Here is a 72089-nt window from a genome sequence, read left to right on the forward strand (position 1 = left end):
CAGTATGTACACCCCGTAAGTAATGACTCCCCAGTACATTCCCCTCCCCCCCAGCACAGACCCATCAATACATGCACCCTGCCCTTCTACAGACCCCCCAGACTTACAGGACCCCCCCCCCTAGTATGCAGACCTTCTAAGTAATGACTCCCCCCAATACATTCCCCCCCCCCCCGTGTTTTCTGTAATAGAGTGATTCCTGTGGTCGTCGGCTCCATCTAGTGGTGTATTCTCTCATTGAGGTATTTGGGATGGCAGTACAACATTTCGGCCAGTAGATGGAGCCGACAATCCTGGAAAAAAATCGATTTCAGAAAATACCAGGAAAATTCTCACAAATGCTGGAGACGTTCGTAGGAGGAATGTTTTATAAACAGACCCCGAAGTGTAGGGATGCTCATGGGGGGTCTGGTGGTCTCTGCTCCAGTTGCAGAGATTTTTAGTCAGGCCGGAATTTTTTTGTTTGGATCATTTAGGGAAGGTGGGAGGAGCGGATCGGGGTTCCATGTTGGGGTTCCGGATTTCTGGCTCCCTGTGAGTGTAGTGGAAATGAGCCGCCTCATCAAAGATGGCTGACTGTGTTTGTAAGCAATCTGTTCTATTGGGTAGCCGCCGGCGCCTCATTTATACCTCCCTGTGGGGACTTCTCATATGTAGATATTGATAGATGATTCATGTAGCATTTACTTCCTGGAATCCATCTGCCCTTAGCTCAGGCATACAGGCAGGAGGGTGTAAGGGCATCTTAAGTAAGGGCAGATGATCCATGTAGCATTTACTGCCTGGAATCTATCTGCCCTTTGCTCAGGCATACAGGCAGGAGGATGTAAGGGCAGATGATTCATGTAGCATTTACTTTCTGGAATCCATCTGCCCTTTGCTCAGGCATACAGGCAGGAGGATGTAAGGGCAGATGATTCATGTAACATTTACTTCCTGGAATCCATCTGGCCTTAGCTTAGGCATACAGGCAGGAGGGAGTAAGGGCAGATGATTCATGTAGCATTTACTTTCTGGAATCAATCTGCCCTTTGCTCAGGCATACAGGCAGGAGGATGTAAGGGCAGATGATTCATGTAGCATTTACTTTCTGGAATCCATCTGCCCTTTGCTCAGGCATACAGGCAGGAGGATGTAAGGGCAGATGATTCATGTAACATTTACTTCCTGGAATCCATCTGGCCTTAGCTTAGGCATACAGGCAGGAGGGAGTAAGGGCAGATGATTCATGTAGCATTTACTTTCTGGAATCAATCTGCCCTTTGCTCAGGCATACAGGCAGGAGGGTGAAAGGGCATCTTGAGTAAGGGCAGATGATTCTTGTAGCATTTACTTCCTGGAATCCATCTGCGCTTAGCTCAGGAATACAGGCAGGAGGGTGAAAGGGCATCTTGAGTAAGGGCAGATGATTCTTGTAGCATTTACTTCCTGGAATCCATCTGCCCTTAGCTCAGGAATACAGGCAGGAGGGTGAAAGGGCATCTTGAGTAAGGGCAGATGATTCTTGTAGCATTTACTTCCTGGAATCCATGTGTCCTTAGCTCAGGCGTGCAGGCAGATGGAATCCAGGAAGTAAATGCTACAAGAATCATCTGCCCTTATTCAAGATGCCCTTACACCATTCTGCCTGTATGCCTGAGCTAAGGGCAGACAGATTCCAGGAAGTAAATGCTACATGAATCATCTGCCCTTATCTCAGGCATACAGGCAGGAGGTGTAAGGGCAGATGATTCATGTAGCATTTACTTCCTGGAATCCATCTGCCCTTAGCACAGGGATACAGGCAGGAGGATGTGCTTAGCTGACACAACCCCTCCTGAAGGCTCCTGGGATGTATGACATCATTGTGGCCTAGGCCAGAAACCAGGAAGTGACTGAAGAAATGTTAACAATAAAACCTTTAGTAATGCTGGCGGCAGAAGGATCACAGGTCGTCCATAATTACGGAGAGGGTTTAGTTCCGCTTTAAAGAACACTCCAGAATGAAGAGTAATGAGATGAAGACTATCGTATTTTAGACTTTGCTTTGCAGATCTACAAATCCCCTCCACCCTTCCCTTCACTTGGTGGTCTGTCTTATGGTAAGGCTGGGATAGGATGTGATTGGACGGAGAATCCTTCCCACTGACCACCATCATGTACTATGAGCTGTAGATCGAAGTGTTGTCAGGGCTTCTCTTGGACCTGAGACGTATTTTATGGCTGCCTCCATGGTAAAATGTTACTCTTTGGTCTCCTCTAAATGTAGTGGGCGGAGCTGGGAACTTGGATGTAAAAAATTCCAATGGTTTTTTTTTTTTTTGCATGTGATGTGTGCATGAGAGGTGCCGCCATGTAGTTGTAGACCTCTGGTGATGGACTCTCACTGTGTGCGGCCATTTTGTTGAAGCCTTCGCTTTGTCCCCAGGGAGTGATCTAAATCCGGCTCCTCTCCTGTGTATTGTAAGCTGCCCGGCTGAGACAAGCAAATCGGGGAGCGTCCGGGGGAAGGGGGCGGGAATTGTGTGCAAATGTTGGTGAGCGGCCCCCATTCATGAACAGGAGTGCGGGGGGGGGGGGGGTTATTAGAGGCTCAATCTGTTATCAAGGCTTTACATTCACAATCAAAACCGTTTCAACCGAAGGCAAAGATCCGAGGGAGAGATCCTCCGAGACCACTAGAACGTAATGTGAGCGAGCCAGGGATTGGTGGGGAGAGGTCAGAGGTCAAAGAGAACCTGTACCATAGTGATCACCCCGGCACCACCCAGCAATACCAGGGGGGTTATTACAGGATCGCGTCGGGGGGGGGGGTTATTACCGGACCATGTTGGGGTGGTTATTACCGGACCGTGTCGGGGGGGGGGGGGGTTATTATCGGACCGTGTCGGGGGGGGGGGGGTTGTTATCGAACCGCGTCGGGGGGGTTATTACCGGACCGGGTCGGGGTTATTACCGGACCGGGTCGGGGGGGGGGGGTTATTATCGAACCATGTTGGGGGGGTTATTACCGGACTGTGTTGGGGGGTAATAACCCCCTGACACTGTCCGATAACAACCCCCCCGACACTGTCCGATAACAACCCCCCCGACACTGTCCGATAACAACCCCCCCGACACGGTCCGATAACAACCCCCCCCCCCCCGACACGGTCCGATAACAACCCCCCCGACACGGTCCGATAACAACCCCCCCGACACGGTCCGATAACAACCCCCCCGACACGGTCCGGTAACAACCCCCCCGACACGGTCCGATAACAACCCCCCGACACGGTCCGATAACAACCCCCCCGACACGGTCCAGTAATCACCTCCCCCCGACACGGTCCGATAACAACCCCCCCGACACGGTCCGATAACAACCCCCCCGACACGGTCCGATAACAACCCCCCCGACACGGTCCGATAACAACCCCCCCGACACGGTCCGATAACAACCCCCCCGACACGGTCCGATAACAACCCCCCCGACACGGTTTGATAACAACCCCCCCCGACACGGTCCGATAACAACCCCCCCGACACGGTCCGATAACAACCCCCCCGACACGGTTTGATAACAACCCCCCCGACACGGTCCGATAACAACCCCCCCGACACGGTCCGATAACAACCCCCCCGACACGGTTTGATAACAACCCCCCCGACACAATCCGGTAATCCCCTCCCCCCGACACGGTCCGGTAACCAATTCCATACCTGGTAATGTGTAGAGGCTCGCTTACATGACCCCACAGTACACAGGAGTACATTCCCATGTGTTGATGCGACATACGTGTGCCGGGAGCCAATTACAATGAATGTTGCCGCGCTGCACCAACGCATCTGTGTGAATCCATCCTTCACATCGCACTCCCAGGCTTATTACCTCTGACCATGCCTTCATCAGCGCCATCTTTATTCAGGCATCATCCAGGGTCACCATCTACATCCTGGACTGGAATGCCGGCACAGAACCCTGGTGCCTGTGCAGTTCTTGGCTGTGATCACAAATGTCTGACACAGATCAGCCCCTGCTGTCACCTTGTGAATACAGGACTTGTATAGGTTTGCTCAGCGCTTTGCAAAAAGAAGGCAGCCAATTGCTGCAAAGTTTCAGTGTACAGTGATCACTGGGGGAGGGGAGACCGAGGAAATTCTTCCTCCTGCCTGCAGCAGACAATTGACTCCATCTCATCCTAGCAAAGTCACTGGCCTGACGGCTTATAGATTGTAACTTTTATAAGAATCAACCGTTCCATTCTCTGCCCCGTCTCATGATTTCATGCTGCAGCCAATCACATCACTTGTACTTGGTGTCTGGCTTCATTGGGGAAGTGGGCATCCTATGCAGTTCCACATTTCACCACCAGGGGCGCCATGGAGCGCTGATTCCTGTGTGGTGGTTGTGGCCGTGCGCTCAGCGCTGTAAATACATTGATCTGGTAATGAGGAGGCGGGGTCTTGTGTGTGTCATTCCTATGTTTGCTGCATCACATGTTGCTGTGTGTTTAATAAGCGATTGTACAATCGATGTGATCAGCCGTTGGATTGGTCAGACTTCTCGTGTCCCGACATACATCCAGGATCACATCTACATTTAAAGGGCAACGCCGAGTAAAGAAACTGAAATCTAAATAAAAAAATTGCAGATGAAACCGCAGAACGATCGACTGATTTTTACTGCTTCCTTGCAGCGTTTTTATTCGTCGTAAATGATTCTTCACTTTAAAATCTGCCTGTGCTAGGAAATTCCATGACCTATAGCCCCTCCCTCCGTACGCATCACAGTCCCCTCCTCCTCTGGGCGTGTCCGTTCCATGACCTATAGCCCCTCCCTCCGTACGCATCACAGTCCCCTCCTCCTCTGGGTGTGTCCGTTCCATGACCTATAGCCCCTCCCTCCGTACGCATCACAGTCCCCTCCTCCTCTGGGCGTGTCCGTTCCATGACCTATAGCCCCTCCCTCCGTACGCATCACAGTCCCCTCCTCCTCTGGGTGTGTCCGTTCCATGACCTTTAGCCCCTCCCTCTGTACGCATCACAGTCCCCCCTCCTCTGGGTGTGTCCGTTCCATGACCTTTAGCCCCTCCCTCTGTACGCATCACAGTCCCCCCCTCCTCTGGGTGTGTCCGTTCCTTGACCTATGGCCCCTCCCTCCATACAAATCAGTCCATTCCATGCCCTATAGCCCCTCCCTCTGTACACATCAGTCCCCTCCTCCTCTGGGTGTGTCCATTCCATGCCCTATAGCCCCTCCCTCCGTACACATCACAGTCCCCTCCTCCTCTGGGTGTGTCTAATTGCTGTCTGTGCTGGCCCAGCTCCTTTACCCCTCACCTTCTTACATTTACCTTTTATGTATGAGGAGTTCCCACCATCCCTGTGCTGATTTCCGGGGTCTGTATGCCCGCTGTGCTCATTATGAGGGGTTCCCACCATCCATGTGCTGAGTTTCCTGGGTCTGTACACCCTCTGTGCCCATTATGAGGGTTCCCACCATCCCTGTGCTGAGTCCCCGGGTCTGTACACCCGCTGTGCACATTATGAGGGGTTCCCACCATCCCTGTGCCGAGTCCCCGGGTCTGTACACCCGCTGTGGACATAATGAGGGGTTCCCACCATTCCTGTGCTCAGTTCCTGGGTCTGTGCCTGTGTTTGGGTCACTGTAATTGCCATGTGTGTCTTGCAGTTCTTCCTCTATACGGGGCGGGGGAGGGGAGATCAGTGGGGTGGGGGAGGGGAGATCAGTGATGGAATAAATCGTTGAGCTGATGGCACTGAAATGGTAAACGTTTGAACACGCTCTATTCCCGAACAGTGCTCAGTGGCTCCCCTGTGTGGCGGGTCCCCTGCACTGCGTACAGCACAAGGCATCCAGTGTGCATTCCCCGGCTACTCCTGAACTCCAGGAACAAATCACACTCTATCCATCCTAATCAGGGGCGGACTGACCATTTGGAAACTCGGGCACTGCCCGGGGACCTTGGGTCAGTAGGGGGCCCCATGGGATGCCCCTGGTACCTTTTTCATAGGCTTTTTTGAGTTTGGGCAAGGACACAGGGGCCCCATGATCCCCTATTGCCCGGGGGCCCCATGAGTTCAGTCCACCCCTGATCCTAATATCTCATTATTCTCCAGAGCAAGGGTGTCACTCCATTTCATCACGGGCCGTATCAGCCTTATAGTAGCCGGTTGTATCTGGAAGACTAGAGCACCCCACCCCCTATACATCAGATGTCAAGGATCCCCACCCTCCCTAACAGCGTGCCCCCCCCTCCCTTTGGGGGCAGAGCTGGGAAGCAAGAAGTGCGCGGTCCGGAGGAGGACCGGAGGAGGAGTGGAGTCACTTACCAGAGTCTTCATTCAAAAGTACCACTTACAATAATAGTGATTATTAGCGGCGCATTAAATGTCTGGAATACATGAAATCCTATTGACAATCTCTGTGTGATTCATTGTCTCCATTCCCACAATGTAAACATATATATATATATATATATGTATGTATGTATGTGTGTATATATTATATATATATATATATATATATATATATATATATATAAAACTTACTACATAAATTATATGAGACATAAAATAATCGTGTCCAAATAAATCATAAGTCCCGTGAAAACAATGAAATTAATAACAAATTCAAAAAAATCCTAGACTTTCCTAGGACTTTTACAAGAAAAAAAAAGTGGAAGATTTTTTGGACTTTTTTTGAATTTATTAATTTCATTGTTTTCACGGGACTTATGATTTATTTGGACACGATTATTTTATGTCTCATATAATTTATGTAGTAAGTTTTATATATATATATATATATATATATGTGTGTGTGTGATAGATATATATATATATATATATATATATATATATATATATATATATATATATATATATATATATATATATATATATGTATATGTATGTATGTGTGTGTGCGTGTATGTATGTGTGTATGTATATATATATATATATGTTTATATTGTGGGAATGGAGACAATGAATCACACAGAGACTGTCAATAGGATTTCATGTATTCCAGACATTTAATGCGCTGCTAATAATCACTATTATTGTAAGTTATATTTTTTAAATCCGTTTTGACATAACATTTAAAGTGGCAGCTAACTGGATATAATAATATTTGAAAGTATTGTTTGGCTGGATTTAGTGTTTAGTACATTTCTTGAATCACTCCATAAAATAAGTTCGCAGAGTCTGCTGAATGCTGAGACCGGGGGAGGCGGAGATGAGGGGGTGCTGCAGTGCGAGGTGCAGGATCTGGCAGAGGAGTTCTGTTCTCCTCTCTGCTGCCGACTGCTGAGACAAGGTGTAGGCAGACATGGCCTGGGGGGGGCCTTGTGTTTCTGTGCTCTACGGCTTCTGCAATAAATAAATAGTAACAAAAAAATTAAATTAAATTTATTTTTTTTTTATAAATCTTTATACATAATTTGGGTTTCTAAGTACTTTGCCTGCCCCCAGTAAATACAGATTTTTTTTTTACACGTAGCAGAGAAATATCAGAAATGGCCCAGTAGGGAAATGGTTAAACTTTAGCCTTCAGTTGGTAAGGGCTCCTCCCCCTCAGAGTAACTCCCATGGTCATGTGATCCTCCTGCCCACTGGTGACCAATCTGCTGAAGCTGCTCTTCCTGGTCTCCACTTGGTCTTGTCCCCGCCTCTCTGTGATGTCATTCTTGTCCAATAATCCGGAGCAGCCCTGCCGCTTCCTGCATGTTGGAGTGTCCAGTATAATGGGGGGTTATATATTTGTTGCTGGGGGGGGGGGGGGGGGGGTTTATTATTTACCGCAGGCTGGAAATTTATAGCAGATTGTGTCTTTTTACTTTCATTTCCTGTTCATGATTATTGTCTAAGAACAGATTTCTGGGGGGGTGCAAAATCTGGTGCAGCCAATCAGCTTCTAACTTCAGTTTGTTCAATGAAGCTTTGACAATAAAACCTGGAAGCTGATTGATTTCTATGCAGAGCTGCACCAGATTTTGCACCCTCCAGTTTTAGTAACCCCCCCCCCCCCCACCACTACCTCTGTGTGTTTTGTCAGCAGTTTTTGGTTTGTCCAGAACATGAATTTGTTATAAGTCGGGTCAGAGATCATCGCCCATAAACCTGGGACTCACCGTGCGACTTTTGTTTCCTCTTAGGATGGAACGCCGAACTACCAGCGGAGGAGGACCGTGGAGGACTTCAACAAGTTCTGTACATTTGTGTTGGCCTATGCCGGCTACATACCGTACCCCGAGGAGGTGAGTTACCATGTGAGTATAGGTCAGGTCCTTCCCAAAGATGGCCGCTCAGGGATAGGCTCATCCAGGTTTATTGCTGATAGTGATGCACCGATATGTTGGCTGCCAGAAATTATCGGCCGAAAATACAGTTATCGGCGTTTTGCCAATGCCCCATTGTAAGTCTATGGATGACTTGCACCTTTGACAAATAGAAAATATGTTCATACCTTTTCAGTGTCCCGCTGTCACCCACCCCCCCCCCCAGTCCAAGTTGACGGTTTCAGTAGGACAGGTTCACTTTAAACCCACCTGTCTGGTATAACAGGAAGCTGAGTCGTCTCCTATTCGCCTTGCAGAAGGAGTTGTAATAAAGTCGTCATTGGCATTCCTGTGCGGTGACATGGCTGTGTAAAATCGATGACGTCACCGCGCTGCTGATCTGATTATCTACGGCTCTTCACATATCAGGGATGGGGGATGGGTGCTCAGGCAGCAGTATATGACACAATGCTGTATACGGCTATGTATAGCCCCAGAGGAGAGAGATATAGAGAGATAGATATATATAGATATATATATATATATATAGATATCTCACACACGCCACTTTATTCATTATACCTTGCTACCTGGAGTCTTCTGCTGCTGTAGCCCATCTGTTTCAAGGTTGGACGTGTTATTCATTCAGAGATGGTATTCTGCATAGCTTGGGTGTAACGAGTGGTTATTGGAGTTACTGTCGCCTTTTGATCCCCTGGAACCAGTCTGCCCATTCTCCTCTGACATCCACAAGGCGTTTTCCTCCACACAACTGCCGCTCACTGGAGATTTTCTCTTTTTCGGACCGTTCTCTGTAAACCTTACAGATGGCTGTGTGTGAAAATCCCAGTAGATCAGCAGTTTTTGAAATACTCAGACCAGCCCGTCTGGCACCAACAGCCATGACACGTTCAGTCACTTAAATCCCCTTTCTTCCCCTTTCTGATGCTCGGTTTGAACTTCAGCAAGTTGTCTTTACCACGTCTAGATGCCGAAAAGTTGCTGCCGTGTGATTGGCTGATTAGCAATTTGTGTTACCAAGCAATTGAAAAGGTGGACCTGTACATATAGCCAGTGAAGTGACTGGCCTCGGGTGATACACAGAGGCTTTTGGTCCTGGTAAAAGTGTGTGTGTGTGTGTGTGTGTGTGTGTGTGTGTGTGTGTGTGTGTATATGTATATATATATATATATATATATATATATATATATATATATATATATATATATATATATTATCCAGTGCCAGAGACTGTAGACCTACAACAGGATTTAGTCAACGAGTAATGGCGTGACACAAGAGATGGTCAGAGACTGCGGACATGATATAGGAGGTGGTCTGAGAATGCGGACACGAAGCAAGAGATGGTCAGGGACAGCGGACGCGGCGCAGGAGATGGCCTGGGTCCTCAGACACGGCGCAGGAGATGGCTGGAGACCGCGGACGCAGCGCAGGAGATGGCCGGAGACCGCGGACGCAGCGCAGGAGATGGCGGGAGACCGCGGACGCAGCGCAGGAGGTGGCCGGGGGCCGCGGGCGTGGTACAAGAGACCGTTGAAAATCTCTGATATAGCAAGGCAATAGGGAAACACAGATTAGTGGCTGTAAGGGTGACCATGGATATCGGGGCAAATACAGATTTTGAAAAGACAACAATAAAATGCTGACAGAAGGTTTGATCCTTTTTTCATCTAAATGAGACGAGACAGTTTGGGGTTGATTTACTAAAACTGAAGAGTGCAGAATCTGGTGCAGCTGAGCATGTTGGCCAATCGGCTTCTAACTTCAGCTTCTTCTAAGAACCTTTGACAATAAAACCTGGAAGCTGATTGGTTTCTGTGCAGAGCTGCACCAGATTTTGCACCCTCCAGTCTTGGTAAATTCCCGCTATTGTGACATGCATGGGCATCCTAAGACATTGTGTGACGGGTAAATTGTTTATCAATCCTTGCATAGAATTGTGGCCTTTTTTTGTTTTTGTTTGTTTTTTTGGTCTAGTAGTCTTTTTATATGATTGTTAATCCATTTTAAGATCCCCAATCCTAGACAATGCATGCACCCTATGACCGCCGTCAGATGGCTCACCATTCTCACGGCTGCATTGCTTCTCATCGGAGGACTGTGAAACCTCTGTGAGGTGTGAAGGAGGCGAAGAACGGGGCCCCTCGTGTTTCTACATAAATTAACAACCACACAGCTTGTAAAGGGGAGAGAAAAAAAAAAAAAAACCCCAAAGAATTGTGCGGTTGAACCTTCTCTTCTGGCAGACGGTGGAGTTGAATGCAATCATTCAACACGGGGAATGATCCCACCAGGGAAATCTGCCTATATTAGCAGCCTGAGACCGGGGAATGTGTTTGTTTTTGGGAAAGGAGACTTTTCGCTTTCATTATCCAGAAGGAGAAATTTAGAGAAAAAAGCTCTAAATATTTCTGGACGAAGCGTCTTAGAACTCAAAGCGCCTAATATTTGGTGTTTTGATTGTGACAGATTGTGGTTTAAAGGGAATTTTATTATTTGAAGACTTTTTACATTAACCATACATATACGAGTTTGCTGGACATCCCATTACAAAACCACAGCAGCCGTTCGAATGAAGTCCCCACTCCTTTATCCTTCCTTTTGCATCTAGAACATCCTCCACCCTACTGGGAAGACTTTGGGAGGGTCTGTGGCGTTTTGTGACCATTTGTGAGGTCAGGTGCTGATGTTGGATGAGAAGACCTGGCTCCTTAATGGGTGTTCCAATTCATCCCATTGGTTTAAGGTCAGGGCTCTGTGCAGGTGATCCAAGATCCTCCACACCAAAGGCTCTCCAACAAAAATTTGAAGAGTGTCTGTGGGAATTTGTGATCATGCAACCAAAAGAAAATTTTTCGAGGTCAGGTGGTGATGTTGAATGAGAACACTTGGCTCCTTAATGGTGTTCCAATTCATCCCAAAGGTGTTCAGTAGAGTTGAGGTCAGAGCTCTGTGCAGGTGATCTAAGATCCTCCACACCCAGGGGCGGACTGACCATTTGGAAACTCAGGCACTGCCCGGGGTCAGTAGGGGGCCTCATGAGATGCCCCTGGTACCTTTTTCATAGGCTTTTTTGAGTTTGGGCAAGGACACAGGGGCCCCATGATCCCCTATTACCCGGGGGCCCCATGAGTTGTCAGTCCACCCCTGATAGTACCCTATCATTGGTGTCAGTGGGAGGAATAGTGCCCCATCATTGGTATCAGTGGGAGGAATAGTGCCCCATCATTGGTATCAGTGGGAGGAATAGTGCCCCATCATTGGTGTTAGTGGGCCCCATCATTGGTATCAGTGGGAGGAATAGTGCCCCATCGTTGGTATCAGTGGGAGGAATAGTGCCCCATCATTGGTATCAGTGGGACGAATAGTGCCCTATCATTGGTGTTAGTGGGAGGAATAGTGCCCCATCATTGGTGTTAGTGGGAGGAATAGTGCTCCATATTTGGTATCAGTGGGAGGAATAGTGTCCCATCATTAGTATCAGTGGAGGAATAGTGCCCCATCATTGGTGTTAGTGGGAGGAATGGTGCCCCATCATTGGTGTCAGTGGGAGGAATGGTGCCCCATCATTGGTGTCAGTGGGAGGAATGGTGCCCCATCATTGGTGTCAGTGGGAGGAATGGTGCCCCATCATTGGTGTCAGTGGGAGGAATGGTGCCCCATCATTGGTGTCAGTGGGAGGAATGGTGCCCCATCATTGGTGTCAGTGGGAGGAATGGTGCCCCATCATTGGTGTCAGTGGGAGGAATGGTGTCCCATCATTGGTATCAGTGGGAGGAATGGTGTCCCATCATTCGTATCAGTGGGAGGAATAGTGCCCCATCATTGGTGTTAGTGGGAGGAATAGTGCCCCATCATTGGTGTTAGTGGGAGGAATAGTGCCCCATCATTGGTATCAGTGCCTGTCAGTGCCGCCCCTGTCCACACCACAAGATTTTGGAGAGTGTCTGTGGGAATTTGTGCCCATTCAGACAAGACAATTTTTTGTGGTCAGGTGCTGATGTTCAATGAGGAGACTTGGCTCCCAAATGTGGGTGTTCCAATTCATTCCAAGGGTGTTCAGTAGGGTTGAACCGGAGCTGCACACCACTTTTGAGGGTAAAACCAACCTTATTGATCCTCCCTCTGATATGTTTCATCTACAGCTAGCAGATGGGTTGAGGTCAGGGTTTTTCCACCCCAAACTGGTCAACCCATGTCTTTATGGAGCTGGTTTTGTACACAGGGGCACAGTCATGGTGGAACAGAAAAGGGTCTTCACCAAAATGTTACCACAAGGTTGGAAGAGCACCATTGCCAAAAACTCTGCAGCCTGAGATGCGTAGGCGATCCTCTAGTACTTGTGTGACCCTCAGACTCCAGCAGTCTATAATGGGAATGAGAGTGTTGATCTGTAAAGCGGTGATCTCTAGTATAGCATACCGATAGCGACACACACTGTTCAACTCCATTAGTGATGCCCCTCTGACATGTTTCACCCACATTGGGCTCAAATCTCTCCTTGTCTTATGTTTCTAGCCCCCCAACCAAACCTATAGCATAGTATGCACCGTGTACTGGCACATTATGAAAGACTTGCCTGAAAATGAAGCCCTCCAGCAGAGCGCTGTGTTGGCTCCCCGGAGCTTCCATCTTCACCCGGTAATCCTTCCAGGTTCACGAGCTGCAGGCCTTTGACTGGCCGAGCTGCGATGGCGTCACTCCCCATGCATGTGGGAGCCTTGGCTATGGCAATGCTCTCTCAATGGACGACACACCTTCTATTGAGAGCACAGTGCACATGCACCTAGATATATATCCTCCTGCGCTCTTATGGTAAACAATAGAATAAGCTAGAAAGCAGCCAGCATCTGTCCCATACCAAACGAAGGCAATATAAATAAAATATAAAAGTTGATGCAGCGCTAAAAGTTCTTATACCTGAACAAAGTAAAAATCAGAATATGTAGATAGGTGTATAAAGATGACCCAAATCCACATGGGGATAAGTAGGAAACAATGGCCCTCAATAAACAGATAACAGTGGTTAAGTGCAGGATGAAGTGTCCGTAGTTCATATATCTAAAGAAGTGCAGGTGAATCACAGCACACTCCAAAAACGTGATCCCAGGCAGTCTTGCTGCAATGGCCTCTCACCTCCACTCTATGACCCTACAGGGCCACAAAGCATACTGTAGATCACCTCGGAATCCTCCAATTCAGAGACTCTTTAGATAGGATGGCATCACATGAACCAGGACAGTATTCATCCAGACCAGTAGGCAAACGGAAAACACTCTCCTCCGATGTCACAACCGCTCATAGGCTCATAAATGAGGAGATAAGGTCCTGATGAAGTCACGAGTTACGTGCCGCAACGCGTCGACGGCATTAGCGTGGTGACGTACTTCCGGCGTGACGCCATCTTGGTGCACCTTTTTGATCCTGCTGTACACCCAGCACAGTATTGCCATCTGTATACAAGCTGTTTGCCATGTAAGTGGATTATTTTTTCCCTTTTTGGATATTTGCTGCCCATTTGCAATTAAAGCGGTAATACACTATGAGGACTGTGTTTATATCCTCATTTAGACTCCTCAGAGTCTCTGAATTGGAGGATTCCGAGGTGATCTATAGTATGCTTTGTGGCCCTGTAGGGTCATAGAGTGGAGGTGAGAGGCCATTGCAGCAAGACTGCCTGGGATCACGTTTTTGGAGTGTGCTGTGATTCACCTGCACTTCTTTAGATATATGAACTACGGACACTTCATCCTGCACTTAACCACTGTTATCTGTTTATTGAGGGCCATTGTTTCCTACTTATCCCCATGTGGATTTGGGTCATCTTTATACACCTATCTACATATTCTGATTTTTACTTTGTTCAGGTATAAGAACTTTTAGCGCTGCATCAACTTTTATATTTTATTTATAGTGCACATGCACCGGTAACATCACCGGCGCTGCTGATGTTAATGTCTCCTAAACCGTATCTTGGTTCCACCTCCCAGTACCACCCCTTTAAGAGTATACAGATCCAAGTATTTTGTGGTGCTATGTAATTTGTATGAGATTTGTTCATGATAACAAGAAAAGCAATAAAATGGATAGCCAGCAGAAGTAGACACCCCCCCCCCAGTAACAATAGATCCTATCATCAACAGTAGAGCCCCAGCAACGATAGATCCATCTCAACAACAATGGCTCCCCCCCAACAATGGCCTCCCCAACAACAATAGATCCTCCTAGAAACAAAATCCCCCCAGTAGCAATAGCTCCACCCCAGAAACAATATATCTTGCAGCAGCCAGCAACAATAGACCATTCCCTCAACAGTCTAATTATCTGAACAACTCCCCAGTGACAATAGATCCCTCACAAGCAACAACAGATGCCTCCATTACAATAGATCCTCCAGCAGCCGGCATCATTAGACACTCCAGCACACTCCCATCACGATTTCACATTGTTTACCGTACATTCAGCGCTGGAGGTTCCGAAATTTGTCTTCCATTCCTGCGTTCCCTCTGAGGAAAAAAAAGCCCTGGTGACCCTTAAATATCCAATATCAATTTTTATGCCTAAACCACATGGAAAGGAAAAAAATCCTCTCTTGTGGTGGGGCTTCCCCTGCACTTTAAGGGTTAAATACTCATTTAGGTCTAGGGGCTCCTTCCAGGCTATAAGAACGGTCCCAGCAGCCTCTTCTCTCTGCTATGCTCCATCGGTTGCAGGTCCTCCAATGTCAAGTCCAGTGCAGATCCCATAGCATTGGAGTTGAAGACATCGGAATAGTCCACCCCTGGAGCTTAGGGTAGGCAAGCAGAGGATCGGGTAATTAAAACTGCTTTTTGCACCCTCTAGAACTAAAAGAACATTTAACCCTTGCAGTTGTCACCAGTGGGATATAGACTGTAACAGAAACTTGACACCGCTTCTAATCCTCCACCCCAGCTAACAAACAAGTTTTGCCTAGAGATAGACTTAGAAAAACTAGATTTTACCCTTTTGAGATGGTTGATTATCTTTTATGTTGGCTTCTCTAGGAGACTCCACTCCGAGCCGGGTCCAGCCCTCCAAACAGCACAGGAAGTACTGTGGACAGCGACAGTTGGGACTCCAGGTTCCAAGACATCCCAAGTACAGGGGTTCTCCCAATCAAAAAGCGAAGAAGTTTTGGAGAGATGAAACATGAACGCTCCTATCCTTCCATGCTGAAACGCTCCAAGCTCAGCACTTTCCTCCTGGAGAGGAAAAAACTCGACAAAATCAAGAAAAAGAAGAAGCTGAAGAAGAGAGAGCAGCAACCGGTGGAGGAGGCGGAATACCTCAAAACCGTCATAAAACTGGAGCCAGAGAACCCCTATCCAGGAGAGATCATGCCACCTCCAATCCTGGACCACGCACTGAACCTGAAGATGTCCCCGCCACACGAGACAGAGGAGCATATGCTGGAGAGCTGTAATAACAGCATGGACAGTGCATCCATGACCATGGTCTCTGATGACACGGAGGAGAGGATAAAGACTGAGTACACAGAGGTGAACCTGGGGAAACGAACGGTCATACGACAGGGAAAGCAGGTGGTGTTCCGGGATGAAGACAGCACAGGCAATGATGAGGACATCATGGTGGATTCAGGTAAATGTTTCTTTCAAACTAGGCAGCCTGTGGTTGAGTTTTCTAGCAGGCCAACTTGGCTGATATGTCTCATTTTGTGGGGTTTCTGCTTGGACAAATCTCACAATTGGCTTCTTGAGGCTCTTGGGGATCCGGTTGGATAGATCTTTTCCACCACAGCTCTGAGTTCCCCAACTTCTGCAGCTAGCACAAAGCCAGGTGATGGAGTCATGCATAGTAACATACACTCTTCAGGAGGCCATCTCCCAAAATGTGACAACCTCATTATGGGCTTGTGGAAGAGGATGGCCACCAATCAATATTTTGAAGCCTCCTTTGAACCTAACTGGAAGGGAAAATGGAACAAACCAAAAAAGAAACTGGCTGCTTTCCATGACACCAGCCTTCACCAAACTTTATTATTCCAGGACAAGATGACAGGAAATAATCCTAGGCCAAGGCTCACTGCGTCACCTAGGAAGGGCTTAATCTTTGATTGGGCTGTTTTTTTTTGGGTGAACCATGTTGGATTGAGGCTTGGAAGATTTCCTGTGATCTTGTCTTGGAGTAATAAAGTTTTTGGTAAAAGCTGATATCATTGGACAGCAATCCGTTTCTGTTAATTGTGGGGAGCATTGATGAGCTCCATTGGTTGGCATCTAGAGCCACGGAGGTGGACAAACTGTGAGAGGTGGCGCCCTTTGCTATTGTGTAGAATTGAATATTGTCAGCGGCCTAGTTGGTTGTACATAGTATATCCATAGCCTGGCTTAGACAAAGCCTTACACAGATCACATTTGTCAGGCAGGTGCAGTTATAGGAATGGAGAAGGCTGTAGGTGGCCATTTTCAGAAGCATTGTCAGGTAACCGATGAGCAGCAGCCACCTCCCCAGGGTCGGCTCTTCTTGATGGACGGTGTTTTGTCTCATAACAAATATTTCTTCTGCTCGGCTTGGCCTCAGCAGTGTCCTTGGTTCTTTGCGTTCTGCAGCGTTCCCTAAAGTAGTAATTAAGTAAACAAAATGGCCGCCGTGTTTCTGACTTACATTTTGTTCCCGTCTTGGGCACCCAGTGGCTCCCTAGGTCAGAAACCGATGAAAGGTGTGCTGAGTGTTGTAGTACCTAAATGGCTGAGGAATTGCTGGCTGCCGGTGACTGTTTTAACCTCTTGTCTCATTTTCTGAACGCATGTTCCCCTGGCAGCAGGAAGTGTGATAGACTGCGTTTTCCTCCTCAGAATAAGCAGAAGTGAACCTGGAAATTGCTGCAAGCTTGGTTGCTTAATCTTCATGGTTTTTACTTTATTTGTTTTTATCAGCAACATCTGCCATTACACCGGCGTCCTCCTTTAAGGAACAAAGACTAGTGTTTGAAAAGAAGCAGCTAATGAAATATCCAGCCAATTCATTTATAATGAAGAGGGGTCCAGGCAATGCAGTCCAATGTGTGACGTCATGGAAGATTTGTGTTCATCTCTTCCATTTATTTATTGCAATTGAATAGATGGCATAGGTTAGCATAGAGCAATGGCGCCTGTCCTAAAATGTGGTGATCAGACTTGTTCAGTAATGAATTGTAATGAATGGCCGTCCTAACTGAACCACTTTTCTCTAGATATTAATAATTCGTAAAGTCCCAACATCGCTCCTGAACATTATGGTTAACCTTTCCTGAGCGTAGGCTGTTAATAATTTGGTCTGACAGGTAATCTGAAATCTTTCTTCAGAACTGCAAGATTTACCCTTTTTATATGTGTCCAAAAACTGTGTACTTTCAGACAAAGTGTACTTGTTCTTTTTACCCCCTCCCCGACCTAAGAGATCCCACCCTACCCTTCTGCAGATGTGTACTTATCGAGATCTGATGCCTGCTCTTGTGTTTTTTGACTTATAGCTCCATAGGTCCTCTCTCACTGGCTGTGCCTGCAGAGAGCTCTAATGGCTGGTATATAGATGGGCACCATAAATGTCTGAGGACTGTCTCTGTGTCTTCCAGAAGGGGTATGCAGGTAGATGGAAACCATAAAGTAGATGTAGAATGAAGTAGATGGGCACCATAAATGTCTGAGGACTGTCTGTGTCTTCCAGAAGTGGTATGCAGGTAGATGGAAACCATAAACATCTATGGGGCATGTCTCCTTGCGTCTTCGGAAAGGGGATGAAGGCAGATGGATACGATGAAAGTCTATGTGGCTAGTCTCCTTGCATCCTCCGGAAGGGGGATGCAGATAGATGGACACCATAAAAGTCTATGAGGAATGTCTCCTTGCGTCTTCCGGAAAGGGGATGAAGGCAGATGGACACCATAAAAGTCTATGGGGCTTGTCTCCTTGTTTCTTCTGGCCTTAATGGCGGTAGATAGATTTACAGCGCTGGATGTCAACAAACCCAGGAGGCTCTGGGCATCGGATTTTGGTATGTATGCACCTGCAGAAGAGTAGGGAGGCATCTGTTAGGTCAGTGGATGGGAACAAAAAAGAATAATTGCACTTATTCTGCACCCGACCATTCTGCAGATGCATACTTATCGAGATCTGATGCCTGCTCTTGCGTTTGTTGACATCATCTCCATAAGTCCTCTCTCACTGGCTGTGCCTGCACAGAGCTCTATTGGCTGGTAGATGGAGGTTGATGGGCCCTATAAAGGTCTATGGGGCTCGTCTCACTGTGATTTACGAAGGGGGGGTGGAGGTAGATCAACACTATAAAAATCTATGGGCCTTTTCTCCTTGCATCTTGTGGCTGGAAGATGGAGGTAGATGGGCCCCATCGAAGTACACTGCCTTGGCACGACTAGTGAGGACTTGCAGTGCTAGATGTCAACAACACATGAGGCTGTGGGTATTGGATCCCACCAAGTATGCACCTACATAATTTTAGGGTGGGATGTATTAGTTCGGTGGATTGGGACAAAAAAAGAGTAAATGCACTTATTCTTTAAAATACAAGTTTGTTGGTTTTTACTCAATGAAGACTCTACGATACAAATTGTCAGTTGATTCTTGGTACCAGCAACAAATAAAACTTCAAAAAGGTGAATTGCTAGGCATTGTACACAATATGGCTAAATGTGTGGACACCCCTCCAAAATATGGAGTCCAGGTGTACAAAGCCAGCTCCATAAACACACAGTTTGACCAGTTCGGTGTGGAGGAAATTGAGTGTCCTCCACAGAGCCTTGACCTCAACCCTACTGATCACCTTTGGGATGAATTGGAACAATGATTGTTGGCTAGGTCTTCTCATCCACCATCTAAGCTCATAAATGCTCTTTTGGATGAATAGGCAAAAATTCCCCCAGACACCCTCCAACCTTCTGAAAATTTTCCTCAGATAAATGGAGAATGTTGTAGCACAAAGAGGACCAACTCCAAAAATAATGACACTGGTTTTGGAATGGCATGTCCAACAAGCCTATAGAAGTGTGATGGTCAGGTGTCCACAAGCTTTTGGCCATGTAATGTTCATATGTTTGTTAAAAGCAAGTGTAGCTTGGCATACAACGGTGTCTTTAAGTTTAGTTCCTACATTAATTTACTTACTAAGGGACCTTTTTATGTAGATCTGTAATTTAAGTTAACCATTGCTTCAGTTCCCCCATTTTGTAGTTTCATGATTGCCCGCAATAAAGCCCGCTCATTCACATTTAATAAAATCCCCAGGAAGCCGTCTAATTCCCCATTTTGCTCTGTCTCCTCTCGCCAGCCATTTCTGAAAATTAATTAAAATGACATTTTTTTTAAATAGGATAGGAATGGTGGACGTTTTGCGCGTTGCCTTTCCCAATTGGAGACTAGTATTCAGTTTTTGGTTTTTTTTTTCCTTTTACCCAGTTAACACTCCATTATTATTATTGACACATTACCAGGCTGCACCATCATTTCTTTAGACATTTGCTGGAATGTGTTGGGATCTCTGTTCCCTTCACATCTGGCTGTGTTAATCCAGGTGAGAGGAAATTCCTGTCACATGGGAAGAGCGTCTTCAGTCAGGAAATGTGTGAGGGAAGCTCCAGCATCTATATATAGTGGTGTGTGGAAATCTTCACCAACATATGAGTATAGTGGTGTGAGGAAATCATCATCTACATATGAGGTGAGGAGAAGTCCACCATCATCTATGTATAATGGGGTGAGGAAATCTCCATTGTCTTTGTAGAATGGGGTGAGGAAACGTCCACCATCATCTGGGCAGAATAAGGTGAGGAAATCTCCATTGTCTATGTAGAATGGGGTAAGGAAACATCCACCATCTGTGTATAATAGGGTGAAGAAATGTCCACAATTATCTATGTAGAAAGGGGTGGGGACATCTCCATTGTCTTTGTAGAATGGGAAACGTCCACCATCATCTGGGTAGAATAGGGTGAGGAATTCTTCATCATCTATGTAGAATGGGGGTCAGGAAACGTCCACCATCATCTATGTGTAACGGGGGGAGGAAACGTCCACCGCCATCTTTGTAGAATGAGGTGAGGTAACGTCCACTATCGTCTGTGTATAATGGGGTGAGGAAACGTCCACAGCCATCCGTGTAGAATGGGGTGAGGAAACGTCCACCATCATCTATGTAGATGGGGTGAGGAAACGTCCACCATCATCTATGTAGAATGGGTGAGGAAACGTCCACCATCGTCTATGTAGAATGGGTGCGGAAACGTCCACCATCGTCTATGTAGAATGGCGTGAGGAAACGTCCACCATCGTCTATGTAGAATGGGTGAGGAAACGTCCACCATCGTCTATGTAGAATGGGTGAGGAAACGTCCACCATCATCTATGTAGAATGGGGTGAGGAAACCACCATCGTCTATGTAGAATGGGGTGAGGAAACCACCATCGTCTATGCAGAATGGGGTGAGGAAACCACCATCGTCTATGTAGAATGGGGTGAGGAAACCACCATCGTCTATGTAGAATGGGGTGAGGAAACCACCATCGTCTATGTAGAATGGGGTGAGGAAACCACCATCGTCTATGTAGAATGGGGTGAGGAAACCACCATCGTCTATGTAGAATGGGGTGAGGAAACCACCAAAGTCTATGTAGAATGGGGTGAGGAAACCACCATAGTCTATGTAGAATGGGGTGAGGAAACCACCATCGTCTATGTAGAATGGGGTGAGGAAACCACCATCGTCTATGTAGAATGGGGTGAGGAAACCACCACCATAGTCTGTGTAGAATGGGGTGAGGAAACGTCCACCATCGTCTGTGTAGAATGGGGTGAGGAAACGTCCACCATCGTCTGTGTAGAATGGGGTGAGGAAACGTCCACCATCGTCTGTGTAGAATGGGGTGAGGAAACGTCCACCATCGTCTGTGTAGAATGGGGTGAGGAAACGTCCACCATCGTCTGTGTAGAATGGGGTGAGGAAACGTCCACCATCGTCTGTGTAGAATGGGGTGAGGAAACGTCCACCATCGTCTGTGTAGAATGGGGTGAGGAAATGTCCCCCACCACATATGTATATTGGTGTATGTTTTAATGACTGGAAGATGTAATTTGCGTCTACAACATATCTTTTCTTTCTATTTTTCAGATGACGAATCCTGGCATCTCGTCACATGCTTTTGCATGAAGCCATTCGCCGGTCGGCCAATGATCGAGTGTAATGAGTGCAATACCTGGGTCCACCTCTCTTGTGCCAAAATCCGCAAATCCAACGTTCCAGAGATTTACGTTTGCCAAAAGTGCCGAGACACCAAATTCGACATCCGACGATCAAACCGCTCGCGCATGGGATGTAGGAAGTTATTCCTGGACTGAAAAAAAAAAAATTTTTAGAGAAGGGATCAGCGTGCGTAGAGACGATAAGCCGCAGCAGACGCACAGGGGCGGATGCAAAAACAAAGGACGTTTTTATGTTTTCAACCGGCACACTTTTACAGACAAATGGTTCGTTTTTGGTTTATTTTTGACGGCCCAGACGGAAGTGCGCGAGCCCGTGGCGACTGCTGCCTGTGGGACAAAAACAGGCATCTGAAAAACAAGAGGTGTTTATATCTTTCCCTGATTCCGCAGGGCGCCGTAGGTTATATGCCTATGATGAGACTTTACCTTTTAATAATCTCCCGTATCACCATCGGTCTAGACCAAACTATGTACGGGGTTTCATCCGAACAGGGACGGAACGTGTTTGTCTCCGAGTAAAGTTTATTTTGTTAACCTTGCAGTTGAACTTTAGTTTTGTAGTCCTATAAAAAGCCACAGTTGGCTGTAGAAGACCAGGTTATATGAAGAAAAAGTTGTGTGAATGTGATTTTTTGTTTTGGTTTTTCATTTTTTTTGTTTCGTTTCTTTGAACCTTCTGCCCAGAAGACATTTCTTGCACATGGGACCGAAAAATAACAGCTTGCTGTAAATAAGTGCTAAAAAGAAAACTATAATTTCCCAATAAATGTTTATTTTCGCTCCCTCATGGGTGGTCCGTAACATTTCATACCGTTTTAATTTAAAGTAGACCCGTCATAGAGGCAGACATATAAAGGGAGGAGGTCAGACTTCAGCCTAATCACCAGGGACTAGTTGAGTGGGTAGGGTACCTTGTTTTATTGGATATGCTGGACCTTTTAGATCTGTTGGACCCAGGTAGAATGTGGACTTTATTTCCCGCTGGTCGGTTTTGTTAATAGAGATCTTCCATTTTCATAGAGAAGGGTGAAACTTCTCAACCCTCATGCTACCAGTACAATGTCCAGCTTAGAACCTCTCCTTTTCTAGCCTACAGGTGCTCAACCACAAGCCTTGACATTGTTTTTAGGCATCACCACCTATGCCTGGAAGTTGGTTGGTTTTTATTGGACTGTGTTGAGCAGATGGAGGCCTTCCTTTAAAAAAAAAAAAATGGAGTAGCAATGGGTGGCTGAAAACAACTGAGCCATAGATTTGCTCTGTTTGAACACCTGATTGGTTGGATTTCTCAACAGGACTTGATTATTGACTGGCAAATGTATTCATTCTCCCACATAGACCTCTGTTCCACTCTGAGGTCATCCACTGTGGTCCAATGACTGGCAGATGTATTCCTTCTCCCACTTAGACCTCCATACTACTCTAGGGTGGTCCACTGTAACCAGCTGTGGGTACAAGCCTCAGGGATCTGTTCCTTCCCAGACAGGCCAGTGCAATATAAGGTGAAGCTGCATGCCGCTACTTCGATGAAGCTTAAAACCAACTTTATTGTTCCAGCATAATAGAGGACACTCCCTCAGCACTTATAGGGCCACATTTCAGCATCCAATTAGGGCAGTAGAAGCTCTATGATTAAGCCCCAGTGAGGGGGGGGCTGAAACGTGCCCGGAGGTGCTGGGTGGAGTGTACTCTATTGTGCTGGAACAATAAAGTTGGTTTTAAGTTTCTCGGAAATAGCGGCACATTGTATTGCACTGGCCTGTGTTCCAGCTCTGCTGTGAAACTGGGAGAACCTCTATAATCCTCCATCCAACATTTTGCAGAATAAAAAAAAACGCTTTTCCAGAGTAAGTTCTGAAATGACTTCCACTAGTGCACAATATATGTGAATTGACATCCATTTTGACTGGTACACAAACGCACCTACACTACGGTACACCAAGACCCAATGGGTATGAAAATGAGGCGCATTAAGAGCTCATTCCTAGATTGTAAGCTCGAAAGAGCAGGGCCCTCGATCCCTTCATGTTCTGCATTGTATTGGTATTGTTCTGTCACATGTTCTGTCCCCCTCTGTAATGTACAGCGCTGAGCGAACTATTGGCGCTTTATAAATACTGTATAATAATAATTCCTAATGAAATGGGCTGCCCTAATGCAACGCACAAAATCATGAACACACCCGAAGTTAATGGGCCTCCATGTGTAAAGGTTTGCCTAATATTTGATTTCTGTGATTTGGCAATTTTTTTTTTTTTTGCCTCGCCTCCAAGTAGTCATTGATGGAAAAATGCTCGTCCTATGGCTAAATCCTAAAAAAACAAAAAAAAAACAGTAGTGATTTCATATGTTAAGATTGAACAATCAGTTCTCATGTTTGGGGGAGTAAAGGTTCATTAGACAAATTGGAAGCCTTACCCAGTCACCACTGCTCCCCATGATAGGTTGGTGCTGGCCACCATATAAATAGGACCTTCTTCCACTATACCAGTGTTTCTCAACTCCAGTCCTCATGGAACCCCAACAGGTCATGTTTTCAGGATTTCCATTATTTTGCACAGGTGATTTGATCAGTTTCACTGCCTTAGTAATTACCACAGCTGTTTCATCTGAGGGAAATCCTGAAAACATGACCTGTTGGGGGTCCATGAGGACTGGAGTTGAGAAACACTGCACTATACCAACCCCTAAGATCTACAGAACTGGCCTCTATGAAACACATATATGACTCTGAGAGCGGCCCGAACATGCTCAGACATATGATGGACTAGCCTCCAACTCTGGGTAGTTTAAAGGCCAGCTGTGGGCAAAACATGAAGCCTCTCCCATCCCCTTCTAAATAGAAGTCCTTGAGGCTCACCAACGTAATAAACTTTGTTTTACAGCTATTGAAACCATAAAAATGCTGGTCTATTAGAAGGAGCTCCGATAAGCACAGTACCGGCCATATAGCAACCAATGCCATGTCAGGAAAGTAACCACTTAAGGCCTTGTGTGAATAATATATGCTAAAGGTGACGTTTCTTTTCACCCATCCAATCTGCTTCCTTAAATTCCTTTCAGATCTGGAATGTAGAAATAACAGGTGATTGCAATTTAAAATCAAACCCACCACTCATACATTACAGATTACGGGACCAAAGTACCTCTACCAGACGTAATACCTAAAAAATGTAAGCCTCTGTGGCCAATTTAGCAGCTTGTTATCGCCGGTTTGACTCAGGCCATCAGGTTCTAGAAGTTTTATATTCATTTTTTTTTGCCTATCAATCTGTCATTTAGGATGATAGAATGGAAGTGGAGGTCCAAATTCGCCCCCCCAGAGCAGGCACCACAGAGTACAGGCATGTCCTTCACGTTTGGACTCGGTGTGCTTAAGGAGACCCCAATCCCAGGCATGCTCCTTACATCAGACTCAGATACTTCTTCCACTATGGGTCAGTACAGGATTCCTAGAGCTCAGATCTGAAATCCTGATGCTAAGAGGGAAAACACAAGATGGTCTAGGCCAGGGGTAGGCAACCTGCAGCCCTCTAACTGTTGTGGAACTACATTTCCATTCTGGACTCCAACCTATCCTTCCAGCCCCAAGTCCAATCTTTAACAAACTCGTGCAGACCCCACCTCCGCAACATCGCCAAAATCCGCACGTTCCTAACCCCAGAAACCACTAAACAGCTCATCCACTCCCTCATCATATCACGACTCGACTACTGCGACTCCCTCCTCACTGGCCTGCCTCGCCGCTGGCTATCCCCGCTTCAGTCGATCCTAAATACGGCTGCCAGACTCATTCACCTTTCCAACCGCTCCGTTTCCGCCACCCCCCTCTGCCAATCCCTCCACTGGCTTCCGATTGCCCAACGGATCAAATTTAAAATCCTAACACTGACGTACAAAGCTGTCCACCATACTGCCCCGAACTACATCACCGACCTAATATCCAAGTACCGCCCAGCATGCACACTGCGCTCCTCACAAGACCTCCTTCTCTCTAGTTCCCTGGTCTCCTCCCATGCCCGCCTTCAGGACTTCTCCAGGGTGTCACCCATCCTCTGGAACTCCCTGCCCCAACCCATCAGATTATCACCTACTCTCCTCTCCTTTAGGCGCACCCTGAAAACCCATCTCTTCAGGGAAGCCTACCCCACCCCCTGCTAACCTGCCGACCTCTTCCACTCTTCCCACCACTCCATCCCCCACAGCTACCTCCTCCTGTGCCACCATCCCCTCCCTCCTAGATTGTAAGCTCGAAAGAGCAGGGCCCTCAATCCCCTCATGTTTTGCATTGTATTGGTATTGTTCTGTCACATGTTCTGTCCCCCTTTGTAATGTACAGCGCTGAGCAAACTATTGGCACTTTATAAATACTGTATAATAATAATAATTTCCCATGAGGCATTGCAAAACTGACAGTTACAGCTATGACTTGCAGAGGCATGATGGAACTTGTAGTCCTGCGGCTCTCAGGTTGCCTACCCCTGGCCTAGACCAATTTTGAAGGACATGCAGCCTTGTGGGGTGGCTGTTTATTTTTCCTAAGCCGGTTTATGAGGCAATGGTTTACATTGCGTACAAAGCTAGTCCTATGAATATGAAAATAAGGATTTGGTTGGTTCTAAGAGAATGACAATTAAGATGCAAATGATGAGTTCTGAAGGAAAGCGTTAAGCGTTGCCAAGCCGTCTAATCTGCAGGGATATTTTAGGATCCATTCAAAGCAATTACCGCCATTGGAACCGCAGCAGGCTCTGGCTGCCAGTGAACATTTTCACAAACAATGGGACGCTGTAGTTGACATAACTACGGGGACAGATGATTGTGACAATATATGTGAAATGTTTGGTTTCTGTGGTGCCCTTATTACCAAGTGGGATGGCTGAGGGAACATGGCAGAGCTCCGAGACAGAACGAAACGCATAACGTATAGCATGAATCTGGGGTTGTGAAGCTCCCTGAGTGCCCTGAATGGGCCGTTCACATTTATGGGCCTTGATGAGTTCATGTAAAGTAAGCCGGTCATGAGAACGGGGGCTATCAATTCTGTGCTCCTGACTGACTCAAAGCAGAGAAGCCAAATGGTCTGCATAAGAGCCAAAGACTTGGGACAAGCATGTCCATCAGGAATGTCAGGGTTATCAGAAGTCCTTATCTGCTCTTGGTGACTCCAAATATTGTACCATCAGGATCAGCATGAGAGGCAACTAAGATTTCGTTAGAGTAGAGGTCCGCATGGGCAGCCTCTGTGACAGTTCCCCTTTTGACCATCATCTTGTTCTCCCCCCTTTTTTTTTATGTATTTTGTAACTGAACATGATGGTGAGGCCTTTATAATCACAGTAGGCCTCAATTATGGAGATCAGGATATACCTAAGACGGGTTTGCTTCCTTGAGAAGAGATTGTGGTTGACTGCTCTGGGCCACACTGCCTGGTGAACGCTCCCAATAATATATAAGGACTACAGTGGTTCTAAATATCCTGTGCTGCCCATAGTCAACCTATCATTCCATTCTGTACCAGGAGCCAGGATCTGACATTGATTGAAATTAGAGATGAGCTCAGGTGTGCTCAACTCCTCTTTAACCAAAGTCTGAATATACACGAAAGAGTTGCAGATAATTCCCACCCACAGCTCATGTAAACAAAGAGGTGGGCTGAAGGATGTAAGTGACCATCCTGTAACTTGTGTAAACAAAGAGATGGGCTGTGGGCAGTAATGCCCAAGCCTATGGCTCATGTAAACAAAGAGGCAGACTGCGGGGTGTTAATGACCAAACCCACAGCTCACTAAAACAAAGAGGTGGACTGTGGGTGGTAATGCCCAAGCTCGCAAATCATGTAAACAAAGGTGGACTTTGGGTGGTAATGACCAAGCTTGCAGCTCATGTAAACAAAGAGGTTGAGTGGGAATGTCCACCAGTCACTGGAGTAAAAAAACAAGAGTTTGCAGGTTGGCTAGAGATGGTTTTAAAGGACACCCAAGCTCTCTATTTGCAGAGCAGAAATGTAGGCAATGGCGCTACTTCCCCATAGATGACCCCCAGTGCAGCCAATGTATTAATCCAGTGTTTGCCATTAGACTGATGGACTGAGAGGTTACTATGTCTGATACTGGCTCTTGTTCTATCAGTCTCTAAGACCTCTTAAGTCATGACACATTGTTTTCCCCGGTTGACTGTTCACCTGACGTCACCTACCAGTTCTATACAAACCACTAAAGGCCATGTTGGTATCATAGAAGACACATTTTGGGGGCAAGAGTTTGACTTATTTTTGTAGTAGGATACTGAGGAGCGATATACACATACAGTATATATTTGTGTATTTACCCCGACCTGAGGGAGACATGGTGGTGCAGTTGGTCTCCACCATTTTCTAGCAGAACTGTATAGGCCAGGCAGGTTTTAGCACTTCTGGATTTCTGAAACTGTCTGGAATGAAGGTTTAAGTCATTGAGCAGTATGTTTGCATCTATACAGGGGTCATACTTTCTAATTAAAGGGCCAGTTTACTGTCCCTCAGACTTTAGGGGGGCCAAATTGTGGCCAGTGGGAGTGGAAAATGTCTTGGTGTCAGTGGGAGGAGTAATGCTCCATCATTGGTATCAGTGGGAGGAATTTTTACCCATCATTGGTGTCAGTGGGAGGAATGGTGTCCCATCATTGGTTTCAGTGGGAGGAATAGTGACTAATCGTTGGTATCAGTGGGAGGAATAGTGCCCCATCATTGGTGTCAGTGGGAGGAATAGTGCCCCATCATTGGTGTCAGTGGGAGGAATAGTGCCCCATCATTGGTGTCAGTGGGAGGAATCGTGCCCCATCATTGGGGTCAGTGGGAGGAATAGTGCCCCATCATTGGTGTCAGTGGAAGGAATACTCACTATCATTGGTATCAGTGGGAGGAATAGTGCCCCATCATTGGTGTCAGTGGGAGGAATAGTGCCCCATCATTGGTATCAGTGGGAGGAATAGTGCCCCATCATTGGTTTCAGTGGGAGGAATAGTGACTAATCGTTGGTATCAGTGGGAGGAATAGTGCCCCATCATTGGGGTCAGTGGGAGGAATAGTGCCCCATCATTGGGGTCAGTGGGAGAAATAGTGACCCATCATTGGTGTCAGTGGAAGGAATACTCACTATCATTGGTATCAGTGGGAGGAATAGTGCCCCATCATTGGTGTCAGTGGGAGGAATAATGCTCCATCATTGGTATCAGTGGGAGGAATTTTTACCCATCATTGGTGTCAGTGGGAGGAATGGTGTCCCATCATTGGTTTCAGTGGGAGGAATAGTGCCCCATCATTGGTGTCAGTGGGAGGAATAGTGCCCCATCATTGGTGTCAGTGGGAGGAATAGTGCCCCATCATTGGTGTCAGTGGGAGGAATAGTGCCCCATCATTGGGGTCAGTGGGAGAAATAGTGCCCCATCATTGGTGTCAGTGGAAGGAATACTCACTATCATTGGTATCAGTGGGAGGAATAGTGCCCCATCATTGGTATCAGTGGGAGGAATAGTGCCCCATCATTGGTATCAGTGGGAGGAATAGTGCCCCATCATTGGTATCAGTGGGAGGAATAGTGCCCCGTCATTGGTGTCAGTGGGAGGAATAGTGCCCCGTCATTGGTGTCAGTGGGAGGAATAGTGCCCCGTCATTGGTGTCAGTGGGAGGAATAGTGCCCCGTCATTGGTGTCAGTGGGAGGAATAGTGCCCCGTCATTGGTGTCAGTGGGAGGAATAGTGCCCCATCATTGGTGTCAGTGGGAGGAATAGTGCCTTGTAGCAGTGGAATGAATAGGGCCCAAAGGGCTAAAAAAAAGAAAAAAAGACAAGCAATGGGCCACATATGGGCCATAGCTAGAGACCACTACTATAAAATATAGCATCTGCATACCTGGGAACTTTTTCCCCCAATTGCATTTGACTAACAAAACTGCCTTCAAGTGAATGGGCCGCGACCACGAGACAGTGGTTGTGGCACGTTATTTACATACAAAACCCCCATTCAGCTCTTAAAAAAGAAGCAGCAGCAGGATCTCCTGAATGCCTGCCAGCTGTTGTTCTACCACCCTCTGAAAAGCATTCCACCACAGAACGCTTTTCAAAGGGGCAGCTGCCCGCAGGTATGGAGAAACCCTACCCATGGGAGGAATGCTCATCTTGGCTTTGAGCGCTTTCCCGAGACAAGAAGAAACGTTTTTCTACGTTTTCATTTTTTATTTTTTTTACGTCGAGTTGGATGGGTTGATGACTCGCTGACCCCTTTCTATATTTTTAGGGTCTCTTGGTCTTGCCTTGTTTAAAGTCGTTCTCAGTAGAATCCCAGAGATGTACCTTTGGATGTATGTGTGTGTACAAGTATATCTCCTGTATATATACACATCAATATCATTTTGTAGGATTTTTGTTTTCCTTTCCATTGGTGACAGAGAGAAATGTTGAACGCGATTTATAGAGCACAGACTGAAAACCGATATGTGATGTACAAGACTTGTGTATCTGCAAAAAGATGCTGTTTCTGTGAAACTCTGTACATTTGTAAATAAAGATATCCATATTTTACCTTCATTGCTCTCCTTTGGTTATTTATTGTCACCTATGGATGCCGCTGGAACATCGGTGCCGAGAAAATGGCCGAAATTCTACAAATTCAAAACGTTTGGGTGATGTTGGCAAAAAAGCTTTCAGCATCAAGTAGTATAAAGAATCACATACAGCAGGGCTTGGGTGTAACTTTTAATTTTTTACAATTTTAAAAAAAAAATTTACTTTTTTATTCACCCCGATGTGATGATTTTTTGGTGACAGGTTCTTTTAATGAGACAAGCAGTGTCTAAAAGACCCTGCGTGTCTCCCCTGTGCTCCACTGAATGTAATGCAATGCAGATTGCACTGCATTACATTCTTTCCCGGCCATGCTGGCCACAGAAACTGTCAATGGACACCCGGACATGACATCATACACATCGCTTCCGGGTCATGAACAAGATTGGGAGGAGAATGTACGTGTGTACTCTCCTCCCTCCCCGCTTCCCTGCAGTGCCCGCTATGCTGGTCTTTTATATTCACCCCTATGTGATGATTTTTTTTTAGACAGGTTCTTTTTAATGGGACAAGCAGGGACTAAAAGACCATGCGCAGCACAGTGGCTAAATGGTTAGCACTTCTACCTTGCAGTACTCGGGTCGTTAGTTCAAATCCCAACCACGGCACCACCTGCCTGGAGTTTGCATGTTCTCCCTGTGCCTGTGTGGGTTTCCTCCAGGTACTCCAGTTTCCTTCCACACTCCAAAGACATGCTGGGAGGTGAATTGTCTCCTGTGTATATTGTCCCTAGTATGTGTATGTATGAATGTGAGTTAGGGACCTTAGATTGTACGCCCCTTGAGGGTTAGGGACCTTAGATTGTACGCCCCTTGAGGGTTAGGGACCTTAGATTGTACGCCCCTTGAGGGTTAGGGACCTTAGATTGTACGCCCCTTGAGGGTTAGGGACTGATGTGAATGTACAATATATATGTAAAGCACGGCATAAATTGATGGCGCTATATAAGTACCTGAAATAAAAAAAAATAATGATGTCTCCCCTGTGCTCCACTGAATGCAATGCGGATTGCACTGCATTACATTCTTTCCCAGCAATGCTGGCCAGGGAAACTGTCGATGGGGATCCGGATGTGACGCCATACATGTTGCTTCCGGATCAGGAACAAGATGAGGAGGATGATGTACGTATGTCCGCTCTCCTCCCTCCCTTCTACCCTGCGGCGCCCGCTATGCTGGTCTTTTTTATTCACCGCTATGTGTTGATTTTTTGGTGACAGGTTCTTTTTAATGAGACCAGCAGTGTCTAAAAGACCCTGCATGTCTCCCCTGTGCTCCGCTGAATGTAATGCAATGCAGATTGCTCTGCATGACATTCTTTCCCGGCCATGCTGGCCAGGGAAACTGTCAATGGGGACCCGGACGTGACGTCATACACGTCGTTTCCGGGTCATGAACAAGATGGGGAGGAGAATGTACAGTTGCAAGAAAAAGTATGTGAACCCCTTGGGATTACGTGGAGTTTTGCATGAATTGGGCATAAAATGTGCTCTGAACGTCATCTAAGTCACAACAATAGAAGAACACAGTCTGCTGAACATAATACTACACAAACATTAGATGTTGCCATGGTTTAATTGCACATAACATGTAAACATTCACAGTGCAGGGAGGAAAAAGTATGTGAACCTTTGGACTTAATAACTGGTTGACCCTCCTTTTGGCAGCAATAACCTCAACCAAACGTTTCCTGTAGTTGCAGATCAGACCTGCACAACGATCTGGAGTCATTTTGGACCACTCCTCTTCACAAAACTGTTTCAGTGTAGCAATATTCTTGGGATGTCTGGTGTGAATTGCTCTCTTAAGGTCATGCCACAGCATTTCAATGGGGTTGAGGTCAGGACTCTGACTGGGCCACTCCAGAAGGCGTATTCTGTGCTGTTGCAGCCATTGTTTTGTTAAGATGGAGGAAATAGGACTGGAGGAGTAGGACTTGGGAGCCAGTGCAGCTTGCATATAAAGTTAGGTCCATATATATTTGGACACAGGACAGCTGTCAGCAACACATCCAATATCATCACACTGATTGGAGTCAAGGTTGGCTCACTCCTGGCTCCAATTAGCTCTGCGAGAAGTCATTAAGCTAGGGCCTCACATACTTTTTCCTCCCTGCACTGTGAATGTTTACATGTTATGTGCAATTAAACCATGGCAACATCTAATGTTTGTGTAGTATTATGTTCAGCAGACTGTGTTCTTCTATTGTTGTGACTTAGATGACGTTCAGAGCACATTTTATGCCCAATTCATGCAAAACTCCACGGAATCCCAAGGGGTTCACATACTTTTTCTTGCAACTGTATGTGTGTCCGCTCTCCTCCCTGTTTTCTACCCTGTGGCGCCCACCATGCTGGTCCTGGGCCAGCAGAAGGGCAAGCAGAGCCTGGGATAGAGAGCGGAGGGTGCGCGGGGGTGGCACTTTATCCGTGTGTCTGAAAGCAATTGGACAGAGCCTCCCGAAAGCTTCCACTGGTTAAATATGAAAATAAAACTACCTGCCTGGTGCCAGGAACTGCATGTCCTGGGCGTCGGGCGATACAAATTGTGCATCCCTGGAACAGCGGGCTGACAAAAGCCGAGGTGCTAGGACGTGATTTCTAGTCGACATGGCGACCTGGCACTTGGGATTTGTTGAGCCCAGACAAACAGTACAAAAAAATGTGCAGAAATGGAAACTGTAAGTGTAGGGTCCCTGCCCTAAAGAACTATTATTAAATTTTTTTTCCACTGTTCAGTCCCCCATGTACCTTGCCTCATGTTACTAGGTGCTTCCAAACCCTAGTTATGAGGTTGGACTGGGTGCCCCCTCTCCTCCTGTGGTCACCCGACAACGTAGCCAGGTTGGCTCTTCATAATGGTGTCTTGTCTTGGCTCCAAGCACTTTCCCGTGGTGGCAAGAGGAATGCAGAGAGACAACAAGGCTCACCTGTCCCCTTTCCCTCTGCATACCTCTTGCCACTGCTTATATGACTAGTGAAGGAATTTCATGATAGTCGCTAGCCTAGGCTCCGGGACATTGATAACTTCTACAGTAACCAGAAACCGGCGCTTAAATCTCTCTTGCTGCACTCAAAATGGCATCGTGCACTTGCTGAGGTGCCGCCCTTGATAGATTGGGGAATCTTGATACCAGCAGAAAAAAACAAAATATGGCGCACTCTCTTTGTGCATTAACCAAAAATGTATTAAAAAGATGCAAAAACATACTCAAAAGCCATAAAGGTCATAAAACAGAGACAAGAAGTCAAAGGTGCAAATCGTGGACAGCATGGGGTTTATTTACTAAAGCTGGAGAGTCCAAAATCAGACTCCCTTCTGCATAGAAACCAATCAGCTTCCAGGTTTCATTGCCAAAGCTTCATTGAACAAGCTGAGGTTAGAAGCCGATTGGTTTCTATGCAGAAGGGAGTCTGATTTTGGACTCTCCAGCTTTAGTAAATAAACCCCCATGCGTCCTCGGGTAAAGTACAAACATGTTTCGGGAGTCGAACTCCCTTCCTCAGAGCAATAGATGAACATCGATACCTTCTGCCTGCTGCTGTTGGTCTGTCTCCAGCAGTCAGTGTGAGAGGTGTATGAATTATGAATATTTATCTGCCTTGACCAAATATTGAGGGTTTTGGTCACATAATGGAAGCTGAAGAGAGATGTTACATTTGAAGCAACCTTCTAGAACGGTCTTCCCTCCTGAGCTTTTGCTTATGGAGGATGTCACTGCGAGGAGGAATTTTCTTCTTGGGTCTTGACGTAGCTGGGGCCTAAGGAACTTAAGCTGCCTTGCTGGAGGTTGCATCCAGAAAGAATTAGAGCAGATGGCTACATGTATGGAAAATAGGAGAAATCAGGACATTGCCTACTTGAACAGAAAGTCTAAGATGGAAGGTGGCTTCCTGTATGGGGCATCTTTGGGAAACAACACATTCCCAGGTCAACTTAGCTCAGCTTACGCATGTATTTGCAAATGTGCTATTGAACTAATCCCTAATTGTAACTCATCATCTTTGGCAAATAACAAATCTATACTGGACGAGGGTGCATTTCCCTACGCAGCATCTGGCCAATTGATGAATCTAAAATTGAACCTTTATTGAAATATATAAAAAATGTATGCTCAGCTGTAACTAATGCCTATTGGAGTAGAATGTACTGCGGAGGAGAGAGAGGAGCGCCAGACTAAGTGTAGTACTACACTTAGTCTGGCGCACCTCTCTCTCCTCTATTGTCTCCACACAGAGTTCCGGTTTACTCTAGGTCAGTGGTTCTCAACCTTCCTAATGCCGCGACCCTTTAATACAGTTCCTCATGTTGTGGTGACCCCCCAACCATAAAATGATTTACCCAGCAATTATAATTCATGAGTGTCCTTTTACCTCCAATACTGCTGCTTTCAACACTGTAGCTGCTTTCAACACTGTAGCTGCTTTCAATACAGCAGCTGCTTTCTACACAGTAGCTGCTTTCTACACAGTAGCTGCTCTTTACACATCGGAAATATGTGTTTTAGGGGACCCCTGTGAAAGGGTCGTTTGACCCCCAAAGGGGTCACGACCCACAGGTTGAGAACCACTGCTCTAGAGAGTGCAGCCTCAAGATGGTGTTTTACGTTGCAGCCATTTTTAACCAACCCCCCCTACTACCTGAGTTACAAGACCCCTCCACCCCCAGAACTACTAAAGCTGCATGACCCTCACCATACCACCGAATACTCTTTTTTATTTATCCCCCCCCCATAATCTCGTGTAGCAGTCCCCATGTTCTCCAATAACTGAACTGCCTCCATCTCCCTTAAGACTTTTATGAATTATATACTTACCTCTCCTGCACCAATACGCACTTCTGTCTGGCACAGGGGCGGACTGACCTTTCAAGCACTCGGGCACTGCCAGAGGGCCCGGGGTCAGTAGGGGGCACCATGAAATGCCCCTGGTACCTTTTATAGGCTTTTTTGGGGTGTGCTTGAAGTGTGCGCAAGGACACAGGGGCCCCATGAGTTGTCAGTCCACCCCTGGTCTGGCACAATATAACTGTACATTCAAATGGTTAATAACACCAGAACAAATCAGATACCACACCATGTTAGATGAAGTGACGGCATACAAAGAGGCCCTGTAGTTTGATCATCAGCCTATCAGCTTGGATATATCATCTCTGTTAAGGAAGATACCCCATGGACAAAACTAATTGGATAGTAGAATCTCTCTTGCTACAGATATTTAATACGGGTACACTCATCCATTGATAAGCCCCATACATCACCATATCCACCAATAAAACCTCACTGTCTTGAGGAATGCAAATGATGCGCTGTAAAACGCAGTACAGACCCCTCCAAAAAAAAAAGGGGGGAGAGGAGTGAGGACTTGGAGCTCCATCACTGTACAATAGGAAAGTCCAGGAAGTGAACCCATCATTATCCGCTGTCCATTGCCGAAATATCAGTACTGGCGGAATGAACCATTTACGTTGGATTGCAGAGGATCTCGATCTTTTTCGTCTTAGAAGAACCATCCTCTCGTCCGTTCCCTCCGGCATGAACTCCCCCAACTCCAGAACAACACAAGGCGCGTTCTTCTTTACCATCCACCCAACAAAGTCTTAAATTTATCCCTAACAGGATATCTGTGTGCTTTTTAAACCCCCCCCCCCCCCCAGATGTCAGATTAATTAACTCCCAAAATCAGGAGCCCAACCATCAATTTTATGTCGGTTTATGCAAAAGAGTTTTTAACAATGGTCAGCGAAAGGCTCAGTCATGGCGGTTCAGCTGGTGGAAGGCGGTCGCATGCAACTGGACTGTAGATGTTTTGGCACTCCACCGTCTTCAGGGTTGGTGACACCAGTTGTGGGCAATCAACATCTGCCTTGACACCAGGGCCGGTGCTAGACTATTTTGCGCCCTGGGCAAGACCAGCTGCTTATACTCCCCCCCCCCCCCCCCCCACAAAAAAAAAAAAATAAAACTTTACCTGTAGTTCTACTTCACCCCTCCTAGCACACATCCGCTTTCCACTAAAATTTTCCACCCTAGCACAAATCCTCTCCCCCAAATACCCCCCTCCTAGCATAAATCCCCCCCAATCCCGCCTCCTAGCACAAATCCCCACCAAATTACATTTCCTAGCACAAATCCCCCTCCCTCCTAGTACTAATTCCCCCCAATCTCCCCTCCTGATACACCCCCACCCCCCGATCCCCTCGCTTAACACAAATCCCCCCAATCTCCCCTCCTAGTACAAGTCCCCCCAATCTCCCCTCCCAACACAAACCCCTCCCCCCAATCCCCTCTCCTAGCACAAATTCCCCCCTAATACCCCTCTAGCAAACCCCCTCCCCATCAACACCTCTTAGCATGAATCCCTCCCCCCAGTCCTCCCTCCTAGTACAAATCCCCCCCATCCCCTCTCATAATACAAATCTGCCCCCAATCTCCCCTTCTAATACAATTTCCCCCTCCCAACACAAATCCCCCCCCCCCCCAATCCCCTCTCCTAGCACAATTCCCCCCCCCCATCCCCCTCTCCTAGCACAAATTCCCCCCCAATCCCCCTCTAGCAACCCCCTCCCCATTACCCCCTCTTAGCACAAATCCCTCCCTCCTAGTACAAACCTCTCCCCAATCACCCCCTCCTGATACAATCCCCCCATCCCCTCTCATAATACAAATCCCCCCCCCATCTCTCCTCCTAGTACAATTCCCCCCTCCCAACACAAATCCCCCCTATCCCCTCACCTAGCACAATTTCCCCCTCTTAGCATAAATTCCTCCCCTCAGTCCTCCCTCCTAGTAGAAAGTCCCCCCCAACCCCCCCCTCCTGACACAATCCCCCCATCCCCTCTCCTATTACAAATCCCCCTCCTAGTACATTTTCCCCCTCCCAACACAAATTCCCCCAATCCCCTCTCCCAGCACAACCCCCCCCCCCCCCAATCCCCCCTCCTAGCACGAATCCCTCCAATCCCCCCTCCTAGCATGATACCCCTCAATCCCCCCTCCCAGCACCAGTTCTCTTTCTTCAATCCCCCCACCTAGGACAGTTGTGCCAGGGGAGGAATGACTGAAATCTGGGGGGGCATAGCCCACCTTAGCACCCCCCTAGATCTGGCCATGGTAGAGAGTAGGGAACCCAGTTTCCGTGGCTGCGCCCTAGTTCGCCTAGTGGTAGCGCCGGTCCTGCTGGACACATTCCATGGTGGCTGTGGAATAAAGCAGAATTTTAGTGAAGTTGTCCTTTAAGTAACCCTTACCCTGTAGTGCAGTTCACCCGCTAACACGACCCCCCCCCCCAGTGGTGTATTTAGATGTTGTGCTGCCCTAGGCAACAAAAAAAATTAGCTCCCCCCCCCCCCACGGAGAGACCCTGACACCGAGCAGCACCCTCCTCCTCACAAAGAGAGCTTGACTTTGACCAACAACACCCCGGACCCCCACCCGAGAGAGCTTTACACTACTACCGCCCCCCATATACTGGCAACTCCCCCCCCCCCCGACCCTGCGAGAGAGGAGACACTCACCTTCACAGCTCCGGCCATCCCCAGGAACAAGAGCCAGGCTCTGCATACACCATGAAGCAGCCCCTCTCAGATCCTACCTGGTCCCCGTGCTATGTGTGTCCCTGCTTCCATCCCTTCCTGCCGCTGCCCCCCTGAAAAATGCCGCCCTAGGCAAATGCCTTGTTTGCCTTGTGGTAAATCCCCCCCGGTACCGCACAGTCACATCCTCTTCTTACAGCACATGCAGCATAGCTATGGGAAAAATGAAGAGATGTCCTTAAAGAGTAACTCCACTTCTATTGAGAAACAAACAGCCCCCCCCCTCCCGGGTGATCTCTGTACATTGCTGGGATTTTAACAAACTTTGTTGCAGATTCCTCCCTAAAGAAATCTCTGTTTGTTTCTCTGTGTCCATGTGCAGAGTGAATGTGCATGGGAGCGACTTTATAATCACCAATCAGCTGCTGCACCTGCAGGGCTCTGAGGAAAGTGGCGGGGTCTGCATCCCTTTAGACGCGATTTCCCTTTTTTTCAAGTAACTCACCAAAAGGGACATTTTTGTTGCAGGGGATGCCAAAAATCTGACTTGTATCTTAGTGCCGAAAATCAGCCAGCCAATCACACAAGCAGGAAATGACATATCTAAGGGGCGCTCTGTATACCATCTGTGTGCACAACGCCTCTAGGTGGCCATATTGCATGTTACAGAAAATGACAGCGGAAAACAAAGGGAATTTTTAATAATAATAATTACAATATGTCTTGAGTCGCAATGGTATATGCTGTATAATTATTATTTTTTGCAATGTTTTTCCCCGGTGAAAGTGGAGTTACCCTTTAAACCTTCACGCTTTCACATCCTCTGCCCTGCAACTAGCAGGTAAATCAGGAGCCGCAGCTACCGTCAGAGTTTTCTCACCTAGGCATTTTACTTTGCAGCAGACTGCCATGAAATGTACGGCACAAAGTGCAGCAAAAAGGCACAAAGTGCAGCAAATGAATACGGCACAAAGTGCAGCAAATGAATCACGCCATGCGCAAAAACGCAGCACTTTACTGTAGAGTGCGGATCTGGATCCGGTGTGACGAGGTGATGAGGGAACGGGCAGGCGGATCTGGATCCGGTGTGACGAGGTGATGAGGGAACGGGCAGGCGGATCTGGATCCGGTGTGACGAGGTGATGAGGGAACGGGCAGGCGGATCTGGATTCGGTGTGACGAGGCGATGAGGGAATGGACAGGCGGATCTGGATCCGGTGTGACGAGGTGATGAGGGAACGGGCAGGCGGATCTGGATCCGGTGTGACGAGGTGATGAGGGAACGGGCAGGCGGATCTGGATCCGGTGCGACGAGGCGATGAGGGAACGGGCAGCCGGATCTGGATCCCGTGTGACGAGGCGATGAGGGAACGGACAGGCGGATCTGGATCCGGTGTGACGAGGTGATGAGGGAACGGGCAGCCGGATCTGGATCCGGTGTCACGAGGCGATGAGGGAACGGACAGGCGGATCTGGATCCGGTGTCACGAGGCGATGAGGGAACGGACAGGCGGATCTGGATCCCGTGTGACGAGAGGATGAGGGAACGGACAGGCGGATCTGGATCCGGTGTGACGAGGTGATGAGGGAACGGACAGGCGGATCTGGATCCGGTGCGACGAGGTGATGAGGGAACGGACAGGCGGATCTGGATCCCGTGCGACGAGGTGAGGAGGGAACGGACAGGCGGATCTGGATCCCGTGCGACGAGGTGATGAGGGAATGGGCAGGCGGATCTGGATCCGGTGTGACGCGGTGATGAGGGAACGGGCAGGCGGATCTGGATCCCGTGCGACGAGGTGATGAGGGAACGGGCAGGCGGATCTGGATCCCGTGCGACGAGGTGATGAGGGAATGGACAGGCGGATCTGGATCCGGTGCGACGAGGTGATGAGGGACCGGGCAGGCGGATCTGGATCCCGTGCGACGAGGTGAGGAGGGAACGGACAGGCGGATCTGGATCCGGTGTGACGAGGTGATGAGGGAACGGGCAGGCGAATCTGGATCCGGTGTGACGAGGTGATGAGGGAACGGGCAGGCGGATCTGGATTCGGTGTGACGAGGCGATGAGGGAACGGACAGGCGGATCTGGATCCGGTGTGACGAGGCGATGAGGGAACGGGCAGGCGGATCTGGATCCGGTGCGACGAGGCGATGAGGGAACGGGCAGGCGGATCTGGATCCGGTGCGACGAGGTGATGAGGGAACGGGCTGGCGGATCTGGATCCGGTGCGACGAGGCGATGAGGGAACGGGCAGCCGGATCTGGATCCCGTGCGACGAGGCGATGAGGGAACGGACAGGCGGATCTGGATCCGGTGTGACGAGGCGATGAGGGAACGGGCAGCCGGATCTGGATCCGGTGTCACGAGGCGATGAGGGAACGGACAGGCGGATCTGGATCCGGTGTCACGAGGCGATGAGGGAACGGACAGGCGGATCTGGATCCCGTGTGACGAGAGGATGAGGGAACGGACAGGCGGATCTGGATCCGGTGTGACGAGGTGATGAGGGAACGGACAGGCGGATCTGGATCCCGTGTGACCAGGTGACGAGGGAACGGACAGGCGGATCTGGATCCCGTGTGACGAGGTGACGAGGGAACGGACAGGCGGATCTGGATCCCGTGTGACCAGGTGACGAGGGAACGGACAGGCGGATCTGGATCCGGTGTGACGAGGTGATGAGGGAACGGACAGGCGGATCTGGATCCGGTGTGACGAGGTGATGAGGGAACGGACAGGCGGATCTGGATCCGGTGCGACGAGGTGATGAGGGAACGGACAGGCGGATCTGGATCCCGTGCGACGAGGTGAGGAGGGAACGGACAGGCGGATCTGGATCCCGTGCGACGAGGTGATGAGGGAACGGGCAGGCGGATCTGGATCCGGTTTGACGCGGTGATGAGGGAACGGGCAGGCGGATCTGGATCCCGTGCGACGAGGTGATGAGGGAACGGGCAGGCGGATCTGGATCCCGTGCGACGAGGTGATGAGGGAATGGACAGGCGGATCTGGATCCGGTGCGACGAGGTGATGAGGGACCGGACAGGCGGATCTGGATCCCGTGCGACGAGGTGAGGAGGGAACGGACAGGCGGATCTGGATCCGGTGTGACGCGGTGATGAGGGAACGGGCAGGCGGATCTGGATCCCGTGCGACGAGGTGATGAGGGAACGGGCAGGCGGATCTGGATCCCGTGCGACGAGGTGATGAGGGAACGGGCAGGCGGATCTGGATCCGGTGTGACCAGGTGACGAGGGAACGGACAGGCGGATCTGGATCCCGTGTGACGAGGTGACGAGGGAACGGGCAGGCGGATCTGGATCCCATGTGACCAGGTGACGAGGGAACGGGCAGGCGGATCTGGATCCCGTGTGACCAGGTGACGAGGGAACGGGCAGGCGGATCTGGATCCCGTGTGACGAGGCAACGGACAGACGGATCTGGATCCCGTGTGACCAGGTGACGAGGGAACGGGCCGGCGGATCCGGATCCCGTGTGACGAGGGAACGGACAGGCGGATCCGGATCCCGTGTGACGAGGTGACGAGGGAACGGACAGGCGGATCTGGATCCGGTGTGACCAGGTGACGAGGGAATGGACAGGCGGATCTGGATCCCGTGTGACCAGGTGACGAGGGAACGGACAGGCGGATCTGGATCCCGTGTGACCAGGTGACGAGGGAACGGACAGGCGGATCTGGATCCCGTGTGACGAGGTGACGAGGGAACGGACAGGCGGATCTGGATCCCGTGTGACCAGGTGATGAGGGAACGGACAGGCGGATCTGGATCCGGTGTGACGAGGTGATGAGGGAACGGACAGGCGGATCTGGATCCGGTGTGACGAGGTGATGAGGGAACGGACAGGCGGAACTGGATCCGGTGCGACGAGGTGATGAGGGAACGGACAGGCGGATCTGGATCCGGTGCGACGAGGTGATGAGGGAACGGACAGGCGGATCTGGATCCTGTGTGACGAGGTGAGGAGGGAACGGACAGGCGGATCTGGATCCTGTGTGACGAGGTGATGAGGGAACGGGCAGGCGGGAGTGCAGACACGTTACAACCAGCTGAGCATACACAATGCAATGTGGATGATCTATTCCTGGAACCTGACCAGCCCCATCCTCTGTAATTACATTGTTATTACACAACAGGGAGGAATCCTCCTCCGGCTCCGACGATACCCATACCTCCCAATGTACGGAAATGAGGGGGGACTGGGGGGGGCGGGGTGTAGAAGAAAGTATGGTGGCAGAGGACAAACCCCCTGCCACATCAACAGATAAGCAGGCTAAATCATTTGGGTTTTTTTGGTGGGGGGGGGGTTCAGCTGTTGCAATGTATAAGATTTGAAGGCTCCTAGAGGAGAATGAGGCAGAAAATGGCAGTGGGAGGGGCTTCAAACTTAAATCTAAAAACAGAGTGCCGGGGGTCAGCAGTATGTAATGTACAGAGGGAAGGGTGTCAGCAGTATGTAATGTACAGAGCACCGGGGGTCAGCAGTATGTAATGTACAGAGCACGGGGGGTCAGCAGTATGTAATGTACAGAGGGAAGGATGTCAGCAGTATGTAATGTACAGAGGGAAGGATAACAGCAGTATGTAATGTACAGAGCACGGGAGGTCAGCAGTATGTAATGTACAGAGTGCCAGGGGTCAGCAGTATGTAATGTACAGAGTGCCAGGGGTCAGCAGTATGTAATGTACAGAGTGCCAGGGGTCAGCAGTATGTAATGTACAGAGTGCCAGGGGTCAGCAGTATGTAATGTACAGAGCGCGGGAGGTCAGCAGTATGCAATGTACAGAGTGCCAGGGGTCAGCAGTATGTAATGTACAGAGCGCGGGAGGTCAGCAGTATGTAATGTACAGAGTGCCGGGGGTCAGCAGTATGTAATGTACAGAGGGAAGGGTGTCAGCAGAATGTAATGTACAGAGCACGGGGGGTCAGCAGTATGTAATGTACAGAGGGAAGGGTGTCAGCAGTATGTAATGTACAAAGCACGGGGGGGTCAGCAGTATGTAATGTACAGAGCACCGGGGGTCAGCAGTATGTAATGTACAGAGCACGGGGGGGTCAGCAGTATGTAATGTACAGAGCACCGGGGGTCAGCAGTATGTAATGTACAGAGCACCGGGGGTCAGCAGTATGTAATGTACAGAGTGCCGGGGGGCAGCAGTATGTAATGTACAGAGGGAAGGGTGTCAGCAGTATGTAATGTACAGAGTGCCGGGGGGCAGCAGTATGTAATGTACAGAGTGCCGGGGGGGTCAGCAGTATGTAATGTACAGAGTGCCGGGGGGTCAGCAGTATGTAATGTACAGAGTGCCAGGGGTCAGCAGTATGTAATATACAGAGGGAAGGTGGTCAGCAGTATGTAATGTACAGAGTGTAATGGTCAAGTGATGTATTTGAGAGGGTGCAGGGGTCAGGGCAGATGCATGTAATGTACAGAGTGCAAGGGTCAGGAGTGGGTAACACAGAGTGCAGGGGTCAGATGTATGTAGTATACAAACTACTGGTGGTCAGTTGATGTAATGTACAGAGTGCAGGAATCAGGTGAATGTAATATACAGTCTGTAGGGCTCAGAAATGGGTAACACAGAGTGCAGGGGTCAGATGTGTGTAATGTACAGCCTGTTGGTGGTCAGTTCATGTACACAGTGTAGGGGTCAGGTACATGTACTGTACAGAGTGAAGTGCTCAAGGGGTGGGTAACACAGAGTGCAGGGGTCAAGTGTATGTAACATACACAGCACAGGGGTCACAGTATATACAGGCCACACAGAGCACCCCCTTTGATTTAGATCACCACAACCCCCTTATGCATAGAATACCACCTTAGCACACAATACACACACACAGAATACACAATACACACTACACAATACACAATACACACACACGCACAATACACACACACATACATATACGCACACACACACAATACACACACACGCATGCGCGCACACACACACACACACGCACTCACACGCACACACACACAATACACACGCACACACACACAATACACGCGCACACGCACACAATACACGCACACACACACGCGCACGCGCACACACAATACACACGCACACACACACAATACACACGCACAATATACGCGCACACACACACACAATACACACGCACACACACACACAATACACACGCACACACAATACACACGCACACACACACAATACACGCACACACGCACACAATACACACACGCACACAATACACACACACGCACGCGCACACACAATACACACGCACACACACACAATACACGCGCACACGCACACACACAATACACACGCACACACACACAATACACACGCACGCGCACACACAATACACACGCACACACACAATACACACGCACACACACACAATACACACGCACACACAATACACACACACACAATACACACGCACACACACACACAATACACACACAATACACACGCACACAATACACACGCACACACACAATACACACACACACACACAATACACACGCACACAATACACACACACACAATACACACGCACACAATACACACGCACACACACAATACACACGCACAATACACACGCACACACACACACACACACACAATACACACACACACAATACACACGCACACAATACACACGCACACAATACACACGCACACACACAATACACACGCACACACACACAATACACACACACACAATACACACGCACAATACACACGCACACACACACAATACACGCACACACACAATACACACGCACACACACAATACACACGCACACACACGCACAATATACGCGCACACACACCTCTTCCCGCCGGTATAGAAATATGTTGAGCAGACACAGGCAGCAAAGTAATGAAAGCATTGGGCCGCGGGGCACTTGGCGAGAGATGTGGGACTCATATCCTTGGTGTCTGCTTAGATGTCCATGTGGCTGACATGCTGGTGGGGTTTGGACCCCCTTGACCCCCCCTCGGCAGACCACAAACAATACACAACAACGACTGACTTTTCCCACAAGAGCTTTTTCTCCTCTTATTTTTCTATAGATTGGATTTTCAAAATATAAATTCCAATAATGTACAAGTTGGAGGAAAGGTTCAGTGTAATTATAAAACTTTTGGTAGTTAAAGGCCAACTCCAGGCTCTGCAATTCCCCTCCCCCTCCTTCAGGGTGCCCCCTTCTTTCCGTCCTGAAGGCCAGTCCTGGGGTGCCACAGGATCCTCTTCCTCTTTGTCTCTTCTATGGGTTGGTTGGTCCTTACTGATGCAGAGTGCTACACTGACGTGAATAAATCAGCACCGCTCCCGGCTGTAGTGATGGCGACGCTCCCTCAGGAGGCGGGTCCATGACACTCAGCAGTAGAATCCTCAGTCCTCCGGGGTCAGGGATGCTGGGTGTCATTCGATCCAGAAGACCGAGGCCAGCTTGTGGTGAAATAGAGGTACTGCAGATGGGGGTGTTTGCATACGAAAATCAACAATAACCTGCTTGGAATTCTAACTCTTCCCCCTGGTTCTGCAAAAAGTGTTTTGTTGCAGTCTGTGTCCCTACTGGAGAGATTTTCCATTACTTTTCCTGCCGACAGGAAGTGAGGAAATTCTAACTAGTGGGGACACAGACTATAAATAAAAAGCTGACACGAGTTCTAACCCCTACTTCAATCTTCTTTAGAATTACCAAAATTTTGTAACTCAAACAATCCATTCGAGTATTATCCAATCAAGCAGGTCTTCACACTACATAGTTGATGGTAGATCTCAATGGAGGTTGTATACTGTGTGGTCATATTAAGGATCAGCCTATGGTAAGGGCTCAGCACATTTACAGGTCGACTTTTCACTTTTTTCAGCATCACCCCCACAACACCGTTCTCATCGACATACCTTATTGTAGGTCCAGTGATATCATCACTGGGTCCCTGTGCCTCTCTATGCTATATAGACAGATCATGGTTTAGGGAGGGGCTAGTAGGGGGCTGTACATAGCTTTCTGAAAACATCACAGCACCCCGCCTCTTATCAAGAGCCTTTAGCCTTGATGCAAGAAGGGGGCTGGCTCTTGGGAGGAGTTATGCAAATATAGCTGGGTCTCTGTGCTTCTTTATGCAATAGGGACAGATTACAGCTGGTGGGAGGGGCCAGCAAGGTGCTGTACATGCCAGGGGGCTGGTTCTTGGGAGGAGTTATGCAAATTTCAAAATGCATTGATGGGCAGGTGTCAGTCTGGAGGAGTGGGCGTTCCTAGACAGGTTGCATTTGCATACAGATGGCCCTAAGTAACATCCACGAGTGATGCTGAACTTCCATTATTGTAACTGAAATCCAATGAAAGGGCGGGGCCAGGGACGTCCTCCAGCCAGGAAATGAGGCGGAGCTCTATCTGACGTGCTGCAGCTTCTAATGCACATTGGGAGAAGCTCACAGTGTGCAGTGAAATCAGAGTAAGCCATTTCAGTCCAGGAGAGGAGTTGGTACACCTGTGCAAGACTGAAGGGGAGTGGCCAGTGAACCTGTGCAAAACTGAAAGGGGAGGAGCCATACAGCTGTGCAAGACTGAAGGGGAGGAGCCGGTACAACTATGCAAAACTGAAGGGGAGGAGCCGGTACACCTGTGCAAGACTGAAGGGGAGGGGCCGGTACACCTACGCAAGACTGATGGGGAGGGGCCGGTACACCTGTGCATGACTGGAGGGGAGGAGTCAGTACTCCTGTGCAAGACTGAAGGGGAGGAGCCGGTACACCTGTGCAAGACTGAAGGGGAGGAGCCGGTACTCCTGTGCAAGACTGAAGGGGAGGAGCCGGTACTCCTGTGCAAGACTGAAGGGGAGGAGCCGGTACTCCTGTGCAAGACTGAAGGGGAGGAGCTGGTAGACCTGTGCAAGACTGAAGGGGAGGAGCCGGTACACCTGTGCAAGACTGAAGGGGAGGAGCCGGTAGACCTGTGCAAGACTGAAGGGGAGGAGCCGTACACCTCTGCAAGACTGGAGGGGAGGAGCCAGTACACCTGTGCAAGATTGAAGGGGAGGAGCCGGTAGACCTGTACAAGACTGAAGGGGAGGAGCCGGTAGACCTGTGCAAGACTGAAGGGGAGGAGCAGGTAGACCTGTACAAGACTGAAGGGGAGGAGCTGGTACACCTGTACAAGACTGAAGGGGAGGAGCTGGTAGACCTGTACAAGACTGAAGGGGAGGAGCTGGCAGACCTGTACAAGACTGAAGGGGAGGAGCGGGTAGACCTGTGCAAGACTGAAGGGGAGGAGCCGGTAGACCTGTGCAAGACTGAAGGGGAGGAGCCGGTAGACCTGTGCAAGACTGAAGGGGAGGGCGGAGGGAGAATTTAAGGCTAAACTCCAGACAGCCACACTCAGTAGAAATGAATGACTGGGAGCTGTCTTGTCAAAGGATTTGTAATTCTGTCCATCCAGTCCTGAGATCTATATAGCCCTGCCACACAGTACAGCCATCCTGCAGACCTAAGCTATTCTCTGCTGCAGCTAAGCAACACAGTCTGTGATTGGACAGTGAAGGTGCAGCAGCAGACTGATGTGTTCTGCCTCCTGCCCACTCTTCTCTCTCCTTGTTGGCTCATATAAAGGCACTGAACCTTATTGGTTCCTAGTGCTGCCCCTTCCTCTCCCAGTCTGTGCTCTGCTGTATACAATGAAGACAAAGTCTGCCTCATCTACTGCCGCTGATTAATAAATGATTTCATGAATATATATCTGTATGACTTGTCTTTGTTATATCTGTGCCTGGAGCTCAGTCCTCACACAGCAGATCTTCTCTGTGTCCATGGAGCGTGACGTTATATAATCCGTATCGGCGGCACATGACGGATCGCGCGGCGTGCCATGTGCTCGCATTACTAATAGAATTAGTCAGTGTGCGCGGTGTGTCTATGACATCATCAGCTTGTTTTGTTTTTCAGGTTTCATAATGACGGCACTGACAGCGCCCGCAGGGGAAGAATCCGAAACTCATAGACAAGAAATGTTTTCTGTACGAGATCCGATCCAAGAGACGACCTCCAACTATGAGACACGACTGTCTTCTTCCACAAAAGTGTACAAAAAGAGAGCTGAAAGTAGCATTCCATATTAAATTCTACATATGTGTCTATCCTTCTGAGCAAGCCCTTAGGGGCAAAACGCGTCTGGGCCGTGTGGTATGTTCGTCTGGAGACAGAAGGTATGCATTCGCTTCGGTTTTCTTGCAATAAAACAATATAAGGAGTTTGGGATGGAGCACGACTCTCACCTTTATTTACGCTTTCGGCAACTTAGAGGCTATAGAAGCCGGAACCCTGACAGCTCTTGAACAAAGAGGCGGTTTGGAGCGGTGCTGCAGATTTGGGTATGTGTCTACGTGGCCGTCTCTTTAGTTGATCCCCAATGTCCTATAGAAGGTCTGCAACTCATAAAAGATGAATTACATTATACTTGCCAACTGTCCTGGATTTGCCGGGACAGTCACAGTTTTTACTAGGCTGTCCCAGGCAGCATCCCAAAATCTGTACTGTGCCCTTCTGATTCCCCCTGTACTGAGCCCTCCTGATCCCAGTATTGTTCCATCCTGACTCCCCCTGTACTGTGCCCTCCTGATCCCAGTACTGTGCCCTCCTGACTCCCCCCTGTACTGTGCCCTGTTGATCCCAGTATTGTGCCCTTCTGACTCCCCCTGTACTGTGCCTTCTTGATCCCACCCAGTATTGTGCCCTCCTGGTCCCAGTAGTGTGCCCTCCTGACTCCCCCTGTACTGTGCCCTCCTGATCCCAGTATTGTGCCCTCCTGACTCCCCCTGTACTGTGCCCTCCTGATCCCAGTATTGTGCCCTCCTGACTCCCCCTGTACTGTGCCCTCCTGATCCCCCCTGTACTGTGCCCTCCTGATCTCCCCCCTGTACTGTGCCCTCCTGATCCCCCCTGTACCGTGCCCTCCTGATCCCCCCTGTACCGTGCCCTCCTGACTCCCCCTGTACCGTGCCCTCCTGACTCCCCCTGTACCGTGCCCTCCTGATCCCCCCTGTACCGTGCCCTCCTGACTCCCCCCTGTACTGTGCCCTCCTGACTCCCCCCTGTACTGTGCCCTCCTGACTCCCCCAGTACTGTGCCCTCCTGATCCCAGTACTGTGCCCTCCTGACTCCCCCCTGTACTGTGCCCTCCTGACTCCCCCTGTACTGTGCCCTCCTGACTCCCCCCTGTACCGTGCCCTCCTGACTCCCCTGTACTGTGCCCTCCTGATCCCAGTATTGTGCCCTCCTGACTCCCCCTGTACTATGCCCTTTGTTATTTTAACTATTTTTACTTTTATTCTTGAGAGTAGATGCATAAATTGGGACAGGCTGGTAGGGGCCCCAGTGCATTACTAGGAGCCCATGATGCTATTAAGACAGCCCTGTCAGTACTAGACCTTAGAAACGGGCACAGATTCCCACAGATACTCCAAACTTTTGTGGAAAGCCTTCCCAGAGGAGTGGAGGAACTCAAGTATCCTGCGCCGAGCCCTGGCCTTAACCCTACTGAACACCTTTTGGATGAATTGGATTGTAAGCCGGGTAGTCTCATCCAACATCAGTACGTGACCTCACAAATATTCTTTTGAATGAGAGGTATTCTAGCCTTCCATTTTCATGACACCAGTCCTAGAGAGGTCATTTTCAGTTCCAACATTACTGTGCATAAAGCCAGCTCCATAAATACATGGTCTGACCAGTTTGGTGTGGAGGAATTGGAGTGTCCTGCATAGAGTCCTGACCTCAAACCCTACTGAACACCTTTGAGATGAGTTGGAACGTTGATGGTGAGCCAGGTCTTCTCATCCAAAATCAGTACCTGACCTCACAGTTTGGTTGACCAGGGTTCTAGCCTTCCATCCTCATTTCAACATTCTTGGAAATGCCCTTTTTAATTCCAACATGACTGTGGCCCTGTGTACAAAGCCAGTTTCATAAAGACATGGTTTGAACAGTTTGGAGTGGACCTCCTCCGGGGTCTGTCCCTCCAAACTTTGTGTGGAGGATCTCAAGTGTCCTGCACAGAGCCCTGTCTGCAACCTTACCGGACACCCTTGGGATGAACTGGAAAGGCTATTGTGAGCCAGGTCTTCTCATCCAGCATCAGTACCTGATCTCACAATTGCTCTTTTGGATGTGAGCTATTCTAGCCTTCTATCCTCATGGCAGCATTCTTGGAAAGGTCCTTTTCAATTGCAACATAACTGTGGCCCTTGTACAAGGCCAGCTCCATAAAACATAGTTTGACTAGTTCGGTGTGGAGGAACTTGAGTATCCTGCACACAGCACTGAATTCAACCCTACAGAACGCCTATAGGATGAATTGGAATGCCAACTGTGAGCCAGATCTTCTCAACCAACATCAGTACCTGATCTCACAAATGCTCTTTTGGATGAGAGGTATTCTAGCCTTCCGTCCTCATGGTACCTGTCTTGGTAAGGTCCTTTTCAAATCTAAACATGGCTGTGTCTCTGTGTACAAAGCCAGCTTGATAAAAACATGGTTTGACCAGGTTGGTATGGACCTCCTCTGGGGTCTGTCCCTCCAAGTTTGGTGTGGAGGAACTCAAGTGTCCTGCACAGAGCCCTGACTGCAGCTTTACTGAACACCTTTGGGATGAATTGGAACACAGATTGTGAGCCATGTCTTCTCATCCAACATCAGTACCTGAAATCACAAAAGTTCTTTTGGATGTGAGGGGTTCTAGCCTTCTATCCTTGTTTCAACATTCTTGGAAAGGTCCTTTTCCATTCCAACATGACTGTTGCCCTGTGTACAATGCCAGTTTCTTAGAGACATGGTTTGACCAGTTTGGAGTGCAGGAACTCAAATGTCTGACTGCAACCCTACTGAATACCTTTGGAATGAATTGGAAATGCTATTGTGAGCCAGGTCTTCTCAGTCAGCATCATTACCTGACCTCTCAAATGCTCTTTTGGATGGGAGGTATTCTAGCCTTCCATCTTCGTGGCAACATTCTTGGAAAGGTGCTTTTCAATTGCAACATACCTGTGCCCCTGTGTACAAAGCCATCCATAAAGATGGTTTGAGCAGTTTGGTGTGGAGGAACTTGAGCATCCTGCACAAAGCCCTAACTTCAACCCTACTGAGCACCTTTGGTATGAATGTGATAACCTATTGTGAGCCAGGTCTACTCCTCCAACATCAGCACCTAACCTCAGAAATGGGCACAGATTCCTGCACATACTCCAAAATCTTGTGGAAAGGTCCTTTTCCATTCAAACATGACTGTGGCTCTGTGTACAAAGCCAGTTTAATAAAGACATGGTTTGATCAGTTTGGTGTGGACCTCCTCCGGGGTCTGTCCCTCCAAACTTGGTGTGGAAGAGCTCAAGTGTTCTGCACAGAGCCCTGTCTGCCACCCTACTGAACACCCTTGGGATGAATTTGATAGACTATTGTGAGCCAAGTATTCTCCTCCAAGATCAGCCCCTAACCTCAGAAATGGGCACAGATTCACGCAGATACTCCAAAATGTTGTGGAAAGGCTTCCCAGAAGAGTGGAGGATGTTACAACCACAGTTTGGTGTGGAGGAACTTAAGTATCCTGCATATAGTCCTGACCCCAACCTTATTGAACAACTTTGGGATAAATTAGAATATTGATAGTAAGCAAGGTCTTCTCATTCAACATTAGTACCAGACCTCATAAATGAGCACAAATTCCCATAGGCCCTTCCTACAAGAGTGGAGGATGTTGTAGCCTCAAAAGGTTGGCCAACTCCATATTAATGGCCATGTTTTGGAATGGGATGACCACTATGGTCAGGTGTCCATAAACCTTATTGCGTATTATCAGCGCAATCAAAAACTAATACAAGAGACGGATTCCAACATACGTTCCACATCTCTGCAAGGTTCTGGAGCCTTGCACCACTTCTAAAGGGCAAATTCTTGCTGGCTGGATCACCAGATGAAAACAGAAGAAAGCCGGAAAAAGGAAACATATTCAGCAATCACATCTCAGAAATGGTAAACTGCAATATAATGATAATCTTTGCTTTTGGATTTAATTCTGCTTTAAAGTTTTACTAAACTCAGGACCCCGCATTCACTATATCCGCTCTCCCCGGACCCCGCATTCACTATATTCGGTCTCCCCGGACCCGGCGTTCACTGTGTCCGCTCTCCCCGGACCCGGCATTCACTGTGTCCTCTATCCCCGGACCCCGCATTCACTGTATCCGCTCTCCCCGGACCCCGCATTCACTGTATCCGCTCTCCCCGGACCCCGCATTCACTGTATCCGCTCTCCCCGGACCCCGCATTCACTGTATCCGCTCTCCCCGGACCCCGCATTCACTATCTCCGCTCTCCCCGGACCCCGCATTCACTATCTCCGCTCTCCCCGGACCCCGCATTCACAATATCCACTCTCCCCGGAGCCCGCATTCACAATATCCACTCTCCCCGGACCCCGTATTCACTATATCAGGTCTCCCCGGACCGCGTATTCACTGTGTCCGCTTTCCCCGGACCCCGCATTCACTGTGTCCGCTCTCCCCGGACCCCGCATTCACTGTGTCCGCTCTCCCCGGACCCCGCATTCACTGTGTCCGCTCTCCCCGGACCCCGCATTCACTGTGTCCGCTCTCCCCGGACCCCGCATTCACTGTGTCCGCTCTCCCCGGACCCCGCATTCACTATATCCGCTCTCCCCGGACCCCGCATTCACTGTGTCCGTTCTCCCCGAACCCCGCATTCACTGTATCCGCTCTCCCCGGACCCCGCATTCACTATATCCGCTCTCCCCGAACCCCGCATTCACTATGTCCTCTCTCCCCGGACCCCGCATTCACTATGTCCGCTGTCCCCGGACCCCGCATTCACTATATCAGGTCTCCCCAGACCCCGCCTTCACTATATCCGGTCTCCCCAGACCCCCCATTCACTATATCCGCTCTCCCCAGACCCCGCATTCACTATATCCGCTCTCCCCGGACCCCGCATTCACTATATCCGCTCTCCCCGGACCCCGCATTCACTATATCCGCTCTCCCCGGACCCCGCATTCACTATATCCGCTCTCCCCGGACCCCGCATTCACTATATCCGCTCTCCCCGGACCCCGCATTCACTATATCCGCTCTCCCCGGACCCCGCATTCACTATATCCGCTCTCCCCGGACCCCGCATTCACTATATCCGCTCTCCCCGGACCCCGTATTCACTATATCCGCTCTCCCCGGACCCTGCATTCACTATAGCTGGTCTCCCTGCATTCACTATATCCGCTCTCCCCGGACCCTGCATTCACTATATCTGCTCTCCTCGGACCGTGCATTCACTGTATCCTCTATCCCCGGACCCCGCATACACTATATCCGGTCTCCATCAGTACACACAACCTGGAAATGCAATTATTTTAGTAAAGTAAATATAAACTGCTAAATACTTTTTCTCATCAGCAGTATAGAGCAATTTTGTAACTTCAGCTGAGCACAGGTTAAAGCTTGTAGGAGGAGTTTTCTTTCTGCTCTAGGAGGATGCAGAACCCCTGACCTCTGTCTGGACAGCGCTGATTGGCCCTGTGCTGATCACATGCACTCTTCCAAGAAAAAAAAAGCAATACACACTAAACTGAGCATGTGCAGAAGGGCTACAGGTTCACTCTGTCTTATCAGGGTGGACATTTGAACAAGAGGAGAAGCAGAGAAGACAGGATCAAACAGTCTTTTTACACAATGCAGAGGATTAACCCCTTAGGTTCCACAGTGAGTATAACAAGCACGCTTTACTGCATCTACAGACTGATTGTACTGTTGTGGGTTTAGTAACACTTTAAATTCCACCAAAAGAAAGCTCTGTTTATCTCAATACAATTTTATAAAATTTGGGTACAGTGTTGCACGGCAAAGTAATTGTCAAAGTATCACCACACTGAAAATGGAAAAATGACCTGGAAATGAAGGGGTACCACAGCCTGGGACTCAAGTAGATAAAAACAGAGGGGTGCACTAGCCTGAACTCGAATGCTGTGAGGGTAAATGTAACTTCAATCTGTATAAAATGGAAACCATACTATGATCAATAAATAGAACGTTCTAGTGTTTCTGTGCTATGGGACAGCAGTCAATATGCAAATAAGAAGCTGATTGATCCTCCATTTATTTTCCTTTGATCAGCTGCACTGGGTGAAAGAGCATTCAAATAATGGACTTCTACTCCACCTAGTGGACATTTATGCATATGACAGGCACATGATTACATAGGGGCCTCTCTATAAACATTTCTAAGCAAGAATTCATATCGCTTTCACACATTTGACAAGTTGAATCCAATCAGACAAATGTTTGAATGTTCAGTAGAAGAATATCCTTCCTTTTTTTCTTTTGTTTATTGAAGAATTCTAGACCAAAAATAAAAGAAAGAAAATACCAAACGCACGCAAGGACGCTAAGGGACAGTCCACTGCCGGAGCGCAGGGGGGTAGAAGAGCTTGCCGGCCCCGGGTGAAGAAGAGGATCTGGTAAATAAAAGTACTTTCTGGAACCCCCTAAACCTAAATGAGGGGCAGCCCCACTGCAAGGAAACATTTGTGCACTCCCTAGAGATGGGCTTCAAATGTACTTTTCAATGCAGCTGACAGGGCCTTGGATATGGGGGTACCACCAGTCCTCTTGTATGGGGGCCAGGCCAGCAGCAGGGGGGCCCAGGCAGCTGAGTTAATTGGATGGGTAGGGAGGGGGGTGCAATTACTGGAACCCCCCACTACACCCATCACCCTCCCAGTGCATCATACATTTCCCCCTGCTACCCAGGACCCCCTGTGTGCCCCCATCCCAGCCGGCTTCCATCCCCTCCTTCCTACCGTCAGCAGCAAGCATACAATAGTACCCTTCAGGATGGAGAGGCGCATTTACCAGCATCTTCCTTTCCTGAATGACTGCAATGAGTGACCGGTACCGATCACTCACTGTGTTCATTCATAACTGAAGCATAGTAAACTGTTTTTTTTTTTTGGGGGGGGGGATCCCTGTAAAGTTGCCTGTATGGGGTCTCGTGGTTTCTAATACCAGTCCTGGCAGCTGGTGTAGGATCCTGAATCTGTTTAGGTGTCAGTCTTCTGTAATCTCCTGCACAACCATGCTCAGACTGGGAGAGGGAAAGGCAGCAGCAGCAACCAATCAGGGTTTGGTTTAAAGCACTTGAACATTCTATCATAGGGGTGCTCAACCCATTGCCCTCGGAGCCGTCTGCTGTGGCCCATGACCTCAAACCGGGGAAGCGAATGGCGGGAAAGGCAGTAGTAGCAACCAATCAGGCTTTGCTTTAATGCACTTGAACATTCTATCATAGGGGTGCTCAACCCATTGCCCTCAGAGCCTTCTGATGAGGCCCATGACCTCAAACCGGGGAAGCGAATGGCGGGAAAGGCAGCAGTAGCAACCAATCAGGCTTTGGTTTAATGCACTTGAACATTCTATCATAGGGGTGCTCAACCCAGTGCCCTCGGAGCTTTCTGATAAGGCCCATGACCTCAAACTGGGGAAGCACATGCCAATTGCTCTGGGATGGCAGTTCGGCAAGCCCAGATTCCGACCAACGGGTTGCCAGCCCCCCATCCCAGAGCATCAGAGTGCATGGAACCAACAGTGGAGGAAGCAGACAAGCGCGGAGGAAGCAAGAACCGCATGCTTCTAGTGTGCGATACCAACTGCACTTCACCTGGGACCTTTCTAGCAGCATTGAGAGCGATGCCAGCAGGAGCTGGAAGAAGAAAAGAAGATCAGTGTATTGAACATCATGATGTGCCATCCTGGAGGAGTCGGGCTGCCTGTACAACCTCTGTAGGGTCCAGGTATGGCCTCATGCTACCAGTAGTGACACTGACCCTAGCCAAATGCAAAACTAGAGAAAAACTGTCAGAAAATATGAGTAGGAAAAAAAATGTCAGTGGCCTCCACCTGTAAACCATTCCTGTTTTGGGGGTTGTCTCATTGTTGCCCATCTAGTGCACCTGTTAATTTAATTAACACCAAAGCAGCAAAAAACTGATGAACAACCCCCTCTGCCACTTCACTGACCAGATCCATATCCCAGGAGTATCATTGACTTCATGCTATACTCTGCTATCTAATAATGTCCACCAGAATTCCAAGTCTACAGGACATCCACTGGTATCTTCCAAAAGTCTAGGGCAGGGGTGTCAAACTCCATTTCATTGCGGGCCACATAAGCATTATGGTTGCCCACAAAGGGCCAGTGGTATCTGTAAGACTAGATGTCCAGAGCACCCCATCCACTCTTACATTAAAAGTGAGGATCCCCTCCCATCATAAGTCAAGAGTCCCCCACCCTCCCATACATCACAGTGTGCTGCTACTGGGAAGAAGCTGGGGGTGGAGCTGGAAAGCAGAAAGTGCAGGGTCTGGAGGAGGACCTGAAGGGGGCAGGAGTCAGATACCAGAGTCTGTTGAATGCCGAGACCAAGGGAGAAGGAGACGAAGGGGTGGTGCAGATGCACAGCGGGGCGCAGGATCTGTAGGAGGAGTTCTGTCCTCTTTGCTGCTGACTGCTGAGGGGGGACAGAGACGAGCCTCTCCGAGGATTTACAGAGAAGCGGAGGAGTTCTGTCTTCCTCTCTGCTGCTGACTGATAGCTGAGACAAAGGGGGTGCTGCAGCTGCAGGAGAGGTACAGGGCCCATATGAAATAGCCTGGTGGCCCAGATTTGACCCCTGGGCCTTGTGTTTGACAAATGTGGTCCAATAATTTACGCTCTTCCACTGCATAGGGTCTCAATTTCATCGACACTGCCGCATGGTTTGCATAAGATGGCGTCCTGGCCTTGGAGTTTGGCTTCGTATAGATTTCCAAAAATAAGGCAACATAAAACTTTTGTATTTCAAAAATTACAAATGGCTCTGAAAATTTGTTGCGGAATTGTTTGTACCACATTGTTCTGTGAACTGCCCTGCTCACGTGCACCTTGTGTTTGCTAGTGTAGCGCCCTTTAGGACCTAGAGTCTAGGTAGATAGGGTTTTTTTGTTAGCCAGAAGCTTGTTAGAAGCCTGGGATGAGTCAGCCTGGGAGTGAGGCTGTGAGGTTACCTCAGGGCGGGCTGTGAGGTTACCTCAGGTCAGGCTGAGAGGGTTTTGGAGGTCAGGGCTTCTGCAGCCTTCCCAGCCTTCTAGAAACTAGAGGAACTTTCTAGAAGAGGGGCAGAGGAGGCCTAGATTTGCATGTTTAAGGGAACATGGCCAATCCCCAGGCAGGAGGTCGGGCATGGTGGCTAAGAGCAACCCCTAAATGCGAGAGAGCCTGTGCAGCAGGAGGAGTTTGTGTTCGGGTGGAAGGTGGACTAAGGAAGATGCTGGAGTATGGATTCTGGGAGGGGGGCCTGCCTACAGGCTGGAACAGATGGAAGGATCTTCACTGCCCTACAGTCTCCTAGGGAAGACAGCCTGTGAGCAGGGAAGGAGCCAGCCCAGTGTAAGGCCTGAAAGCAGCTGCAACCCTTCAAGCTACAGAATAGGACAGTGTACTTCTACACCCCTTGGGCCACAGAAAGGAGAAGGCAGTCAGGTGCAAGACCCAACTAGTCCTCATCTGGGACTGCGCCATTGTGGATTCTGGAATCCCTTGCCCATGGATACCCTCAGGACAGCCTGGTAGATGAGGAGAGTTTCATCTGGGGTCTGAGGAGGTACACCAAAAGGGACTCAGTGCTCCGTAAAGAGACCTTTGCTGATTTTCGCTCCACATTTTGTACAGTGTTTGTTGAGAAGTTGTCCTCAAGTTTTACAGTTCCTTGAGCATCCCATATACCCCTAGACCCAACCAAGTTGTTAACCCTTTGATAAAAACAAGCTCAATGACTGTTTTGCTGACTTTGGATGAAAGTGTGGAAAATGTGTGTTGTCTGGCTGTGCAGAGCTTAGGGGCACCTAAAAACATAGCGGCCCTCAAGTGGGTAGTGCTACACTAGGTATAGATTGATCTGAGTGGTCCTCCTGTTCACGTCTTCTTGACCTAACTGTACATCTGATCTAGTAGAAAAAACAGAAGAAAAGCAGAGCGCATCTAAGGGCATTAGGTGGACCAGTGAATCGGAGCCAATGAATGCAGCTCACCTTGGCAAGAGGCCTAGAAAACCCCAACTTGTGTCCTGGCTGACAGGCTTAAAAAAGCAGAAATCCATAGTAAATTCCCGAGAGAGTGTCAAAAGAAGAGGGGATGCAACACCGTGGAAAACATGGCCGTCACTTTTTTTTTTGGGGAATTGGGATTGTACTCTACCAACTTTTTTGAGATGAGTTGCAGCCATCAATTTCAAAATGACCTTTTTTCCCCCTAAAATGGTCCATTTTCTCTATTTAAACATTTGATATGTTTTATATATTTTATTGTGTAAAAAATATGAAAATCACTGCATTCTGCAGCTTCAACTCTTCTGGGAAGGCCGTCCACAAGGTTTAGGAGGGTGTCTATGGGAAGGTTGGACCATTCTTCCAGAAGCACATTTGTCAGGTCAGGCACTGATGTCGGGGGAGGAGGCCTGGATCAGTCTCCACTCTAATTCATCCCAAAGGTGTTCTATGGGGTTGAGGTCAGGACTCTGTGCAGGACAGTCAAGTTCCTCCACCCCCAACTGGCTCCTCCATGTCTTTATGGACTTTGCTTTGTGCACTGGTGCGCAGTCATGTTGGAACAGGAAGGGGCCATCCCCAAACTCTTCCCACAAAGTTGGGAGCATGAAATTGTTTAAAATGTCTTGGTATGCTGACACCTTAAGAGTTCCCCTTCACTGGAACTAGGGGGCCAAGCCCAAACCCTAAAAAACAACCCCAACACCATTATCCCCCCTTCACCAAACTTTACACTTGGCACAATGCAGTCAGGCAAGTACCGTTCTACTGGCAACTGCCAAACCCAGACACGTCCATCGGATTGCCAGAGAAGCGTGATTGGTCGCTCCAGAGAACACATCTCCACTGCTCTAGAGTCCAGTGGCAGCGTGCTTTACACCACGGCATCCGACACTTTGCATTACACTTGGTGATGGAAGGCTTGGATGCAGCTGCTCGGCCATGGAAACCCATTCCATGAAGCTCTCTACGCACTGTTGTTGGGCTCATCTGAAGGCCACACCAAGTTTGGAGGTCTTTAGCTCTTGACTCTGCAGACAGTTGGCGACTTCTGCGCACTGTGTGCTTCAGCATGCGCTGACCCCGCCCTGTCATGTGACCTGGCCTACCACTTGGTGGCTGAGTGGCTGTTGTTCCCAGTTGCTTCCACGTTGTTATAATCCCACTAACAGTTGAGCGTGGAATATTTAGTAGCCAGGAAATATCACGGATGGACTTATTGCCCAGGTGGCCACCTATCACGGGACCACGCTTGGAGTCACTGAGCTCCTGAGAGCGACCCATTCTTTCACCAATGTTTGTAGAAGCCGTCTGCATGCCTAGGGGCTTATAGTATACACCTGTGTCCATGGAGGGGATTGGAACACCTGAATCACATGATATGGAGGGGATTGGAACACCTGAATCACATGATTGGGAGGGGATTGGAACACCTGAATCCAATGCTTTGGAGGGCGGGGCCAATACTTTTGGCAATATAAGCTATATAGAGAAAGCTGCTGCTTCAGTGTCTGCAATTCCTGTCATTTGGTGCCATCTGGAGGCCACTTATGATTACTACATAAACAGCTTCTTCACCTACTTGAGCTCTGGAAGGTTTGACCCCCTTCATGACCAGGCCATTTTTTTTCTTTTTTTTTGCAGTTTGGACACTGCGCTAATTTACCTGGCGACTGTACAGTCATGCAATGCTGTATACAAACAAAATTTATATAAATTTTTTTCACACAAATATAGGTTTCATTGGTGGCATTTGTTCACCACTGGGTTTTTAAAATTTTTTTTTGTGATATAAAAGAAAAAAAAAAGACCCAAAATTATGAAACACTATGTTTTCTGCTTTAAGCCATATTCCAGAAAATAACGTTTAGCCAAATGTATTCTGCTACGTCTTTAGTAAAAAAAAAAACCCCAATATGTGTATATTGATTGGTTTCTGTGAAAGTTATAGCGTCTTTAAACTATGGGATATATACTGGAATTTTTATAATTTTATTTTTTATACTAGTAATGGCGGCAATCAGTGACTTACAGTGGGACTTCGATAGTGCGGCGGGCAATCTGTCACTAACTGTCAGTGACATTAATACAGTTATCAGTGGTTAAAATATACACTATCACGGTACTAATGAAACTGGCTGGGAAAGGGGTTAACATCTAGGGCGAGCAAGGGGTTAATATGTGCCCAGCATGTTTAGTGTGTGTACTTGTGCTGTTTTACTAAGCAATGTGTCAGCTACTCCCTGCTGTTCAGGGAGGAAAAAATAGGGCACAATTCTGGCGTATCAAGAAAGCCCTGTGTGGTTTACCAACACAGAGCTCTCTCCTGTCATTCCCTGAGTTGATCAGCAGGTCCCAGGCATAAATCATTGTCCGGGGATCCGCTAATCGGCTTGTGCTGCAGCCAATGGCAGCAGCGTCTTCCAGTTCCTTGCACCCATGAGTAAGTGGACCCGGAAGACAGCGGTGACATACAGGTACGTAATTCTGCCTGCAAATGTTCTGCGGCGAGTCGGCAAGCGGTTAAAGTGTATGACAGGGTAGAAAAACCCAAAACAATGAAGTAAATCTCTGTGTGCAACACTATGCAGGAAGGCTTTAAAGTAGAACTATACTCACCTTGAATCCAGCAATGGAATGTCCTGGAGCTCCCAGTCAGCCTCTGACAGCTTCTGGTGGCCAGATTCCAGGTCTCTATCGCCAGCCGCTGTCATTGGCCAGGCGGTGATGACATCACTCACACACATGCACTTCAGCATTCCTGAATTTGTACAGTGAGCCGTACAGGGTGAGCAGGCAGCTAGATAACTTTAATGCAGAAGAGACAACCCATGTCCAGGGGCGGACTGAAAACTCATGGGGCCCCCAGGCAATAAGGGATCATGGGGCCCGTATCCTTGCCCAAACTCAAAAGCCTATGAAAAAGGTACCAGGGGCATCTCATGGGGCCCCCTACTGACCCCGGGCCCTCGGGCAGTGCCCAAGTTTCCAAATGGTCAGTCCGCCCTAGCCCATGTCTCTCTTCTGCATTAAAGATCCTGCCTGTTTAGGCTACCAAATAAAAATGGGTAAAAAATTCAATTTGAAAGGAAAAGGAAGCCAACAGTGTCTGATATAGAATGGCCAAGGCTTGCTCTTTGCAAGTACTCAAAGCCAGATCCAGACCAGATAGGAGGAAGGACAGAAAGCTTCCTGGAATACTTTCTAGGATGAAATTTTCCTGTCTCGCACCAATCAAAATAGGCCTCCCAGATGCGATGGTAGACTTTGTGGGAAGTCGACTTCCTAACCTTCAAGAGGGTAGGGATAACCAAATCTAAAGCTTATTTAAAGTGTATCCTGCGATAAAAATAAAACCCTTTTCTTCTCTATTTGCAAGCTTTCTTCAAAGCCAGATGCTAATCCAGGCCAGGATAGAGGAGGGACAGAATGTGTACCATGGAACACTTTCCAAGATAAAATTTTCTTGTCTTGCACCAAGCAAAATAGGCCTTCCAGATGCAATAGCAGACTATCTAGCTTCTAAGAGGGAAGGGATGACCAAATCTAATGGGCTCCTGTCTCTTAGGACCTGGGATTCAACAGCCATGCCAACAAGCTAGCAAGTGAGAAGCAGAATGCTGTACTGGCCCTAGGAACAATAGGCCTCAACAATCCATGGGGGCTCACAAAATATTGGCCAGGAGTTTTATCTCATTCCCCTGGGCCAATTGAGTGTGATGAGAATCACTGGAATGCCTTCCATCTCGATCCGGCAGAAAAGGTGAGGGAGGACCTGGACAGATAGAACGCACAGAACTGAGTGAACCGATCCCATGGCATCAAACCATCCACTGTAAAGGCCCGAGGGTCTCTGGACCTGGTGACAAGTTTGTCCAGTTTGATTAATCTAGACGCAGACAAGATCCACCTCCCCCATTTGTAGCAAAGGGTATGAAACACCTCTGGACAGACAGCCCATTACTGCCCCATCCAACTCCTGAGGACGGAGAAAGTCTGCCTGTCAATTTTCCATGCCTGGCATGTGGATGTTGGACAGGGCAAGAAGGTACAATCCTGGCCAAGAGAGGATGAAATCCCTTATGTTTAGTACAGTTTGACTGCTGGTGCCCCCTTGATGGTTGATGAATGGCATGGCTGTGGCATTGTCCAATTGGATTCTTGTCAGGTACCCTAACATTGGAGGGGTCCAGTGCAGTCAGGACACCTGAATCACCCTAAACTCTATGCTGCCGATGGGAACACAGGCATCCTCTGATAATCAATTTCCCTGTACCAAGATAACATCCAAGTATCCTACCCAGCCCGATAGGCTGGCATCTGTCAACAGAACCTCCCATCTCTGTGAAGGAAAAGGATTTCCTGACTCCACTGCTGGGTTGGTAATCCACCATGCCAGGGAGAGTCTGGCTTTGTAGGTCAGACAGATGGGGTGGTCTAATGTAATACAGTACAGCCTCAAAAGGAGGCAACTATTAAATCCAAAACCCTCATCCAGGCATGAAGAGAGGGTCTTCTCTTGGTCCTGAGGACCCAGACATCAGAGGGGAGGGACAGATGGGCAGGAAGGGTCTGGACAGGCTTGTGTCTAAGATCAGCCCCAAGTACTCTAATTGGTGAGATGTTTCTGGTGATGACTTTCCCAGGTTGAAGATCTAACCAAAGCTCTCCAGAATCTGCCATGTCTACTGGACATTGGCTGATAGGGATTGGTGGAACTGATCTTTCAGCAGATCATCTAGGAATCCCACAACATAAACCCCTTAGCACAGAGCAGAGCTAAGACCAGGCAAGCATCTTGGTGAAAACCCTGGCCAAAGGAAGGGCGACACCACAGAGAACAGATAGCCTCTACAGAAGCTAGAAAATGTCCCAGAAGGAGGAAGACAATGACCTATCTGCCCATTTCCTTGCAGAGTTTCTGAACTTATAGAAACAAATCAAGTGTATTTAGATCCAGAATGGGACAGACACCTCCATTTGCTTTGGGAACCATAAAGCAGTTCAAGCAGAAGCCCTAAAAGTTTTCCACTTTTGGTACAAGGGAAATGCCCCTGGAGACAGAAGCTGTCACGTACCTGATGGGAGACTGAAATGACGAGGTCAGCCTCACTTGTGTCACTAGCCCTGACCCCACTGGAGTTGGAACAGAAGGAGTCTAGGACCCAGGGGAACAAGAGCGCTAGTAGTTGTTGTTTGCAGCTCTTGCAGATGATGACTCTGGAAGACTGATGATCTTCTGATTAAGGCACAGTAGTAACAAGCAGATTGGGTCTTGTAGATTTCCAGGCGTGCACCAGGGCAAGGCAGGTAGTGAGGGTAAGAGACAGGAGCAGTGTCATAGGACTAGCCAGGGTCATCAACAGTCGGGCAGCACGGTACAGAATCAGAAGGAAAGCCAAGGTCAGCTGCAGAGCCGAAGTCAGAAACCAGTATCAGGAAAGCAATGAGAGTCAGGTGAGGAACAAGCCGGGTCAGCAACAAAGGAATCACACAGGAACAAGCAGGACATGGGGGAGCTGAAGACCAGTCAGCATCTAACATGGGCAGAGCCACTCTTTAAATAGGCCGTCTGGCGCACAACCGGTAATTCTTCTCCGGGAATTCCTATTTCCAATCACGATTCGTCTAGCTGGAAATCCCTCACAGAAGCTGCAAAATGGCAGCAATAAGATCTGGCCATCTTAGTGGGAGAAAGGCAAATTTGAAATCATAAAGCAGGGAGGAGGCTCAAAACTTCAGCATCCATTTCATCTGTGGATTTAGGGGTTTGCTTAGAGCTCAACACCAAACAAACTTGGTGCTAAAGTATTTTTCTCTGGATTTATTTCTCCAGCCATCAGAGAGTTTGTGTTTGATAAAATCAGCACTGGCAAGTGATGGACACATTTGTCCATTCTATAATAATGGGAACCTGTCAACAGCTGTTATCTGTACCAGGTGAAGCTTCTGTCCAGTGTTGGGGGCAGCCATTGGCCAACTGCCGATAGCAAGTATAATGCTCAATATTGAAAGAAATGGAGGCTCCCTTTAAGCAATAGAAGTCCTCATTTACAATGTACAATACAAGATAAGTTGGCGCTTAAAATAAATTGCCTTTCTTCAATCAAAAGTGACAGAGCATCAAATTTGTGTAACCTATTTAAAGGGCACTTAGAACATGGACATCCATCCTACAAGCAGCTCTCATTATAACACATACACACACCAGCAGAATCTTCTGAGAGCCCAGAGGAAGGTGATAATAATCTGCTATATATATGGAGAGAGAGCTATTTCTCCAGCGTCTCCAATTCTGGTCATTTGGTGCCACCTGGAGGCCATTTATGATCACTACATTAATAGCTTATGCCATAATAATGTATGCCAGGGCAAAAAGCAAAACATGCAGTATATTTCTGCAATGCATGCAAATTTTCTTCTCCATGTGAAGGTCTCAATTCAACCTTTGAGAGTACTCCAAACCAGATGCTGATCCGGCTCAGCTAGATGAAGGACAGAATGCTTCCCATGAAGGGATGAAATTTCTTTCACCAATCAAAATAGGCCTTTCAGATGTGATGGTAGACTTTCTGGGAAGTTGACTTCCTAGCCCTTAAGAAGGTAGGGATGATCAAATCTGATGGGCTACTGTCTCTTAGGACCTTTGATTGAACAGCCATGCAATCAAGGCAGAACATGAGATGCAGTATGGTGTATTGGCCCTTGGGACAGTAGATGTGGACAGTTTGTGAGGGCGACCAGTGAGACTGCCAAGAGTTAGAAGTACCATGATTACCTGAGCCGATTCGGTGTGATGAAAATCTCTGGAACGTCCTATATTTCGATCCTGTACAGCAGGTGAGGGAGGATATGGACAGGAAAAAAAGCAGAGAATAGTGAACTGATCCCACGCCAACATTAAAGAGTCCACTGCAAAGGCTTGAGGGACCCTGGAACTGGCGACAAACTTGTCCAATTTGTTGTCGAATCTGGGTGCCAGAATCCACATCCAATATCCCCCATTTGTGGCAAAGGGCTCAATTCCTCCCAGATCCAGGTGCTGAGGACTGAAAGTTTGTCTGCCAATTTTCCTTGCCTTGGATGTGGATGGCGGACAGTGGACAGGGCCGGAACGTGCAAACTGCCCAACTTAGCTTCAACAATGAGCATACCCCTGAAGGGGTCTTCAAGGACAGAGCTCTACTGCTGGCTGACCACAGTCCTAAAACTGGAATCCTTTGGCTGACTTAAATATGTAATGTGCCAAGGTGAGCACCCAAGCAAGACCCAGTGCCCACAGCAACATTACAGGCCAGCGCCCTTTCTGCATCTGGTAGCTGCAGTACTAGTCACAGTGGCTATTGGGCAACCAAGGATCTTGATAGGAGAGTCATCTTTATACCAGATACCATGAGAGAGGAAAAAAAAACAACAGGAAGAAAGTAATTTTCTCTTAGTACAGAAAAGAAGTCCATCACCTATGGACACGAGCAACACTGAGCGTGTGAGGTGTTGTATAGAGGATGTTCCAGCAGTTTTTTTTTTTTGCCCGAGGGTCCCTAGACTTGGCAACAAACCTGTCCAGTTTGTTGTTGAGTCTGGGCACCAGAAACCAAATCTGATGTCCCCCTTTTGTGGAAAAGGGCTTGAAACACCTCCAGATAGAGAGCCCATTAGTTCAAGATCCAGGTGCTGACGACGGAGCAAGTCTGTCTGCCAATCTCCATGCCTGGGATATGGATGGTGGACAGTGAACAGGACTGAAGCATGCAGTTCTGCCCAACAGAGGATTAAATCTGCTTCCTTTTGTGTGGTTTGACTTCTGATGCCCCCTTGATGATTTAGGCCATGGTGGTGGTATTCCCAGACTGGATTCTTGATGAGAGCCCTTGCAAGTGAGGCGTCCAGAATTGAAGAGTCAACCAAATGACCCTTAGATTTAGCATCTTGATAGGACAGGCTTCCTCCGACAACCAAGTTCCCTGTAGTGAGAGAGCATCCATTTCCTGTTTTAATACAAGTCTGGTGCTGTCTCGTCTTGTATGGTCAGCGGTGGTGCCCGTGGATCTGTGTTCGGACAGGGAAGCGGGAGTCTAACAGAAATACCCTAGTGCAGTCGGTGTCCGGTTCCGTTACACCCCCATACACCAGCCACCATTCCCCCATGGCAAGAGAGAGAAAGATACTCACTGTCACAGCTCCGGACATCCCCAGGAGCGAGAGTCAGGCTCTGCATACACCGTCATGAAACCCGCAGCCTCTCTCAGAACCCACCAGATCCCCATGCTCTGTGTGTCCCTTCTTCCATCCCTCATTCCAAGGGGCAGTGCTGCCCCCCTGAAAAATGCCGCCCTAGGCAAATGCCTTGTGGTAAATACACCCCTGGCTGTATACTGCTATGTAGCCAATAAAGAGTGGATGCAATGGATGTTACTGAGTAGCCATCTTCATTATACTAGAGCAGTGGTCGGCAAGCCGCGGCTCGCGAGCCACATGTGGCTCTTTACAAACTTAAATGCGGCTCTTCTGTGTGCCGAGTGCCCGCTCCCCTCCCTCCTCTCGGGCGGCCGCCCCCTCCCCTCCCTCCTCTCGGGTGGCCGCCCCAAAAGTCAGGACTCTGCAGCTGTTAGGATGTAGGCGGGGCAGCGTGACGAACTCCTCTCCTCTCACAGTCCGCCCTGAAGACCAGAACGGCGCGGGAACACGGCGAGAGGAACGCGCGGAGCAAAGGTAAGTGAATTGACACAGGGGGGACTTACTATATGGGGGATGAATTACTATATGGGGGATGAATTGCTATATGGGGGATAAATTACTATGGGGGATGAATTACTATGGGGGATGAATTACTATATGGGGGATGAATTACTATATGGGGGATGAATTACTATGGGGGATGAATTACTATATGGGGGATGAATTACTATATGGGGGATGAATTACTATATGGGGGATGAATTACTATATGGGGGATGAATTACTATAAGGGAGATGTATTTTCAGTTTTAAAAATGTGTCTCTCAAAATAAATTTCAATCGTGGTTTTGGCGAGATTTGGCTCAGTTGAAAAAAAAGGTTGCCCACCACTGTACTAGAGGATTGCTACACACCTCCACAAGCCCTGATGAAAAGGCATCGGTTAAAGCCTCGAAATGCATTGCTCATCCGTTTATGATGAATAAACATTGAACCTGAATGTCTGATGCTCTCTTCACACTAAAAAAATGTGTCAAGGCTGATTTTGCATTTAAAAAAATTGGGTATATGCCAGGCCCAGCTATTGGGGGCACCTCTTCTCTAGGATCATTGTGCTCTAAGGTGTATTACAGAGTGGTGAGACCCAGACACTCCTTTAGCCAGTTTTATTTCAAGAGAACAATCACATGGGAAGGCCCAGTCCAGCCGATGAATCCCCTAATACAGTTGGGCCAATAAGTACCTGCAAGGGATGCACAACTACAACAGATGATCATCTTCGGGTCCAGCTGCAATTGGTAAGTAAAATGACAATACCTCAGATATGTTCTGCTAGGCTTAGAATAGACCATCCTTTGTCAATCTTTTTATCCCAGAGGAACCCTTGAAATAGATTTCATCACAGGGAACCCATGCTAAAATTATATCTACAGTCTATGAGATTGTACTATGATCAGCGAGTTGAAAAAACAAGTGTCTTTTACAAAAAAAATACACACACACATTATATAGAGTTGTGTTCAAAATAATAGCAGTCAGACATCACTAACCGGATCAATCGCTGTTTTTGGTAGAAATGATATTTCTACACGGCAAATAATTTCCTAGCAGGTGTAGTAGAGTCATAGAAATCCAACAGACCCAACAGTCATAACATGCATGCTGCTGATTCTGTGTCATTCAATCACTCATTGAAAGGGGCGTGTTCAACATAATAGCCGTGTGGAGTTCTATTAGTGAGGTCATTCATTCTTTGATAAACAGGTGGCAATTATTGCCCTTATTTAAGGAAGGAAGGCAGCAAATGTTGGACATGCTGGTTACAGTGCATTTCTCTCTGAAATTCTGAGGAAAATGGGTCGTTCCAGACATTGTTCAGAAGAACAGCGTACCTTGATTAAAAAGTTGATTGGAGAGGGGAAAACATATAAAGAAGTGCAGAAAATGATTGGCTGCTCAGCTAAAATGATGGCAAATGCTTTAAAATGGCAAACAAAACCTGAAAGACGCAGAAGAAAGCGAAAAACTACCATTGGAATGGATAGAAGAATAGCCATAATGGGGCGGACTCAGCCAACAATCAGCTCCAGGAAGATGAAAGAAGGTGTGACGTTCCCTGTGAGGACTGTTACAATTAGAAGCCAAGCTATCTGCAAGAAGTCCCCGCAAAGTCCCACTGTTGGAAAAAAGACGTGTGCTGAAGAGGTTACAATCTGCCAAAGAGCACATTGATGGCCTAAAGAGAAATGGGGCAACATTTTGTGGACTGATGAAAGATTGTTCTTTTTGGGTCTAGTGGGCGGAGACAGTTTGTCAGACGACCCCCAAACACTGAATTCAAGCCACAGTACACTGTGAAGACAGTGAAGCATGGTGGTGCAAGCATCATGATATGGCGATGTTTCTCATACTACGGTGTTGGGCCTATTTATCGCATACCAGGGATCATGGATCAGTTTGAATCCATCAGAATACTTGAAGAGGTCATGCTGCCTTATGCTGAAGAGGAAATGCCCTTGAAATGGGTGTTCCAACAAGACAACGACCCCAAACACACCAGTAAACGTGCAACATCTTGGTTCCAGACCAACAAGATGGACGTTATGGAGTGGCCAGCCCAATCCCCGGATCTTAATCCAATAGAAAACTTGTGGGGTGACATCAAAAATGCCGTTTCTGAGGCAAAACCAAGAAATAGAGAAGAACTGTGGAATGTGGTCCAATCATCCTGGACTGGAATACCTGATCACAGGGGCCAGAAGTTGGGGGACTCCATGCAACACAGATGTACAGCAGTTCTCAGAAACAGTGCGACTACAACCAAATATTCATGAAGTCATTCAAAGGAAAGCAAAATCTTCAAATATTTCTCAGTTTATATAGTGAATGTTTGAGTTTGTAAAGAAGAATACAAACACTGCGATTTTTTTGAACCGTCTAATATTCACATTTCTTCACTTTTTTTTAGAGGAACAACACAAATTTGATGTATTTTTCTTCATGTTGTGATTTGGAATAGAATGTGTCGTGTTCCCAATGCATTTGTGTGGATGGAAATAAAAGCTATTAGAAGGATTTTCAGCTTTAGTCACTTTTTTCAACACACTGCTATTATTTTGAACACAACTGTATATATAAATACACACATGCATACACACACATTATATATATACACACACACACACACACACACACACACACACACGGTATAGAAAAGAATCACCCCCCTTCAAAATAATCAGTTTGTTGCTTTGAAATGAATCAATTTGAAATGTTTTGAGTCTGAAATGAAGACAGACACAGCTTTTGTTTTATCCAGCTATATTTACTCAAGTGCAGATTATAACATGTCAGAAAAAGAAAAAAAAATAAACAGAATCACTGTGTTGGAAAAAAGGATCGCCCCCCCATAAATGACTTGTGATCAGCTGGGGTCATCTTGATTAGCTCAGCATGAAATAGCTTTCCTGGAGCATTTCAGTCCCTGGTAATGAAACTGAAGCACACTATCAACTATGGGAAGCAAGGCAGGGTCACTTGGGCTCTCCAGGATAAAGTTGTGGACAGGAAACCGTCAGGAGATGGATACAAAATATTTAAAAGGCTTTATCAATGCCTAGAAGCAGAGTAAAGTCTATTACTAAGAAGTGGAAGGTATTTGGTACAACACAGACCCTCCCTGGATCAGGACATCGCTCCAAACTGGATGAAAGAGCCAGGAGGAAACTGGTCAGAGAGGCCACCAAGCAACTCTGAAGCCTTGTCAGGAATTGATGACAAAGAGTGGTCATTGTGTACATGTGACACCAATATCACACATCCTCCACAAATGGGGCTTGTATGGGGGGGGGGGGTTGCAAGAAAAAAGGCTGCTCCTCAAGAAAAGGCCACATGCAGCCACCACTGAGCTTTGCCAAAAATGCACCTTGAAGATTCTGAGGCCACATGGAGAAAGGTGTTCTGGTCAAATGAGACTAAAATGGAATGATCTGGCCTCAACACTAAACGATATGTCTGGTGGGAATCCAATCCGCCTCACCATCCAAATACCACCATTCCTACCGTACAGCATGGAGGGGGGAATATCCTGGTATGGGGGGTTTTCTCTGCAGCAGGGACTGGAGCACTTGTCGGGATAGAAGGAAAAATGGACGGGGCAAAATACCATCACATTCTGGAGGAAAATCTGCTGCCCTCTGGCAGAACGTTGTCAATGGGAAGGTTTACCTTCCAACATGACAATGAGCCAAAGCACACAGCGACAATGAGCGCACAGTGGTGGGGGGTGCAAATTATTATTATACAGGATTTATGGCGCCAACAGTTTGCTCAGCGCTTTACAATATAAGGGAGACAATACAGCAACAATACAAGAGGGTTAGGAGGGCCCTGATCCTGGGAGCTTACAATCTAGGAGATGGTGAATGTTCTTGCATGGCCTAGTCTGAGGCCAGACTTAAAGTGTTACTAAACCCTGGACCCTGCATTCACTATATCCGCTCTCCCCGGACCCCACATTCACTATATTCGCTCTCCCCGGACCCCGCCTTCACTATAGCCGCTCTCCCGGGACCCCGCATTCACTATATCAGCTCTCCCCGGACCCCGCATTCACTATATCCGCTCTCCCCGGACCCCGCATTCACTATATCCGCTCTCCCGGGACCCCGCATTCACTATATCCGCTCTCCCGGGACCCCGCATTCACTATATCCGCTCTCCCCGGACCCCGCATTCACTATATCCGCTCTCCCGGGACCCCGCATTCACTATATCCGCTCTCCCGGGACCCCGCATTTAATATATCCGCTCTCCCGGGACCCCGCATTTAATATATCCGCTCTCCCGGGACCCCGGATTCACTATATCCGCTCTCCCGGGACCCCGCATTCACTATATCCGCTCTCCCGGGACCCCGCATTCACTATATCCGCTCTCCCGGGACCCCGCATTCACTATATCCGCTCTCCCCGGACCCCGCATTCACTATATCCGCTCTCCCCGGACCCCGCATTCACTATATCCGCTCTCCCCGGACCCCGCATTCATTATATCCGCTCTCCCCGGACCCCGCATTCACTGTATCCGCTCTCCCCGGACCCCGCATTCACTGTATCCGCTCTCCCCGGACCCCGCATTCACTATATCCGCTCTCCCCGGACCCCGCATTCACTATATCCGCTCACCCCGGACCCCGCATTCACTATATCCGCTCTCCCCGGACCCCGCATTCACTATATCCGCTCTCCCCGGACCCCGAATTCACTATATCTCCGCTCTCCCGGGACCCCGCATTCACTATATCCGCTCTCCCCGGACCCCGCATTCACTATATCCGCTCTCCCGGGACCCCGCATTCACTATATCTCCGCTCCCCCGGGACCCCGCATTCACTATATCTCCGCTCTCCCGGGACCCCGCATTCACTATATCTCCGCTCTCCCGGGACCCCGCATTCACTATTAGCTCCGCTCTCCCCGGACCCCGCATTCACTATATCCGCTCTCCATGGACCCCGCATTCACTATATCCGCTCTCCCCGGACCCCGCATTCACTATATCCGCTCTCCCCGGACCCCGCATTCACTATATCCGCTCTCCCCGGACCCCGCATTCACTATATCCGCTCTCCCCGGACCCCGCATTCACTATATCCGCTCTCCCCGGACCCCGCATTCACTATATCCGCTCTCCCCGGACCCCGCATTCACTATATCCGCTCTCCCCGGACCCCGCATTCACTATATCCGCTCTCCCCGAACCCCGCATTCACTATATCCGCTCTCCCCGGACCCCGAATTCACTATATCCGCTCTCCCCGGACCCGGCATTCACTATATCCGCTCTCCTCGGACCCCGCATTCACTATATCCGCTCTCCCCGGACCCCGCATTCACTATATCCGCTCTCCCCGGACCCCGCATTTACTATATCCGCTCTCCCCGGACCCTGCATTCACTATATCTGGTCCCCCACAGTACACAGAACATGTAAATGCAATTATTTTAGTAAATATAAACTGCTAATACCTTAGCAGTATATAGCAGTCTTGTGACTTCTATCAGTGTCCAGCACAGCACTGGTTACAGCTTGTAGGAG

General features: G+C 48.3%; 1 protein-coding gene across 1 annotated transcript; it reads left to right on the forward strand.

Moving 5' to 3' along the window:
* Positions 1-8141: 8141 nt before the first annotated feature.
* On the forward strand, positions 8142-30083 carry PHF13 (PHD finger protein 13; the record flags this gene model as incomplete). Its single annotated transcript, XM_089666186.1, has 3 exons — positions 8142-8255; positions 15311-15905; positions 21427-30083. Coding segments are annotated over 3 exons (936 nt in total), but the record flags the coding sequence as incomplete, so codon positions are not given.
* Between the last annotated feature and the right edge of the window lie 42006 nt (positions 30084-72089).

The sequence above is a fragment of the Staurois parvus genome, unplaced genomic scaffold (assembly GCF_062004578.1).
Source record: "Staurois parvus isolate SC_StPar_1 unplaced genomic scaffold, SC_StPar_1.0 ptg002583l, whole genome shotgun sequence".
NCBI classification, from domain to species: domain Eukaryota; kingdom Metazoa; phylum Chordata; class Amphibia; order Anura; family Ranidae; genus Staurois; species Staurois parvus.